Genomic DNA, 72,089 nt, shown 5'->3' with positions numbered 1-72,089 from the left:
ATAGAGAGAGCAGTTTTTATATACCTCCTTCAGTCTTTCTTAGATAAGACTGAAGAAAGCATCATTGAGGGAAAAAAGTCCAGGTTCTGGAGCCATACATTCTTGTGTAGGTTATATCATTCATTAATATAGTGATACAGAGAGATGGTTCTTTCTCATCATCATAATTTTTTCCATCTCTTACATTCCATATCTTCCATAACTCTCATGCTGGTGTATGGATCCCAAGGTATGATCATTCTGTAGTTAAAATGAAACTTTTAATTCCAGTGAAAGTCTGTGTTACACATAGGCACAACTGGTATTCACCCCAAACCATTCAGCAGACAAAGAGCACAAAACATAAGAAGCAAGGTTCCCTCAAGATCTACCTAATGAGGAAACTGTTATTTCTTTTCTCCCAGAGACTGTTGTTGCAATGGTCATTTCACACATGGAGACTGAACCTGAGTTGACTTTGTTGAGGTAAAATGCAGAACCCACACAAGTGCAAGTCACCATTGCTTTTGTAATATTTGGGAAGGCATCTGGGAATTAAACCAGGAAAGCAAAGGCCAAATGTGTTGGTTCTTATCACACTGCTGAGGTAGAGAAGGTTAAAATCTAATGTGATGAGGCAAGGTGAAAACAACCTTCTAGAGCCTGAGACAGAAGCTGGAAAACACTTTTGAAGAGGGCAAGAACATGAAAATAAAATCCTGCTTTGGATAAAATCCCTTTTTTGCAAGGGAAATGGTCAATCAATTTACACTGTGTATTTGGGTTCCGTTGCCTGATTTGTAAATCATGTTTGCAATGTGATTCTCTTCCTTTTGGTGGAGAAATCAAAGCCTCTTTCATAACTCTGGGAGAGAATGTAGTGTTTCTCTTAAAGCAGACTCACTGCTGGAAGCTAAAGAACCTGTCATAATACTCTGTAACAAAGACATGGCTGAATCACTAAACATAATGAAGAGCAAGAGCAAACTTATCATTCCTGGAAACTAATGATCTATTTTCTATTAATTCTATTTCTCAATAACTCTACTGTGTGATAGATAAACAGCCTTTACTTTTCCTTTAAGACAAGAAGGGCTACTATAAGTAGCTTTTCATTTCGAAACTATGACAGACAGAAAACATCCTACTGGGTATTGATTTTATTGGATGGCAGGACTAAAACCTACTTTCAGATGGAAGTAAGGAATGTGAGCTTGGAGTCACATGCAGGGGCTGTTTGACAGAATGACGCGATGGATACGTCCTTTCGTTGCTATGGCGATGGCTCATCTGCTTATATGTCCAAGAAATAGGGCTTTTCATTTTTTCCTCTAAGAAGAAAAACTGCTAACTCATAATAACAAAGTGATTTGCTTTTGCACTAAAGCATAGCTAATGCAAATACCACTGCCCAGTTTTAATTTGGACATGAAATTAATATCCTAGAGCAAATAATATGAACAAATAACTTTCCCATCCTCTACCTACTTACTCCCATAGAATTTTTCAGCACAGCAACTGTTTACCTCTTTCATGAACCTCCAATATATCTGCAACAAATTGGATTTCTGGAATAACTGACACAAGCTCCCAGAATACTGTGGTAACTTTAATAAATTTATTTCAAAGTGGCATTTAATTTTATTTTTTTTACTCAAGCCATCCAGATGTTAGAGCTGAACAGATTTTACCAGCATTTTCTATCAATAGTTTCCTGAATATTTAAGTGAATTCTGTTCAGCTGTGGCCATATTCTATTTATGTTTATTTCCTCAAGTGCCCTCTGACCAGTCTCTATTAGTGGGAATGTTTACAAGAAGCTTATACAGAAATGCACAGCTGAAGCTCCTGAAAATAACTTCTTTTTTTTTTTTTTTTAATATACACAGGGAATATTTTTTGTTAGGATTGCCTACATTCACAATCCAGGATGAGCAACACCAAGATGTGACTAATCAGATCAATTTCATGTGTCAACCAAAAGTAGCTATTTGATAACACTTGATATCTTAACTATTTGATTTGAGATGCAGCACTATTTTTCCTTAAGCAGTAGAAAAATCAGTAGCATATTAAACAAAAAAAAAACAAAGCCAAAGGAAATCATGCTCTGTCTGCAACAGTTCCAAATGAAAAATTAAATTCTCAGTTAAGATTAATTGCAGATACATCAGTCATGCCTTAATTAAATGTAGCTGTCATTTCATTGTAGTAATCCTCATGCTGTGTCAGAAACCCAAATAAAAAAAAATATCAAGAGCAACCTGATATGGAAAGCATTACAGAAATTACAGATGTATCTGTGAGGCATTGAAGTCATCCTCCCATTCAACTCATTCAAAATCAGAATGCATGACCATGTTATTTTATCAAATGCAGTAGGGGCTCTATGGCCTCCAGAAAGTATTTTTGTAGGTTACAATAACAGTAATTGCAGTGTGACACTTAATTCCATGTGATGCTTATTTCCAGATGTCCCCTTGATAAGTTTGCCAGATAGAAAGACCAAAAAACCTAAAAATACATTTTAGTTGGCATGCAGCACAGATCTGCAGGTACCTGTTGGAGAATAAACCTATTTGCTTTGAATTAATTGTGATATTTGTTTTGAATGGTTTTCCTCCCAGGTATATTGCATTACAGAGTATGTTATAAATTCCTTTGTTAGAGCAGTGCACAGATATACATTTTGAATAGCTATAGTCTTTCCTGATATAACAAGAGTTACTTTTTTTAAAGGAAAATAGAATGCATGAGTTTTCACAAATGCCTGTGAGCACAAACTTCCAAATTATCATCTAAAGTCCAGAGATGCATCCTTATGTGTCTTCTACAGATGGTCCATTTTATTATACTGATGGTTTTGAGGTTGCAAAAAGTACAACAACAGCTTTCTGCAAGTAGTAAGGGTGATAATCTACACAAGGAAGTGAGGACTAAACCTCATGGAAGCAATCACCGATATTCTACCAGAGCCATTCCAACCACAAAATATTTGTACAAATTCTGTGACATGGTAGGCTCCCCAAGGTGTTAGATAGGATCTCAGTCTCTCTTCCCACTTTATAAATTATGTTTATGCTTATTTAAAAATTCATGTTTATAACTTTGGGGTCTGTTTTCATGCAAATTTTTTCACCTCAGATTTTTAAATGTTGGTATAAGATTGATAATACAAGTAGGCTAATAACAAAAGTATGCTGAGTGCATGCATTTTGATTTTTTTTTTCAGAAATAAAAAAAATTAGCCACAGGTAACCTAACCATCTGCTTTATGCCTTAGCAACTATTTCCCACGCTGCAGCTCCTATAAACTCACCCATCTTAACTCCACACTAGCAAATAGCTAAATTGAACAAATTTTAAGGCTTAAAGGTCCCTTGCCATCCAAGCTGTCTGTCTCACACAGGTCTAGGACCTTGCCAGTACTTTTCTCCAGTCCATATGCAGTCACCCTAGCGTGCCATCACTAAATTTCAGCTGTTATTCTGAAAGCCAAGCCTCTGGTGTGGCGAGGAAGCTGTGCTGAGCACACACAGCGCTGACACCCTCACCTCGGCGCTGACGTGAGCGGACGCGCGCCGGGGACGCTCTCCGTGGCATCGCTCCCCAGGGCTGAGAGATCTGTGCCTGGCTCCCAGCAGTGACATTTCTGTTTCTAATCTAGCCTCAGATCCTGCTTTAGCCAAGGTGACGTCGGTCACAGCTGGCTCATCAGAGTGCCTCTGGGCTGCAGCAGCAGGTGCTCCGCTCCCCCTGCCATGTTTTGCCTGGAAGAATAGGCTGAACTTTAATTGAAAATTACCTTCCTGTAACAGAACTTGCCCATTTTTCTGCGATCCTCATTCTCTTAAGCACACACACACCCCCTGCACCCCACAGAAAATATTTATAATTAAGATATGCCTGGCCTGTGGCTTTGATCAGTCTGAAGCCCACTTCTCCTTGGGCCATGTTCCTCACTTGCTGCTTCTCTTCAGCAAGTGCTCATGGATCTGCACTGTCCTTTGCCTCTTGGGTAATATGCACCTGCTACAGCACTCTGCAAAAGAGCCTTGGCCAGGGATTTTAACTTCCTCATAGTCTCCCACTGCATGCAGGCAGTGGATGTACCAGGCACCACACATGAGCCTTTTGCAGCTGTCTTGGAGAAGGAGAAAGGCAAAGGACTGGCGCAGAATCATGGCATTGACAGCTGAAGCCCAGGTGTTTGGCTGGACTGGGGCACTGAGCACCTGGGAAAGGGGTGGAGAGGCTCTGTTTAAGGACAACTGCCTGGCAGCTGGATGCCAAGGAAGCCCTGGCCCCAAGTGCTCTGAGGGAAGACGTTTTGCTGTCCTTCTAATTGCCACAGTGGCAGGAGGTCCTGGCAGATCCTGACCCTCCCGCTGATGGTGTGCATGTACTTTTGGCTTGGGTCGTGGAGGGAGTTGGAGCCACACAGCCAAGGCACCAACTGCTGTCTGTAGCTGTGGTGACACGAAGTGGTGGGAAAAATTACTTAGATAAGGGCAAAAATTTATATTCTGCTGGGGTAGAAAGTGCCAATAATCACCTACACTGTGACTGAATTTGGCCTCTCCTGCTACCTCAGCATTGCTTTGATATTAAAGCAAGGGATGTTTCAAAATAAAACAACTGCAGAGCGTTCCTTCCTACTGTGTTTTATTACATTGTTTCCTGCCGTTTCTATGTGTGTTTCACCTTATGACTGAAAATAAGCTATAAATAAGTTTCTGTGAGATCTTATCCACGTTTGGTTCCTTGAGAGGGGCAGCTCATCAAACCTTACTATTGTCAGAAGCATCACAAATCTGGAAGCAAATATATGCAGTTGCAGGCAGACTGATGGTGGTAACATTTTCTGTGGCCTCTGAAAAGAGCTCCAGCAATTTAGATAGCTGGGATCTTTCCAGCACTCCTTTGAAATTAGCTCCCTGGAATTAAAAACTATTATACAATATAATTGCTATCCATTAGATAAAAGTGCATTCTGAAATCAAAATAACTCATCCCTGGACTGAACAGAGAGAGTTGCATTATTAATTCTGAGGAGGACATTTCATTTTTAAAGTAAACTGTAGAAAACGCAAACTGAACTATTTAAACTTTTTTAAGAATTTTATTTTTGTTCCATATAACTTTAAGAAAAATAAAAAGTCATTCCCATGTTTATTATTTGAATTTAGCTAGTTTCCTTAGGGAATTAAAACCAGAAAATTTTGAACCTTGTATTTAAATTTATCACTAAACATTTTTACTAAAACTCAAATAATCCTACATGACAACATTTCTTATGTTACACTAAAAAAATAGAATTAAATAACAATCCAAATTTCATACGCATTACCCTCTGTGTTCTTCTAGTCTGTACATCATACTGTGCTGGAAATATGAGCTACAAGTTTTATAATTGCACACTGACCTAATACATTAAAATAACAAAAAACACTTGAATTAAAATAGGGAACAGAATGCAACTTACCTGACAAGTTTATTAGAATTGAGTTTCAAATATAAATTTATAGAAAATTTCTCAAGTCCAGTATGTAAAATTTCTCTCTGAGTCGTGTCTCTACCCTTTTCTAGATTAAGAATACTCAATTTATGCAGGCTCTATAAAATCCAAGAAGCTTTTAAAAAATCATGTGCTTTCATGTAATTACAGTGGTGTTCCAGTAAGCCAAAATTTTTCACTACTCAAGCACCTGACAAGCCTATACCTCAGTTTTTACATAAACCAGCTTAGAGTCCTGCATATTATTCTAAGGACTCAGAAAATAAATTAAAAAATCATAGCTGATCTTGTGACCTGTTACAGTGTGACAGGAAGACACATGGTCAATTACGTGCAAGGAAAACGAAGATCTCAAAGATTATAAGTTTAGGCTAATAATGTTAAATTTTTAAATTTTGGTTTATTTTGTAAAGTTTTGAGTGAGTTTTGGTTAGCTTATATGACGTCTTTTATGACATATTAACATTTTTATGACCTATTAACATCTTTTGGATACCTACAGTTGAATGGATATTTTCAGATTGACGCTTTAGTAAAAAAGGTAGACAATGATATGCACCCTTGTTTAAGTATGCTGCAGAATTCATTGGTATGTTAACAAACAAAAAAAAAAACAAACAAAAAAAAGGTTTTATTTCAGTACCAATTGGTCTAAGATCCATTCTATTTGTGGGGTTGGCTTAGAAAAGTTTAAACTTCCAAATTCCTTGTACCTTGGATGCCTCCAGCCTTGATTAAGTTGATTTACAGTGCAAGAATCTGAGTTTAATGTTTACTGCATTGTGTGAGAAGATACACATTTGTCAGGTAAAAGAATGACCGACCATGAGTCACATCATAATTTCATGTGCAGTTCCATACTGGAGAGGCTGCACTTGTGGGCCATGGCTTACTCCCCTGTTATTTCGGGAAAAGCCCTACACAAGAGCTTGGAGGCTTCTCGTCTGTAAGAGGCACAGGACACAATTATCCATGGGAATTTGAGTGGATAAAAGTAGTGTGGAGTGCTTCCCATAAAGTAAAAATAAAAGGGCTAAGAAAATTATTTGAGAGTTTGCTTAAGGCTAGGAAAAAAATAGGCTGCCTCATGAATACAGGTAGCTGCATCTTAGTTCTCAAGAATTAACCCAAAATTGTATATCTTAAGCAGGTTACACTGCCCCCATAGCAGAATTAAGGTTTGTCAAAACCAGACTGAGCAAAATTATAATTTTTTATTCATTAAGGCATCCTGACTTTGGTTTATTCTGTTTTGAATTCTTGCTTCAGTTCCTCTGTTTTTAAAGCCATTTCTTTTAAATGTGGTTTTTTTTCAGGATTAAAAGTTTATCCAATGTTTTTTATGCATATTTGAAATGGCTGTGCATTATTAGGTTAATTTTATTTTAATTTTCAAAACAATAATTTGGAGACAATTTAAAGGCAATCAAAATACTGAAACTTTTTGAAACAATTCCTATTCCTGAAATGGTTATGTAAGTACAGATAGAATTGTCAAGAGTTGTATGCTGCTGTAAAATCCTGAATGATGTTTTTAAACCAAATCCACAAGATTAGTTTATTCCGCTGGCACATACATCTTCTCTGCTGGTTGCCACTAAAGACTGTTGTTGTGTGGAGTCCTGAAGTACACTCACGCTTCTGCAGTCAGACCTCTGGGTTTGACTTGCAATAAGTCCTTCCTAAAAGGGAATTTAACCAGCTGTCCCTGGCTCCTTGTACAAAAGGTTGTACAGATATGCACAAAAGGAGTGCAGGTATTCACCAGCATTTGTTCATCCAGTTATGCACGTGTTGGAAGTGATGCATAAGCCAGCTGAACTGAAGCCTTTCCTCCAGGTCTTCCAGCTGGCATGCACTCATGATGCCCTGAAAGCCTTATAGGATCTATAGGATCAACAATCAAAATGAGTGAATTTTAGGGCAGGAAAAAATAGGATTAGAAAAATCATCTAATGGGAAAAAAAAAAGCCCCGAATACTTGGAAGAATTAGCTTCTGTGTTTATTTTTTATGAAAATATGGTTTTGGAATATGTGACCTGATTCTTAGGTCACCATTTCAGTAGTAGTATGATTTTTTTTTAGTGTATTTTAATATACAAATTTTCCTCAGTACTGAATAACAATAAAAATCTCAGCAAAGATATTATACATGCAGTTCATTTACTGTGCTTTTTTCACACTGCCTGATCCTACCTAGGATTACTTGCAAATAATAGAGGAAAAGACTGACAGAGTGGAGGTGTTAAATAATAGTTGGGTGATTTATCCTCCCAACTATTCACAAGCTATTTTTGCATTCAAGCGATAGAGGAATACCAAAGCTTATTGAAGCTTCTTGTGCTGTTGAGCATGGGAGAAGTACATGGAGACTGCTTTGCTGGTTTTCAAATATGTTTCTTACTCTTCACCTTCTAATTTCCTCTTGATTATGATATTTGGTGATTTTCATTTAGAGTTACAGGAGAATATCTCTCTTATTTGGAAAAGTCTTTATTTTAAAGAAGAATCAAAAATATGAATATGATTGCATTTTTAAGACATGAAAATGGAAGGCAAATTTATTGTACTTTATTATTATTATTTGAAATCACATTTTTATTTAATGCCATTCTCAGGTTTTTGTGTGCTTGATTCATGGTTTGTGAAGGATTGAGGCTTGCAATGCCAACTTTCAAAGTGATCCAGGGAAACAACTCCAGTCTATTTCTTTTAATTCTGAATAAGTCTCACTCTTATTCCAGAAAGAAAATCAAATTCATGGTGTGGACTTGAGTGGGGAGAATTTATCCTACATTATTTGCAAGTAAAGCATACATGTGTTTGATGGCTGGTTAAAGGAACGGTTTGTGCTGCCTCTGTCATTTATTACAGAAGTATAACCACGCTGGGAGTATAATTCCTGTTGCCATGGAGTAGCAATGCATATCAATGTTAGACAAATTTTAGGATATGAAACAAAAAATATACTGGGCTAGCTCTAAAACAGACAAGGGGCATCTAACCAGAAAGAGCATAATAACTCAGTCTTGAATGTGCACAAAACTTACCTTTCTTTCAGAGTGTGTCCTTTAAAAAAAGACAAACAGTGGTGTCCTGATTATAAATTTAATCTAAATGAAATCACAATGTCCTCCAATTTTCCATAATAAAATTCAGCTAGTATTGATTATCACAAGTGCATAAAATTCACTGGTAACACTTGAAAAGTTCAGATGTCCAGTTCAAACACCAAGCAATTCACACTGTCTTTACCTGCAAGATATGCTGACATAAATGTGAGAGAAAAATTTTTAACAAAAGGAATGGTGTTGTTTTAATATAAATTACTTACATTCTATTTCATTTTATGGTCAGAGTTAAAATACTTGCTTTTTTAGAAGCAGCAAACTCAGAAAATTCTAGATTTCAATGTCTGAAAGCTAAAAAAAAAAAAAAATACTGGCAATTCAATTCACATTCTGTTGCTGCAAGCTTCGAGAATGAGAAAAACTTCACAGGACCTACCGTCACAACTCAGTTGAATTCCATTAATACCTTGATCCCTGGTATTAGCAACGGTGCTCTCTGTTGCCTAGGGAGGAAAAATTAAGGACTAGTGGGCAGTCAAATGAAGCAGTAATGGCTTTTAGCACTGTGGTCCATTCCCACCAGATCTTCATAAACACCAGCAAAACCTTTCAGAGATGTTTCCCTCTTGCGCACTTGTACTTGCGCGTGGTGCTGCTGCCAGCACCAAGGCCAGCACAGCTAAGCATCACATCAGGAGGGGTGCCCTGGAGTGGGAAGTTTGCTCTGCCTGCAGAGTAGTCTCTGTGGTGGTCTAGAGCTGGCAGAGACAGAAACATACAGAAAATCAGGCTAAGAGAAAAGGAAGACCCCACTGCAGGGTGATTTAGAAGAGAGTAGCCATTCATTCCCACACACAGAGATTTGTGTAGAGTGAACTCTCACATTTTCTGTTGACATGTCCACCACTTAGAAAACATGATGGCTAAATGAAGTTAAATGAAAAGTAGGATAACCAGGGAAATGCAAATCAAATGGTTCAGTATAGCTCACTTTGTTGACGTTTGGTGTTCACAAAACAAATAGAATACGTATGATTTTCCAAGGCTTTAGTCATTCCCTACGGCTGTTACATTCCTTACTGAATGCAAACTTAATTTTCATAGCTGCCTACAATTATGTATGTGCAGCTGTATCCAAACATATTTGGAATGTATGATCAGGGTTCAGGGTTCTCTTTGAATGCTTTCTTTTTTTTTTTTCCAAAAGAGAAGAAGAACTGAAACCAAGAATGTCATAGAGAGATGATGAACGGCTTTTCTCAGCATTGTAGAACACTGTCCAAAAGTTGTGGTGCTGAAGAATGAAACTGAAAAATAAAGTAACTGATGAGGCTGAAACTGAACCCCATTTTTAAGAATGCTTTCATGTGGCTACAGCCGCTACTCCTAATTTCCTTATTTGTGTATTTTTGCAATGAATGGAATATTTTTCAATCCGTGATGATACACTGGCATCATCCTGCCCTTAATGATGATTAGGTGGTGAGTTGGCACTACCTAATATTCATCTTCAATGTGACCCTGCACTGCAGTTATTCTGGAGAACATTCAACAGTCTCTTGGCTTGTCTTCCTGAATAAACAGTGAGGTGTTTTTTTGTTTTGTTTTGTTTTTTGGCGTTGTGGGTTTTTTTGTTTGCTTGTTTTTTAATTAGGGTATTGGTTTTTACCTGCCAGCAATAAGAAGAGCATGAAAAATTATTTTTTGAAAGCTACACTGAAGGTTTCATTGTATTTTATTTCAAATTTCAATAGAAATGTCACATAAGATTGATTGTGTCTTTTGATTACTGCTTTCCTGGACATCAGCATTCTAGGAGTATGTGAATCAACTACAAGTTCTGCCTAGGTGTAGTCCAGAAACAATTTAAGAAGGAAGTAGGAGAGTCCTGTTTTGGATCAGTCTGGCTGTCTGGCCCAGCTAACCGCAGACATCTGTCTAACAGACCTCCAAGTCTGTTTGGGATGACAAAACACCTATCCTCTGTGTTTGTGTTTCATGGACCTTCCAGGGCAAAAAAAATCCCAGTGAACATCAGACTTTCCACTGTGGACTGTTGTGTTTCACATGCTGTTTCCCATAGGATGAGGGAGCAACAGTTCCACTACTCCTGTCAGATATGCTGTTAAGAATCAAAAGATAAGAATATCATAAACAAATTTACACAAACAGAACCCATGCTGGTTCTTTCCTTCAAGCTTGGAGGGTTTTGGTGGCTTTATAGCTTTACAGCTTACAGTTTCTTTATGGCTTCATCATCTCAACAAATAGGAGCATGACAACAATTCAGAAGTACTGAGAAAGGGTGAGTGTTAAAAGAGGAAGAAGGGCTAGATGTTAGATTCTATGTACAAAACTAAACTTCACACGTAGTCACATGAATGACTTGAATCTTGAATTAAATAAATAAATATTTTCTACCATACTTAAATAGTTTGTACTTCAAGTGTTAGTTGTAACTGAACTAGGAAAAACTTGCACTTTTTAAATAGGCCAATAAAACCTTAGTTAGACTAAAAGTACAATCTTGATTTATTTATAAGACAGGGTCCTTTTTTCCCCTAAAAATCTTTTGATGGTAACATCAGGGCTGATTTCTTACTAACTATTCTTTATTGCTGAGCTCCTCTTGAAACAAGGTCTATTTTCTTTCTTTAAAATCTTTGGGAACAGACAGTTATTGTCAAATGCTTCAATACTTAGTGTTGCCTATTCTGAATTTGATTTCCATTTCTGACACAGTCCATAGAAGACTTCAAGTGCAACCCTTATTCTAGCAGCTATTTAATTCCTCCCTCAGCACAGAAGCTTGGTTCTTGACATGTGTGGAAAAAGATAAGGGATAAATGGGATTAATGAGCACTTAAAAGAAAAATAATTACTATAAAGGCTATAAATCAAAGTTTATATTTAAAGAATAGAACCCCTTGGGGGTTCATGCTGTAAAATTGTACGCTTGTATTAAGTCAGAGATTTTTTCAGAGTGACTACTACTAAAACTATTGTATTTCATTTGTCTGTAAAATGGTATTTAATTGAATTCAAACTACTGCTAAAAAACACAAGTGGTCATAATAGATCACAATAGGACAGGGACATTTCAGAGTGAAGAGCACTATGGCATATGTTCTCTGGTATGAACAGGTAGAAGAGGGACAGCCAAGCTGATAGTATGGTCAGAGCCAAGGAAGGAAAACATGTTACCTGAGATTGAGAAGAGAAGGGATTATTTATGGAAGGAAATGTATTTCTAAGAGTTGTTCTGAAAAAAATTGAATCAGCATCAAAATTGGTTGGGAGAGATGACTGGTATGAACATAAATATTAACGAAACAGTTAATATTTTGGCTTTCAAGCTAGGTGAAGTTTATGGTAAGAGAGATATTGTGTGTTAATAAACTCTCAGGAAAGGCTAGATCAGAGTGAGTAAATTATTTGCATATTAGCTATTCAGCCAGTCTGTAACAGCAGTTTGGGGATCTAAGTGATCTGTAGTTGGTTTAATGTGCTTGTAGTAGCTGCATTTCTTTATTCTGGATGCAAACATCTTGAAACTTGAATATAATATAATATATGGGGGACATGTATTTTTACATGAGTTGAGATTTGTAAAGCATGTATATGTAGTCCATAGATCTACACAATATTTTTATGTAACTTTAAAAACTATCACAAAGGGCTTAATGAGGTTTTTCCATGTTAATTTTTAAGCATCTAAAATTGTATGATTACAAAGTAAACAGAATCTTCTTTCTGTGAATCAGTGAAATTGTTTCTCTGGGTTCATGTAGTCAGTGCTCTGTGGCAGAACAATTCCCACCCTAAGTTATATGGAAAAATACTTTGGTCTGAGACATAGACCTGATAATATCATTGTATTTCTCTGACTTTTATAAACTAGCTGAATATTTGTATATATTGAAGAAGAGTATAAAAACTTTTAGAATCTGGAAAAACTTTTAGTATAAAAACTTTTAGAATCTGGAAACAAACATGCAAGCAAAATTCTTGGTGCGATTAAATGAAATCCGTGTGCACACATGCAATACAAGCAGAAAGAATAATGGCAAGTAGACTTCATGTCTCTAAATCTCTTAAGTTTGGTATAATTTTCTGCTAAATAATTGCTACTTATACAATTAAGACTGATGCTACATAAAAGACTTCTGACTTGTTTTATATTTGTTTATAAAAATGACAAATCACAGAAAGAGGACGGTCGGATGAGGTTAATTTTGCAGATCATTAGCAGGCAGATTCACATTCTCCTACAATCTGGACATCTGACAGCTGGGGAAATTCACAGAAATAAAGCAAATATTGCTCTTGTAATAGTGTAAAATAGCTAATTTTTAGATTTATGAACTCTAATATACCAAAATCCTCAGCTGACATGAGTCAGTAAAGTTGTACTGTTTTATGTAAGATGAAACAGACTCTGTGTCTAAAAGGGTATTTGGATATAACTTTTGGAATAATCTTTTGGGATAATGTAGATACTTTTATGAATAACATGGTTCTCGAAATGTATATACTTTGGTCAGTGTTTGGTAGCTGGGATAGTTTGAGTGATAAGTATTTCATTCATATGGGAAAATATTTTCTATAACTATTATTAATATATGTACTTCTTTGCTGGACTTAATTTTGTTTCTATTAAAAACTGTAAAGGCTATTGACTTTTACTGTGAGTCTTTTCCACCGTATACACATTGCAATCTCTCAGACACATATTTGAGGTAGGAATAATATTTTTAATAAGTAAACTCATAAAACCACATAATGGAATTCTTCTTACAGGCAAAAAATTTGAGAAACAGTACATGGGCTATAAGCCAGGCCACTACTTGAATATTTTTTCTGCTAAGAAAGTCAGCTTTAGCATGTGTGATTTCCCAAGCCTCAGTGACAAAATGGCAGACATTTGTAGTTCTTAATTATTCATAAACCACTTTAATTATACTTAGAAAGTGCATTTATTAAAAAATAATTAAAGAATAACATTACTACAGTTTATGAACCAATTGTTCAAATAAAAGGAGTCTTTGAAATTATATTTCAAATTGGATAACCACATATATTTATGTAATTATGTATTACATTTTAAGGATTTTTTAATTATTATTTTTTTCAGTGCCATGTAAGGGAAATTACAGTTCCCTTCAGTATGTCATAATTAATCATATCTAACATAAAAAAATTTCAAAAGTAGTAAAAAAGAAGAAAAAGGTGTGACGATTATATAAGGATGCACTAAACACTGATACAGATTGTTCATTATAGTCTCTTTATTATGGATGATTCATATACCTGCCTTCTAAAACAAATTAGGAGAAAGAGAAGTAAAATCATTGCTACATATTGTGTCTATTGAAATAACATATGCTTGTTTCATATCTATGCACTTGCACTAGCCTAGTGGTAGAAGAAAATGTGCAAAGAGAAAATGTGCAAAGCTACTCCAAATGAAACTACATTGTTGCATACAGTTACAGTTTAAATACAATGAGTACCCTGTTTGATATTAATATATTCGTTAAGATTTTCTTTGCTGGTAAATATTTAATAATGCCAAGCTTCTTTGTAAACGTGAAGTTTGCAATGTAGATGACCACCAATAAAACTGTCTATCTGTGAGGGTTCAGGGTGTGTTGATAAGATCATATTCAGATTGTCAACATAATCAAGATTGTGGTATAGGAAAGGAATTCTTGCAGGATTAGGTAGCGCTCAATAAGGCTGTAAGTGTGTTGCATACAGGGAGGGGGACAGAGGTGTTTCACTGCTCCTTCACAGAGGTCCTTTGGCTTCACTGGGGCTCAGATCAGAAATGGATGGGAAGTAGGAAAGGGATGGTCATTTTCAGATGCCACAGAGTAAGACTCACATTTTAGGACTAAATCATCAGTCCTGTCCAGGGCTGATGACTGCTATAGGATGATTACACTAGCTAAACCACCCAGATGGAACTGTTAAAAATGCAGTTGTGCTATGCTAACCTTTCATACAGGAGAAAACTTAATTACTTGTAATATAAAAAAGCATACCATGGCTCATCCACTTTCACAGAAGCAAGCAATCTCAGATGTTTCAAATGCATCTCCTTAGAATGGACAGAAATCATTATTATTTTCACCAGTCATCTTTATGTTGAGCATAAAGAGTCAGATTTTGTGAGGGGCTGATTTACATTGTCATGCTCATTGTCATTGAGCAGCTGGCAAGGCTGCTGATTGTCTTGCATTAATCACTTTGACTTTTTTGAAGCAATGAACTGGAATTAAAAGTAACCATTACTGCAGAGTTAAGCATCATTCATTATTCTTCTACTTTTGCAATGAGTAGTTTTGCAATCCTTACCTAAAACATACTTCAGAGGGCAGCAGATATTATCCAAAGTTTTCATCCACAGTAATTTAAACAAAATTATCGACTCTCCCACCAAAGAAGAACAGGAGATAAATTTCTTAAAATTATTGCTATATTTAGCAGCTCATCACATTACCAACATGCACATTTCTGTGATTTAGATTTAATACAAATATTTCAAAATACAGATCTGAAAAATGCTCTCCATTTTTATTACAGGCCTATTCAATAAAATATATACCTTTGGTATAATATGTTCTGTTGTATATAGCAAACCATTTTCATTGTCATCAAAAATATATTTTAGCACTTGCGAATTACAGGGGACTTTACTTCCTCAGATAACCCACATATTGGATACAGTATCTTGAGCCAGCTCATAAATATGTAGACATGATACAGATGTACATTTTCTGTAGGAAATGGAAAGTGAAAGGTCTTTGAGAATTCTAAACTTACTAATGATTAAGCTACTTTAACTGTCTTTATGCTACTTTCATAGATATATAATAAGACATTATTTTCATTGAAAATATGCTTTAATAAGGCAATTTTTGTAAGAATTTAAATAGTATTTTTTCTTGCATTAAAAACTCATTTATTTGTAAGGTGGTCATGCCTCCCTTGCTATTCTAAAATCACTACACACAAAGCAATAAAATTACAGAGCTAAGCATCCTCCAAGGATGAAATCACAGTGAAGAAAGCTGTGACATACTTTATGCTGTAAATCATGTTGTATCATATCATATGATGATACCACAATAGAAGAGAGCTGGTTATTTACACAGTGGTTCTGACTGGAAAATGTAAACAAAGATGAGTCAAGCACCTCAGCAATGCATTGACTTGCTAGTTCATATCCAAGGTTTTACAATGTTGTTCATTTAGTTCCATTGAAAACTTGACATGAGGCACCTGTTTTTAAGGTAAGAAACTGGTCAGATGATGAAGTGTCAGTGGGGCTTTCAAGCAAATATGAATTGATTCCCTTTAGTTCATTAGTAAACCAAGGGTATACTAATCTATGATCCAAGAAAGATTGAATGCTGTTAGATTTAAATGCAGTTTAGGGAGCTCTATGACAGAATGACAATTGTTTTCTGAGACATAAGCTTAAGAAAATCTCCAGTAAAGCAAATAATATTTTAAAATAACTGACTGAGTAAAATTCACATTTTAACATAGATGAACAAAAGTCTGATGGCTATTCAAAAGCTCTTTGTCCCACTGACATTGTTGGAATTGGCTTGGAAAAGCTCAAGTGTACTTGAACATCACTGTAGGTATAAACAATTGAGCATTAAAAGGTATGACAGTTGGAGCTTCTTTCCAGAACTAAATGCTCTTTCTTTTTAAGGTCAATTTGAAGGTGAATCCTATTGTTGTGAATTACTTTTCTCTGCCAGAGGACTTCATTATAAAGAGAGATTCATTGTTGCAGGAGACAGCCTGTCTTGCTATTCTTCCTCACTTCACACTGTACTTCCCCTTACTGAAGAGGTGCCTGCTGTCTGTGGAAAGTCCTGAGAATCACATGTTCCTCTTTGTACCACTGTTATAAGTAGTATCTTCTCTTTTCTGTTATTTAAAGGTGTCTAACTCTTCTAGGTTATTACACTATGTTCATAATTGTGGTAAACACCTAATTACTAATTTGAAAATTTTATCTGTGGCAGATTAAAAAATAACTGCTAGCCTCAAGTTATTCTCAGGAGACGAGTTTCAGAAAGATGTTAAAATACTCATCCTGTATACATGTCTTATTTCCCAGAATTTCATGGGCTTAAGATTCCACTAACCAGACAAAACTCTCATACTCAACTGTCACTCCTATTAAACGCATTAATCTTCTTCTCACAGAGATTTAGAACTTCTCTCTTGTACACAAGTGAGATATAATAGTTCTTCCTCTCTTATGTTTCTGGAAGGTGTTTCCCCAGAAACTCCTCTGGGACACTCCCTGATTTCATGAGTTACCATCTCTTCAGAAATAATGGTAATTTAAATTTCTCTTCCCAACCCTCCTACACCTCTTTTTCATGCTGAAATGGCTTGAGCTGATGAATCATGGCTCTTTTCCTTCCTTGCTGTTTATCCTCCTGCCCTTGGAGCTTTGAAGATAATCATTCAGGCATTTTTCTCCTCCTAAAAGCTATTTTAAAATTGAAAAGTCAATTGAGAATGTCATTTTTAGAAGGGCTGGTGAGGTTTAATATCCAAAAAATTATATTCAGGTCCATGTTAGTAGCAAAGAAATATAGATAGAGGTACTTTTTAAAAATCCTAATGAGTTTTCAGTTACCTTGATTTTTCGCTTCACATCTTGTAATATATTTCATAAAGATCTGATTTCATTTTTTTAAAAGAAGTTTTCAGAGATTTTAGAATCAGGACCGTAACATGGACAGAAAGAGCATGTGGAAAGTGCCAGGAATAGTTTTATGATTTATTTTACTGAACCAGGCAATATGGATACTTCTGATTCAATCTCCTTCTAGGTGCTTATCTCCATCTAAGAAAAAAAGTAGTCATTGATAACTTTTTATTCCCTCAAGGATATCACTATGTCATTATACAACGGATATACCATTGTATAATAGGATCTGTATGTCAAGGCTCTGTAACAAGCTTCCAAACATCATGCGAGGGATTTATCAAAGTGCTTTCAGTGTAGAAGGTATATTTCACTATAACATTTAACAGGAGGTCTAATAAAATGGACACATTTTTTTGGATGCTGTTGAGTGATAATAGTAAGATTCCCATTTTCAGACAGAGTCCACCTTCACTTGATTGTTGTTTGTAATCAGCGGAGAAGGTTTGCTTCTCATTCTGTCTCCTGCATCATTAGAACTATCCTGGAAAAAAACTTTTGCTGTACAAAAAGTGACAATAATTCTCTTGTATTCTCTTCTGAAGTTCTGGTTCAGGAGTCCATATACTATAGCATTAAGGCAGCTGTTGAAATATGCCATGTAATAACTAGACACAAACAACCACTCTGGAATCCTAGGGATTACAGTTTTTGGGTTGACAGCCACTGCAATGCCTATAAAGTTCAAAGGAGCCCAGCAGACTGCAAACAGTACAAATACCACAAACATGGTTACAAAGTTTCTGAAGTCATGTGGTTTCAGCCTAGGGTTGTTATCCGGTTTAACCCTCCGCCTTACCTGGATAACGAGGATCCATATTCGCAAGTAACAGAAAGTCACCACGGCAATGGGAAGCAGGAAGTGGAAAAACACAACTGCTATGGTATATGCTGAGCTCACAGACTGTGCAAACGTACAGGAGTAAATCCTGGGGTCGTACTGCAGCGATCCCACAAACAGGTTGGGCACGATAGCGACAAATGTGAGGACCCATATGAGCACAATATAGCACAGAGAATTCCTGTCGCTGTACAGCTTGTCATATTTGAGGCTGTGGCAGATATAGCAGTAGCGATTGATAGCGATGCCTGTGATATTGAAGATTGATCCAATGACACTTAGGCCCATCAAGAAGCCACTAATCTGGCAGTGTAGGTATCCCAGTTTCCATCCATTGTGAAACACAGATGTGAGGACCAGTGGATAAGGGTAGATAGCTACTATCAAGTCTGCAACTGCCAGGCTTACAACAAACACATTTCCTGTAAAATAAATATAAAAAGGCAAGTATTAGTTTTTCTTTTGCTCTTTTCTGTCATTTCTGCTCTCGTTATATTAATGAGCAGCCTCAGTGGAACACTTCAAGTGTAATTAGTTTCTACTTCCTAGCTCAAAATTCATGGTCATATATCAGAAATAAGAGACTGATTTTTAGTTTAAAAAGGTAGCTTAACTTAAAGATTAACATTTTGAAAGTAAACTGTCTTTAAGCTGATCTACCATGACCTATTATTTTTATCATGCCATTTATTTGGATTCTTTCAATCACACAGACTTAGAATTCATATCAAATCAAAATATTTGTAACTTTAAGGCTTGCTTTGGTTTTAAATATTCTCTCTTGAAAAATCAGCAAAAATAATATTTCTAATAAATTTCCAAACTCATTTACCTTCTTTATTTAACTTCCTTTCAACATTAACTAGCCCTTAACTTGTCCAGTCCTGAAATCAAAATTTTCTCTTTTCTCCCATTTATATTTCAAGCTTCCATGACTTTAGTATGACTTTTACATTATTCTCTTTGAATCTGCTGCCAAGTACTTAAATAATCTTAACTTCTAATAGTCTTGTTGAACACAGACTCAGTTGTCTTCAATCCTAAAGATGTGCTCCTCAGTAAAAAAAGAGATAGAGAAGCTGGGCAGTGGCCTAGACAGTTCCCAGACAGTAATGATGCCCCATTTTTCTCTGCCTCCAAACTGGAAAATTAAGAAATGGAACATTCTGCTGATTCATTTTTAAAAAAAGGGAGAAGGTATTCTTCAAAGACAATAGAATCCATCCTGTTTTCAATTCATTTTTTGAGAAGAGATTACATTTTCTTTTTTTAGTCGCTTAAATGACAACCCATCTGAATACCTCCCAACTATTCTATTTTCTAAGAAGAGGCTCACAGGAAACATTGATGTCACTTTTATTAATTTCTTTAAAATAACTATTACATGTAAAGCTCTAGTTATTCATGTCCATAAGTACAGAAAGCTTTCAATTTTATCTTTACATGCACGTTTGTAGGTATAGAAATGTATATATACACACATGTTTGATATTGTACTTTGTAGTTCTGAGATTACACATGGAAGATAAAATACAAGCTTCTATTGCAACCTGTAATAACATATATTATTATTTTCAGATGATGTACAATTTCAGTGCTAATCCAAGATGGGCTTGGTGAATTGTTCTATGCATTTATTCTGAGCATATAAAATATAAACAGCAGGTTAGTAGGAAAGGCAAAAGTATCTATGGACCAATAGGGTGTTTTAGCTGCTAAAATTCTCAAAACTACTTTTTAAATATATTGTTTCAAATATCTTCAAATGCATAGTCCCTTACCAATCTCAGACTTTAAATGTCCAGTTAGAAATGTTCAATATGCAAACACTGTCAGACAAAAACAGGAATTCTCTTTCTCTGGATGCTACCTATGCTGTTGTGTTTAACTTTTGGTACATGCACAAAGTACCACATTTGATATTTATACTAATGGCACCTGGAACAAATGGCCTCCAATAAAAGACTGCTGCACTACTTTTTCTTGATTTAGTATCTGGATTTATAAATAACTTTCTTGTGATGGTGTCTGTAGCTGTTTTGTCTTTGACTGGGGATTCACTGCCAGACTGAAATATGCTTATCCTTTGGCAGAATTCCAGATCATTTCAGCACAAACATCAGAGCTTCTTTAAGCAGAAGATGACACAGGAAAAAAAGCACTGCTTTCAGAATTTATCTTTGACATAGTGGCAACTGATACAAGAACAAGAGACTGTATGGAGCTGAGAGCTCTCTGTTTATCTGATGAATCAAGAAGTGGAAAGTAAATGAAAAGGTGCTGTTGGCAGGTTTTTTCCCCCTGTCCAGAATATTGCAGGATTGATGGTAACATATAAAGCCCAGATACCTATTAAAATGTAATATTTGGAAGAATTCTATTTATATTTGCTTATTAACTTTCTGCTTAGCTGGAGACTGCCCATCCTAAACTTTTTTATCTGCCATCCACTAAAACTTCTGCTACTGCTCACCATTATTAATGCTAGCATTGCCATTATTTACCCACTTCAGCCAAATTATAAGAACGAAGTTAAAAGCGTTTTTTTTTCCCCTTTAAAAGGCATTGTATTGAAAGGAGACAGATGGTATACATTTCTCTGAATCGTTTTGGCTTTGGAAAAAAATGAGTTTAGGAAGAGTAGGCACTCTGTCTCTGAATCAGCCGAATTTCAGGCTTCCATATACTCATGCACCATGGTTGTTCCAGGTTTTTTCAGCTGGCTGCTGTAGAATGACAAACTGAAAATCTTGGAAACACAAGCTGTTTCATGTGAAAATTGGAGGCCAGCATGAGGATAGAAGAATATCCTAGTAGTCTATCTTTAAAAAAAAAAAATCATGAGTCTGGAAATCAAGCCCCAAGCTGCCAGCTCATGGTTAGCATGTCAGCTGAATGAGTAAAGCGTTGGGGGTGGAAACTGCTTGGAAACCAGATACCTGTTTGCAAACAGGACTTTTAACTTGCCTTTCAGGAAGGGTTATTTTAAAGCTTGAGTTCAGATAAATTTTTGTTATAAGCATGGAAATTTTTTTGCTAAGACAGGAAATTTAAGTTTAAAAAGTTTGGCATTAGTATGATTGAATATTTTGGGATTCATTATTTCACACCCTGTAGTTGGATCTGAAATAAAGTTGAGCTTTCACATGTAATATAATAAACAATTTAAAAACATGATCCTAGCTTTAGGTACCACAGTCACTGGAAAATATTGCTAATTTATAAAATTCCCATATTATAATATCATATGGTGAAATTAAATTCTTATGTTTGTAGCATAATTGGTATTTTAGAGGCGAGTATCATAAAAAATGTATATACAAAAGGGCTAATTTTTATCTTCAGAGGTAGGTTTGAATAGAATGCTTTAAATGAAGCCTGAAGCTCTCTAATGAACCCTTCAAAAAGGCCACAAAATCAAAAACTTGAATAACTCTTCCTTGAAGAAAAAATATTTGTTCTTTTTAGAGAGTAAGATCACGTAACTGTGAAAAAATGTGATTTGTGTACCTAAAGAATATATTATTATGCATTAACACCAGCTGGCTGAACTGAGAAGGCAGAGGTTGAATTTCTTGACTTTGACATAAGCCAAATAAGCTTTAATACATTTAAGCAAATGTTGTGCAGTGGATGTATGTGGGAAGAAAGATAATCTACTGGTAACCAGCTTGAGCAGGTTATGTTTTTTGATGCTGTCTAAAGCAATGTTCCACTAAATATTTTCACCACCCTTACTGAAAAAGAAGCCTTTCTGCTCAGCAAACACATAGCAACATCAAATCTACCTGCTGAATATAAAGCTGCATTAACGCAACAGAAAATAAACAAGTGTTTTCCTAGACAATTTGACTTTTCCAAGAGCACAATACAACATTAACTGAGTGTAAAAATTGTGACCCCTGACAGATTATAAGATAAAAAGCTTATGGGATTGCCAAGATATCAAAATGAATATAAGAGCCTCAATAAGAACTACACGATGTCATTGTATCAGTAGCAACTTGTCTTTGCAGAACATATATAAATTACTGTGTGGGTTGTTAATCCCTAGATTTAGTGCTAAGTATGTCCTGAATGATAATTAAAAAGCTTCCAGAAATTTCTAGCAACTTAAATATGTACAGGATGCTTACAGAAAAAGATTAAAGTTACATAGATTGGGTGGGGCTGAGCGCCTGCCCTAGAGGTAGAATGGAGGGCTGAACATTTTTGCCAGCAGGTCAGAAATGACTTCTGGCAATTTTAGGAGAACTGAGGGTGATGCGGTCTACAGAGCTCTTTCCTAAAGTGTTAGGACTGTGAAGTACTCTTACTCTTCTAAAATATTTAGTCTGGGGAAAACAACCTACCATAAAAAAGGGAAAGAGCTTATGTATGGAAAAAACAACAGTGTTTTGAAGCATTAGGGGGATTCCAGCTAGAATATTTGGTACTCAGAAAATCTGAGTGAATTTTAGAAAAGATCTCATATTGCTGGCAGCATCAGTATGGCTACTTTTTCTTCTTTTTTTCGCAAGTTATTTCTATACCTTTTAAAATATTGGTTGCTAAGTCACTATTCTATTCACTTTTGTCAGTTTTTCCTGGGTAAATAATGCTTTGGCATCTTACAACAAATGCTTTCCACAAGTCCTCATGTTTTCATCCTGTAGCTGCATTTTGAAACAGATACCATGACATGTCCATTACTGCTTCAGGTTGGACCAATTTTAGGTGAGGGTTTTAGTCTTTATGCCAACTGGAGTTGCTTTACCTTTTAGATAAGACTAAACAGTATGTGCAGCAGTCACTGAAGTCACATTCAAGGATTTGTTTCAGTGGCCACTGTCTCAGACCTCAGATGTTTACTTGCTAAGTATATCTTTAAGGAAAGAGGAAAGTGTAATTCTTCCAACACTGTTAATTTTTAGAAGATCAAGCTTAGTTTCTAATGATCAGATTCATGTCATTCTCTACTGTCTTTTCACCACTTGTAAGCTATTGCCAGATACATTAACAGTAATTTCCAATTGTTTCATAAGTAACCTTAATTAAAGGGATGCTTTCCTATAAATTTTGATCAGGTTTTGTAGATATTAAATAGTATCTAAATATCATACAATATCATATCATAAAAATATCATACAAGTTTGTTATGTACATATTTTTTACACATCTAATGGCACAAAAAATCTATTTACATTTTTAAGCACTGGTTTCTGATAATTCTAATACTTCTACCAATTTTCCTCAAGGATAGCTTACAGGTTTTTTGGCATTATGAAATCTTCCTGATTATTCTAGACCTTGCTCAGGATGTTAATTTGAGAGCTTATGCTCCTAGCTGACAACAAGACTGTGATAGATGCTCACCAGTGAACGCCTGCAGCATCAGAAACTTTAAATGTAATACCTCGTAACCGGGTATGGCATGAGAGAGAAGGACTTCTTCCTTAGAGAGGTATTTTGTCAGGCCTGTGCTTATTTAAGGATATTTCCATGCACAAAATGGTGTCCTAATGACAAATATTAAAGCTAGATTTGTTTCATATTCCATGAACAGTTTTGCCCTGAATGTTGTTCCATTAGCACCAATATTTAACGTATAAAACATCGTAAACTACAAAATCAAGGAGTGAAGGCTGCTTTTGTGAGTACAATACAATATAATATATAATATATAATATATAATATATAATATATAATATATAATATATGATATATAATATATGATATATAATATATGATATATGATATATGATATATGATATATGATATATGATATATGATATATAATATATAATATATAATATATAATATATAATATATAATATATAATATATAATACAAATATAATAAAATTTTCTTGTGCATGTATCCAGAAACAGATCTTAGGTCTGCTCTGTGTTTCCTCTACCCATGAGATCAAGTCAAAATGTTTCAAGAAAAAGATCAGTTCATAATCTTTCTAGCATTAAATTAATACTGGAAAGTTGTTGCACCTGGCAGCACAGTTTGGGTTTTCACAGAGATCATGCACAACAAAAATTGGTAAATTAAAATAGCTGTAAGTGGGGACAATGACCATGGTTTCTTAGGAAAAATCCCAAAGTCAAGTAAGGTTACCTAGACAAGCAAGTGTGCAGTCCTAGCTTCACTGAAGAAAGATTTGAAATGTCTAAGAAACCAACAGTCCTTGCAGCTCAGCATCAAAACGGCACAAAACAGCTGAGCAAAAATGTAGGAATAAATATTGCATAAGCTCTAGTTACTCCTGGGAGCTTCATTCACTTTACAGATCATAATATCAAGTCCCCTAGATCTGAAAAGCCTATTTTTAAACTAAAGGCACTATTTATAAACCTGTCCTGAATCAAGAAGTCCACGTGCACATTAAATTTGAATAGCGTGATGGGCCTGTGGGTTTTTCTTCTCATTAGCAAGTTAACCCTGATGCTGCAGGTGGTGATGCAGGGAAATGTGAAAGGTTTAAAGCCCATGGTAAACCTTGTAGCCTTAAACATATGTAAGAAAACCTCTCTCTTTCCTTTTAAGCTGAGAAAAGACCTTGTATTTGTCATTTCCATCAAACCTCATTCCAATGTACACTTCTGTCACATCATAGAAGGGATAGAAAGGACTTTCAGGCCTTCTATCATCTCGTGGGGATGCTAATAAAACCAAGGGGGCAATTGAAGACATTGCCACTGCCTATAGAAATATTGATGATAGGCAAGTAACTTGTTAGCACTGAGGAGAGTATTAAATATTTGAGGTTTAAACTGATTTAAATACTTAGTGTCAGGTAAGTTCAGATACTGAAATGACCTAAGTAACCTCAATATTTAACTCCAGTTTATTGAAATTCAGGGTCTGGACAGCTGGAGAGCTACATAAAAGTATATTAGAGAAATATTGAAGAATAGATTTGTTAAAGAGCTATCAAAATAATCCATATTGTAATGTTTTGTTTCACTGCGCAGAAAGTTGAAGAAAAATTTACATAATCAGCACAGCATAAATGAAAGACTACTGATGCATTCAGAAAAGAAAATGCTATACTGTATTTAGATTAATTATCACACAGAATCTTCCAGCGAAGCTGCAGCAACAATTAAATTTGAAATGCCTATGCCATCTTCTGGCCAAGAAAATCAGACACATGAGAGTGTAATTGGCAGAAAATGGCAGTGACAAATTATGTAGTATTCAGACCCAAGGAATGGTTGTGTATCAGGTCCAAGCTGACTGTAGCCAAAGAGTATGCAGATGAGATGAGTGTTTTCACAGACATGCCAAACAACGTAGAGTTTTCTGTGCTTTTATCGCCCACCATCTTTGTCTGCAGTCCCATGGCACACATGTGAGTGAGAAAGCTCCTGCTCTCCTTCTCACAGTCTAAAAATATTTGTTGCTGCTATTTTTGGTGGTTCAGTCAAGAGAGGAAAGTGATGTGAGTTTACTCTCAGGCACGGAAGGGAATTGAATCTGTATGCTGGATGAGTGCTACAGGCTTGGGGATATTCCTTGCCTCTGGCAGTTTTGTATGGCATGCCAGGGCTGCTTTGAAAATATCTCTTATATTGGACCTCTCACACGAGAGGCATACTTGGTTTGCACGATGTGGCAGATTTAGGAGGTGCATGGGATATTGAATACCTCAGTGCTGATAAGACTGAGGTATTTCTGGGTATGCCACGAAGGGCAGCACTATCTACTGGATGAATTTACCTGACAGGAAATTCAAAGCACCTGAGGAAAGCAGCACTAAAGAAAAGGCCTTGACAGCCATTGCTATTTAGGCACCTAACACAGGACTAAACAGGAGTTGGCATTGACTGAAGATCTCTTGTGAAACTGAACTTAAAAAATCTAAAAGTGGTCAGGGTCTGGGTCTTTTTTAACAACTTTTAAGAGATGCCATTTTAAAAAGCACTTTAGATAGCTCACAGAGCTACAGTGCACCTCAGGATATGATCATCTTTCTGTTACATTATGCAGTGGCAAAAAGTGAAATATTTTCCTGTGACATTCGACATAGTGGGTTCATGTCCAAGATATTTTGCTTTAGAAACAGCAGCAAATTGAACAAGACTTCTATTCTTTTACAGAAATTTTTAAAATTTTATCACAGCTATCTATTTACCTTGGTAACAAGATTGTATTAAACTGGCACTGTCAGAGGGTTTCACACTTTTAAAACATAGAAATAAAAGATAAAAGCGACCCTTTTCACCCAGCCAAGACCTAACATAAAATATCAAGAAGGCTTGATGTGAATCAACAAGTCCTGCTGTCTTACCGGTGAAAGTAAGAAACCAGGGCAGGCAGACATACTGGTGAATGTCTCAAGTTCTGTGACCCTGGTTTTGGCTCTGATATCTGCCTGGCCTGTTCTTTCCACAGTTCACTGGGTGGGTGTCTTTTCAAGGTCAGAACATCTATCCCCCTTGAACATCAGCTTCTTCTATCATGATGACAATATTTCAGAGATCAAATAGATTTGCCTGAATAACTTATCCACTTTTACAGAAGGGAATTATATTCCCACTTCTGACTTGATCTCTTCCATCTCTAATTTCTATGATTCATTTGGGAGGAAAAACGTCCTGTGGACAGCCTGTTCTCCAAGAAGGTTTTGCCTAGATGTTACAGAACACTGAGGTTCAGCAAGCTGGATGAAACCGATTAGAATAACAATACTGCTGATGTCAGAGGATCACACAACTGAGCTGCATCACAGTGGACTCAGTGTGAGAGTACTTGTCCCCCCTTCAACTCTGTTTGCATTAGAGGCTGGAAATATATGGAAAGACAAAAGTTATACTGTTCACAGTAATATCAGAGCTCAGATAAATAAAACTAATAATATAGTTCGAACATAGGAACAGGCAGAGATGGATGCTTATGAAATATAATTACATTTTGTGTCTGTACAAAATCTCACAGATCTGACAGGACTAGGTAATGTGAAGATGCAGTCTATTCCCTTCCAAATTCGAATATGTATTTTGAGAAAACAAGTTGGAGAAAACAGAGGAGTGAAGTTGCAACTACATAACTGACAGGAGAGCCTGACAGGAAAGGCTTCTATACTGCATAAAACATTGCAAACACAAAATCACTTTCCTGAATCTCTTTGAAAGTCACACTTTTATGTAACTGGATTTTGTGGTTGAATTTGTCCAGAATTTTTCATAGGATGAAAAAGAAGTTTAAAAATTCTCAAGAGGACAAAATAATCCATTTTCTTTCTGTTACGACTAATAACTGTATAGCTGATCATTCAGCTAATGTAGACAGTAGACAGCACAACTAGTAAAATGAGTTTATAAAATAGTCTTCCCAGTTCTGTCTCTTAAAATCAGCAGTGGTAAAACACCTGCCAAGAAAGTTGAAAATAGCATTATAGAAAAAAAAATCACTTTATATATAGAGTTACACATGTGTTTACTCTCCCCTCCTCTATCCATTCTCTATTTTTCTATTCCTCCTTTTCCTATTTATTCCATCACCATGTTTATTTCTCTCCTCACTGACTTACAGCCCAAAATTTTTGTTTCTGACAGAAGTCTTTTTCCTCCACATTTTCCCCTCTTTTCCTCTCCTCTTTGTTGCCCCAAGTTTCTAGAAAAGAAGACACAGATGATTATCATACTCATTCCCACCTTATCAGTTTGATGATTTTTTAGGGTGTATCACAGACCCAGGTGACTTCAATTCTTCCTCCCTTTCTTTCAGTTCTTCATTTTCTCTATTTGCTGCAGCAAAAGTCAAGTTGAATGGTCCCACATTAGAGTGGAGCAAGTGATATTGTATCAAGTATCATGGGGAATTCTCCAGAATAAGTCCTATTTTAATTGCATTATTAGTGGGGTTTCTTTATGAAAGTAACTGATGGCAGCAAGAATTCTTGCTGTTCTATACCATCAGAATTCTATTATCACTGGAAACTGAAAAATAGGCAAATAAGTGTAAACTTCCATATGCATGGCAGCAAGGTGAAGGATCTTAATTTCCATCTTCTCTACTGTCTGTCTGTTCCTCTTTATGATGGACAAACAAATCAAGGAAACAGGGTATGGGAAAACACCTCTGGACTGAAAGAGAGTAAAGAACCCAAGATGTGCAGTTCCTTTCTTCTGTAAAAAGATTTTAAAACCTTGTAAATTTCCTCCAGCTATTGGACCAAAATACACCTCCAGCCCAACACTAGACACCTATACTAGACTCCTTTTTCTGTTCTTTGTGTATGTCCACAAGCTGCCAGGAGAAACCTTTACTTAACATATTCTTTTGTAATTTGGTGGGAACCCACATCAGCTGCACCATCCACAATGGGGTAAAAATGAGGCAAGAAATACAAATTAGATCTTAAACTGGCTACACTGAGTTTCAGGCAAATTCAAAATATGACAAAACAACAAAGCAGGCAACTTTCTTAGAGCAGATATTCTGGATTGTTGCAGCCAGGAATGAAATTATAGCCCTGGCAATTTAAATCAGTAAAATGCTTAGAGGGGTATATTTTTGCCCCTTTTATTATCCAAAAAAATAGATTTAGATATACAGTAGATTTATAAGAAATTAATTTATTAAGGAATAATTAAGAAAGAATAAATATTAAAAAATTAATATAAGAAATATATAACCACTTATGGAAGAAGGTAGTTTATTCATTATTGCCCTGATTCATTAATCATAATTTTTTAGCTCCTGCACAGTAAAATTAACTTGGAAGCAATGTTTGTTTGCTTATACTAGATGTGTACTTTAAAATACGTTGCTGATGAAACGTACAATTGAAATTTTGTATTAGAGGACAAAGCATGAAGGTGTTGCACTACCTTAAGTAAAATCTGTATTTTAATTTGTATCAAAAAGTTGCAAGAAACATACACTTTATCTGCACCTAAATCCCCTTGTTTTTGTTTTTTTTTATTTTTACTTAAAGATCTAACTTCTAGTCTCTCACAGAACTAAAATAGTTATGAATGAATAAAATTCTAAGTTTTCTAATGTTATCCTCATTGCTAGCAGCAACAGTCTATAAAGAATTTAAGATAAACTTAACATTTGTGGCATTTGAATGACCATAAATTATTTTCATTTACTGCAAGGCTCCCCAGCATTCTTATCTTTGTACAATTTCGTTTCTTCATTACAAAAGCACCTGTCAGAACAGACAAAACAATAGGAACAACCTGACTATAGATTTTACAGAACTTTAAATATAGTCTTATAAGTAATTTTTCCTGTAATTCTTCAGACAAATAAAGATATGAAATTCTTTTCAGCATTTCTTCTAGATGGGCTAAATTAGAGACCGTGACTTCACTGCAGGCAAAAAGACTAAGCTCTCCTAAATTAATGCCAATATCTTTAGAGTTTATAATTATTTGAGAAGTACTGATGCTCATGTACATCACCTAGTTATTATTCTGCACCTGGATGCACTATTATACTTGTAGGTAATTAACATATCTCCACTTAAATTTTAACTGAATTATCTATTTTTGCTAGTTTTCTGAATGATGAAACTTTCATAGAAGTTGGCTCTGGGTTGACCAGATCTCTGGTAGTCATAATAGGGAGACCTCATTTATTGCTTGTTTCTTTGTTTTTGTTTTTGTTTTTCCCTTATAATGGGAGTTTTCATACAGAACAGAATAAAATTTTCAAGCAGCAATAATTTTAGAGAAAATTTTTTAGACAAATAGTGAGGTATGATTACCCTTTGACATCATAGAAGAGTTCAGGTATTTCCACATTGTGCCTTGCATAAGTGAGGTTAACTTGAAGGATTTTTCTTCTCTTTAGTAACTACTGATACGGAAGTCAAAATTCTTTCAATATCCTCTTGATTATTTAATTAGAAAATACATGACTTTTACATTTAATGCTTATTAGAAAAAAAATGGGGTTTGGATTTGTGCCTTTTATCTTAACAGTATAAAATGAAGTTCTTTATTGAGAGCTCCCTTACATAGAGACATCTAATTCAGCATACAGATGAATTTGCCAAACCTTTGAATCCTTAGAAGTAGGCTTCAGAAAAGAAAAAAAAAGGCTAAAATAATGATTCAGCTAACTCTACTGACAAGTTGAAGTAGTGTAAGTGAGCAAATAAATGGATTGTTGCATTATTGAATTTTTATTCCTCTCCCATCTTGTTTCAGTTATTTGCCTTTTCTCTGGGTTTTACTTTCATGAAGAGTGGTGTAGAATTTCCCAGGAAGCATTTTTTTCTACTGCTTAAGACCAAACTGCTTGTTTATCAGTGAATACAGTCAAAAAACTAAGTGTCAATGGCACTAGCTAATATGAAAGAAATATATAAATGGTGTTGACTTTCAGTACCTACATATGTCCTCAGAATTTATCACTCAGTGTTCTTACTTAACATGTTGCACAAGACTGTCCAGCACAATAATACAAAACTGCTGAAACCTACACTTGCTGTCAAAAGTATTGGATTTTGTATTACAGTAATTTCAGTGTGGGTGCATTTAAAAGCTGTGTTATGATATCTCATCTGAATTATTTGTACCCATTGATTTTTGTTATGACTCAGAAACACCCTAACCGAGCACTTTGAGAAACCAAACACAATTTGTAAAATTAAGTTCAATACCTCCGGTGTAAAAATGTGAATTCTTTCACTGTGTGAAAATAAAACAAATCTGGAAAACTATACCACCATTATAAACTTAATCTCACAATGTTATGTAGATAATATCTTAGCTGTGGAGCTCCTTTCCTTTTATAATGCCTATTTTTTTCTCCTATACTCCTTTTTATCTTTGTTTAAATGTTAGCAAGATTCTTACAGGAAAAAAAAAAAGCTTTTAAGCAAGCTGAAAAGCTATATATAGACAGCTAAAGATAGTATCCTTTTAAATATTCAGTAAAAACATTTCCAGTTCTCCCTCTGAACCTTACTGCTCAGTTCTTCATCTTTTTTTAGGCACAAGCTTTCTGTGTGCCAACATAATTCATTATTTAACAAAATTTAGCAAACCAGAAGTCAACACTACTACTTATGAAGCTAAAAATAAGAAACCCAAAGAAATCTGGGATAACTCTCTCAATGAATATTAATAAAAATTATTTCTGTGTTGAAAGGATGCCAAAAGAGTAGAAGTTCTGTACAATTAGTGTATGTCAAAGATGCCATGTACTTATATTGTGTTACAAAACCTGACTTGAAGGGTATTGTGAAGAAGAATGGGTGGTAAGGAAGCCTTAGCTTCAAACAGCACTGAACAGTAGCTTCACATTTCTTTACTTTGTTCTATTAGGGAATAACCACCTCATTTTTAAAACAATGTCTTTGTAAAACGTTCTACAGGTGACTGAATGCTAAAAAAAGGTGGGAGGGGGGGAAAGTGTCTTTCACACCACATCTAAAACCACCTAGATTTTCTGACTGTAGTTTCAGAAAGATTGGTATTTAGCTTTGTAGGTGAAAATATTTCTTCAAAATTTTTAAGACAGCTTGAGATTGTCAGAGAGCCACTTTGGCCTTTTCCGTGAATGAGCACAAAAATGTCTGCTTTAGCACATTAATGTATTTTTTAAACTAATAGCAGAAAAGCTTCCCCTAAAGATCTGAATAGCAGCTTTATTTTGTGTTGTGTAAAACTGGTCAGTTCTTGGATCAGAAGTTAATTATTTTGGTAACAGGTAAAAAATATCTCCTTCTAAATCTTTTCTTGAAATTGCATGTGTCAGTTGAAACCATTGATAGGCAATAATAGAATTTCTTGGCATTATAGTCACTTCCTGATAGACTTGAATTCACATTTTAGGAAAGTCCAAGTGGATATCTTTGTTCATAAATTCCAGTATCTGGAATAGGACTGTGTCAGTTCTTTACAGGATTTTTAGGTATATTTTATTAACAAGCTTGCTTCCTGCAAGTTTGTTGCAGAAGGATGTTGATCTGGTCAAAGCTTTAAAACAGATCAATCAACCTTCTGATAGCGAGCTCAGTAACCATGTAAGACAAAGAACAATAAAAACAAACCAGTTTCTCCCTGTATTTCTAAGGCACCTCCTTTATCCAGAATTGATTTCTGTCAGTTCCATGCTTTGATGGTCTCCTGTGGTCCTCTTCTCATTTCTTACGCCTGACGTGTTTTCTGTTCTTCTCAACCATCCCACTTCCTGCTGTAGCTGCGAGATCTCTTCTCGATGCCTTCCTGTGGGCTGGTGCTTGCTTTTATTGACCCTGCTCAGCTGCTTCTGAGGGAGAGTAATTCCCCCTTTATTCTGGGAGATAAACCTCACCCACATATGCCTTTACTAACAACATGTGGCAAGCAGAGTGAGGAAAAAGGCAACAAATACCCTTATTCCGACTTAAGGGAGAGAAGAACAGTAGTTAAACTTTTCATTCTAAAGACAGTTCCTGAAAATGTCTCTTGCAAATCTGCAAGGAATTAAAAATCTATGCCAAACCACTAAGTCAAACAAAGGAACAAACACATCCAACTTTATTCTTCCAGCATAAGAAAGTACTTAGTTAAGTGAGATTTTCAGTAGTGGTATAAAAGTGAGACGATGTAAAAAGCAGGACCAGTATCAAAGGAAACAAACCAAGGTATTGTTCAGCATATCCATGAGTGATTTGGATGAAGAGGCAGATGCCTCCTCACAAGCTCAGTGAACACAAAGCTGGGAGGAGTGGCTGACAATCCAGAGTGCTGTGCAGCCCTTCAGAAGGACCTTGACAGCCTTCAGAGATGGGCAGAGAAATGGATGCGCTTTTGATAGGATGATGGGGAGAGACTTGCTCCACCTCCCTTCTGCCTCAGGGAATTGCATTTTGGAAAGTCTCTCCACAGGTGAAGCATGGGAGCAGCCAGGTTCACTGTGAAATGCATCTTCTCATGCTTGGATTCTACCATATCTCAACATTTAAATGGCTATTGAACAAATGTCCATGCAATTAGTTAGTATTGCAGTTGTGATTTTTACCATAAACTGCAGAAGTCTACCTTCAATGTCCTTTAACAATAGCAAAAAAAAAAAAAAAAAAACCTTTTGGGGCAATTAATATCCTGTGCATTTTAGCCTATTTTTGCTCATCACAGAATCATCAAGTCTAGAGAAACCTTCAAATTCAACTAGTCCAGTCATCAACCCAACACCACCATAATAACCCCTAACCTGTATCCCTAGGTGCCACATCCAGATATCTTTGAATATTTCCAGAGATGGTGAACCCAGTACCTCCCTGGGCAACTCATTCCAACACCCAATCTCTCACCAGTGGCTTGGTTTGGTTTTTTTTCTAATATGTAATCTGAACCTCCCCTGCACAGCTTAAGGCCGGTTGCTCTCATCCTTTCATTTCAGACATGGCAGAAGAAATCAACCCCCACTTTACCACAACCTCCTTTTGGGTGCTTGTAGGGAGCAGTGAAGTTGTCCCTGAGCCTCCTTTTCTCCAGACTAAACAATCCCAGTTCCTTCAGCCTCTCCTGCAAGACTTGTACCTCAGCCCTCCTCCAGCTCTGTTGCCCTTCTCTGCACTGGCTCCAGCCCCTCCATGTGCTTCTTGCAGCGTGTGGCCCAAAACTAAAGGCAGGATTCAAGGAGCAGCCTCACCAGTGCTGAGCACAGGGGGACAATCCCTTTCCTAGTCCTGCTGCTGAGACAGGCCAGGACACCCCTGGCCACGGCCACCTGGGCTCATGGCCAGCTCCTGCTCACCTGGCTCATTCCCAGCTCCCGCTAGTGGGGCACCCACACTGGCTGGGTCACCACCAGCTGTGTCAGGCTGTTCTGTACTCTCCAGGAACCCTCTAGATTGCCTCTTCTCCGCTGTGCTGTATTTCCTGTGGACATCTAGCAAGGTGAAGTCCCCAAAAAGAACAAATATAGGCTACACAAGGCTAGAAAAAATCCTAGCTATATGGTGGAAAAAAGTAGTGACTGCCATGGATTTATGTTTCTATAAATAGGGAAGATTATTTGAAATTGCTGTTGCCCCTAGTTCATAATAAAAATTTAGATGTTGATGTAAATTTGATTACAGTCCATTCAAGATTTAAGTTTTAAAAATCATGGTATACATGGCTTCAAATTACAAATCAACCTCATATCTATTTCAGTTAATTGCACAAATATAGAGTATTGGGACTAGGGTTTATAGCATTAAATGACTGCATTAGTATTTTATCATTTATAAGCACATTGTTCATACATCAAATGATTCACTGAGAACACATTATTATATAGTGACCTTTCAGCGCTCCCTACAGAACCTTGCTCATTTTTTGCTTATTGAACTTCATAGAAATGAGAAGAAATCCGAATCCCCAAAAGAGCCAATGACAGAAATCTAGCAGAATTATCAAACCACCAGAAATACATCCTGTATTGTATATTATTCACAGTTATTATGCCCTTCAAGGAACACACATGGAAATTTCAGTAGCAACTATTACTGCATTTTATTATTTTAGTCATTTCATTCTCCCCCCCAAAAAACTGTAGAGTGTAGTGATATCAAAGCAATGATTTTCTAGAAGAAAATTCCAAGAAGCAATAAAAATATTTTTTTAATCAAATCCAGAAAAAATAGCATAAATATAAAAAAAAGTGTAATGTGGGCTTAGTAGATTGGGTTTTTATTTTTACATAGTATCTCTTTTTGTATTTCTATTTATGAATTCATTATGATTCAGTTTCTAAAATTAAAAAATCAGGCATAACCTATTTCCTTGTAAAGTTAACTATTCTGAAGACTGAATTCATGTCTTTACACTCAAGTGTTCTTAAGAATGAATAAAAGTACCCCAATAGATTCATTCATATAATGTTCTGAATAATCCTTTGAAGTAAATTCAAGGGTAAAAAACCAGATATCTCAATGCTTTGGTTTTTGTGACAAAGATTAAAGAAAAGAAAATAATACTTTTTACAGAAAGCAGAGATATTTCACTATCTGGACTGAACTCTGTGCATAGAAATAAATTGAAATTCTGTGTATAAAACTCCTGTACAACATAGCAGAGAAATTAATTATGGAGACGTCCCTCAGTCTGCAAAATGTTTCAGAGAAAAAAAGTCATTAATTAAGTTCTTAAGTGTCTTTTAGGCTGATGGGTGATGCTTTGCCTTGCTATACTACAGGATCAGTGTTTGCTGCAGAGTCTTACCTTCATTTTCTGAGCAAAGGGATTATTTTTTAAAAATCTCACGTTTATGAGGCTGGATCAAGAGTTTAATTTTAAAAACCCTAGCACCTAGTAGAGACCACTTTGTGTGTTATAGATTTTGCTAAAAGGTCAGAAAAACAAAATTTCTATTTTCAAAAGAATGGCTGCCTTCATTAGGATGGGGCTGTAGCTAATTCTGGGCTTCCAGTAATCTTGACAGAGCTGCAGTGTGGTCATGTCCAGCCTGACCTGAGCCAGCAGAAGATATTGAAGATATGTCACTTCTATAGACAGTAAATTGATGGATCACTTCCAAAATTATACTGGCTATTATTATTTTTATTATTCTGCTTCTTTCTCTGTTCTTTGATTTTTTTCTCCCCTTCTTCTACCCGCAGTTTGAGGCACAAATAGTGGAGGACATGATAGCTCAAATTGACAAGCTCTGCTTTCAGTGCATGGATGCTCCAAAAACAAAAAGAATGAGGCATTTGAAGATAATTTAATCACATTAGGACCAATCCTTTTTTGTTTTTCTCATAAAGATATATTGATGTTGGATGGCATATGGGGAAAGACAGCCTCTGAAGAAAAATGTTTCATATTCTTAGTCTAGTAGATACATGAAAGGATATCACAGTGTCCATCACTAAATGATGGACAGCTTTTTCTCCTGAAGTTTTTATGCCATTAAGTTAATAAAAAATTGGTGCCTTTGCCAATGGCAAGTGTAAACTAAAGTGAATTTGAACGTGTTTCTTATCTAGCTACTGGAAATCTTCAGAAATTATAATAAAAATATCTTATCCTGGTGATCTTGACATTATAAACACATAGCAATGTCTCATGGAGGTTGTACTAGAATTTATATAAAAACTAAAACAGGGAAAAAAAGCCCAGAACCACTAAATATTTGAAATAATAAAAAAAAATGCTTATGTCCTTTATCAAAACTTTACCATTAAACCTACTTTCAATCTTTCAGGTAATTCTAACTGGCAAATACTTTTTGTGTCATTAAATGTTGCAGTCACTGAAGTTAAAAAATCTATCAAGTCTGACATTTTCTCCTGCAAAGTTAACTGTTCTGGGAATAGAATTGTCTTATTTGCTCTTAGTTGTGTTGTGTTTAAGAATGAATGCAAGTTACACATTATATTTAGTAGCCTGAATGAATCTTCCAGTTATAGCCCTGTGTTCCTCTGGCAAAGGCCAGCTATAAAAGAACATCAAAAGTGAAAGGGCCAGTGTTTGTGCTAATATGCATTCATCTTACCATCTCTGAGAAGGGTTCTGTGTTTGAGAGAAATGGTAACTGCAATGATCATTGTAGGGAAAGTGCTGCTACTGGGTATGTGTTCACCTTCTGGCAGATGGAAGACAAAGGGCAATGACTGCTGTGGGTAATTTCTCTGTATTTTCTTCTGATTGTATTGGAGGAAAACTTCCAGGTCTTAAGTTAATCAACATAATCACAGCAACTTTGAGGAAACTGTACATGGTTGCAGGCACTGAGAATAAATCCATTTAGTGGTTTCTCAATTTTAAAGTCTTATACATTTGACAATATGTCCTTATCAAGGTCTAAAATCAATCATTACTATTCTATGGGATTTTAAATAACCCCAATTTTATTATATTGAAATCTATCCAATAATTTCAGCATAATGCCTTGGTAAAAATAGAAACTCTTACTAAAAATGATGATCATATGCTTAACAAGGTTCGTTTTTAACTTTTATTTAGTAAAAAAAATAAGTTTTAACATCACATAGCAGGAGCATTTGGAGATCTGTGCATGTTGCATTTTCAGAAAGCTGACAGAATATAAATAATCCACTTGTTCTATGGCCTGTTTCTCATCTGTACTCCTCTTTGTATGCGAAGACTGGGTGAGAATGTTCTTTAAATCATCTCATCCATCATGATGTAAGATATCCACATTTTCTGGCTTTTTTTGAACAATGCACAAACAAAAAAAGGACTAAAAAATGAAGCATGTGTAATTCCCAATTCCTAATGATGTATAATATCTACTGTAATAAGTATAACTTCAGAAGTTACAATGTTTACATTGTAAGGAATGTAAGGAACAACATTCTGTTCACAGAAACAAACTTCTGTTCCATAACCTGAATAGATATACATTTTATGAGACATTGAGCTTTTAGAGGTCTATTCACTTCTCCTATTCACAAATCCCATGCCATTGGGGGACATAGCAGTTCAGCATATGTGAAATTTCTGGCCAGTTGTTTGAGATACAGGTCTGTGAAAAAATAATTGTTAGTTATTTCTCATACATATTAAAAATACTACAGTATTTCAGGGGATATTGTAATTGTCACCAGCTGGAATTCTGTTTGTTAGCAACATTTTATTTTGGTTCAGGTCTTACTCTGTACATTTGAATTAAAATAATTATAATTTAGAAAAAACTTTTATTTTTCTCAGCTATTATTGCTAATTGTCAATATTTTTCTGGGTAGATGACTGTGAACTTGAACAGAGCTAAACACTGAAAATAACATTCAGCTCTTATAGCCAGGTAAATCAGAACCACTGAGTGTAAGAAGATCTGCAGAGAAGGAAAAGGTAAGTTCTTCAGAGTCCTGAAAACATGTCTATGAGCCAATATGCCCAAATATTTGATATAGACAGGGATCAGACTTGGAGGAAATTTACTTAAGCTTCCATTAAGCTAGAAAGTGTACAGATAAAAGCTTTGGCTCAGGTCCAGATCATATCTGTATGCAAAAGATGGCTCTGGAATCAGTCACATCTAAGGAGAGTAATTTCTCAAGATCCTCAGTTACTTCTAAATTTTTCTGAGACAAAATTATCAAATCCATCTGGATTTTCATATTGGACACCATAGTTCTGCCCACTGACTTTTTGAGAGGTATGATCATACTACTTGTGAAAAACTCTGCAAAGAGCCAGCCAAAGTCATCACTAGGAATATGCTTGTTTAATTAAAGGATGCCATTAATCCAGTGAATAATGTTGGCATAGAGAAAATTTCTGTTGCTTCACAAAGTTAAAATATACATTTGAAATAGGTTTTAAAAATATTTTAGATAGCTTTCAAGTGTGGATTAAAACATATTGAGAGAACCATATACTAGGTACTTTTTTCATGCAATAAACTACACATAGTATATACATGCCTGTCAAGCTCCACTCATTTCAAATGATATTAAAAACCAGTCTGCTCTCAAAATTCAATACTCATAGTCAAGTATAATGTTCCAATGACATCTTTAAAATTTATTTTTTTAAAAACAGATGGGTATCCAAGAATCATTTCTGAGCCAATAATCTGTAAATTTAGCATTTCATATGTGCATCCATGAATTAGCCCACAAAAATATCTTAGTAAAGCAGTAAGTTAATGACTTCAGTGCAGTGCAGCTCTCTCCTAATGCTTGCATCTGTAGTCTAAATGTGGCCCATCTTCAAAAGTTAATCAGCACTGGATTGATGATTACAATGGTTGCTTTGCTTTTGTTCCTTTGAGGTCTGGTGGACAGCAAGGTCAACGTGACTGAACAGTTTGCCTCTGCAGCAGAGAAAGGATGCTGGGCACCGCCAACAGGGGCATCACCAGCAGGCACAGAAATCACTGTGCCACTCTGCCCAGTGCTTGTCAGGCCACACTTGGAATGCTCTGTTCAGTTTTGGTCCCCACTATACAAAAAAGAAGTGTACAAGCTGGAGAGAGTCCACTGAAGGGCCACAAAGATGATCAGACTGTCAGGCTGTGAGGAAAGCCTGAGGGGACTGGTTTTGTTCAGCCTTGAGAGAAGAAGGTTGGAAAGACTTTATTACCAAGTTCCTGTATTTAAAGGCTAAGATAACTCCCTTTTTACAAGCAGTCACATGGAAAATATGAGGGGTGATGCCTTCAAGTTACTCCTAGGAAGATTCCAATTGGACACAAGAATTTTCACAATAAGAACTATCTGGAACAATCTCCCCAGGTAAGTGTGGGATACCCCAGCACTGGACATTTTTAAGATTCAGCTGCACAAGGTGCTGAGACATATTGCCTAGACTGTGGTTTTAGTAGGCTCTTGACAATAAAGATTAATCCCCCTTGAGGTCTCTTCCAACCTAGTCCTGTGATTCTGTGAAAATATCTCAGTTAGGAGAGATGACTTGGGAATATGCAGAAGTACGTAACTGGACATTTTTGATTTTTTATAAGAGAAATGATTATTGGTAAGTAATCAGCTGATCACATAGTCACCAGTCTTTGCTTTCAAAACAAAAATTTAACTTAAGCACAAACTGCTTTAAAAAAGAAGAAATTACTAGAGAGAACTCTTTTGTGATATTCCAAAACTGACCAAAGAAGTGCACAAACTAGCAAGCAATGTATGGCAGTTGTAAATCTTTACTGTCATTTTTTAAAGTAGGATATTATAAAAGCTGACTGTAATATTTGGCAGTGGTCAGTTCTAAGGAGCAAGCACACATGCTTCCTGCACTGTGAGTTGCAGTGGAAAGATGGCTGTACATATATAAAAGAAGTACTTTCCAATCTACCTGCTAGTCAAGACACAGAGATGACTTTGATTCTCACTACTCTGTGGGGAACTGGCTAGAACAGAGTCTGCAGTCCATTTAGCTGCATCTGAACTGGCCCTAACATACAACACAGACCCTAGAAAGGACCATCCAGCTGTGCTAGGAATATGCATAATGTAGGCTTTAATTTTGTTCCTACAGAACTGGTCATGTAGGCTGGTTATACCTACAACACACACCATTTGAAGAGTGGGTTTAGTAATGATTTGACAGTAGAGACAACAGGAATAAGAAGCCGCAGCAGACTCAATCATAGCCTTTTTTATTAGCTTTAGTTCAGGTTTTCAAAGCTGTATTTAATATTTAGATTCATATTTGGTACCAATTGAAACTGGAATTGGCCATTTAGCAGCTTGAGGTGGCTTTACAAATATTACCCACCAATTACAATTTTACTCCATCAGCAGCTGGTGCTAAAATGCCCCAATTTTTATACCAGGCACTACCCTGGGGTTGTTGGGTTAGAACTAAAATGAGAGTACAAGACAAAACAGAGGAAAAAATATTTTTCCATCTACATGAAGAAAGCAAAATCGAATGGAGGTAGCTGTGATAAAGGCCTCTAGGAGTATCAGAGAAGTAAAAGTTTATATCAAGTCAGTTTATGGCAGAAGTCTGCCTCTATTACAAAACTGATTTATTTAGGTGCATTTTCTTGATAAATCATAGTACAGACAAAGTTGTTGATTAATATTAATAATGCAATATGATAGAATAGCAGACATAACTACTAGTTAACATAATCAGAAATCTCAGTGACAACTCTCATTCATTAGGGATACATTTTCCTCTTGTTGAGCATACAGCAGCCTCATTGATATTAGCAGGAGTGATTTAATCTTCTTTAAAACTGAAGACAACATTTAATAATTGCATCAGCAATGGATATGTTTTCAGATAATCCAACTACTCATTTTTGAAAATCATTGTCTAGAAATTGTTTCAGTTTTGCCAAGTAGTCACATTTGCTATAAATTATGAATGAAAACTGTCCAAAACATATGAATGGCTCCCTTTATCATTCATCTGACTATCACATACTCTGACACATATGTAAAAGTAATGCATCTATAATTGACTCCATCATTCCATTATAGATGTATTACTTTTACATATGTGTTCCTTTGGTTTATCCAATTAATGGCACATTTTCATTAAAAATAAAGCCTTTAATTAGAGAGAGGCACAGGAATTTTGAAGCATTGCTAAGAGAATTTTCAGAAAAATCTCTATAAATTTACATTTGTAGAAGAATAAATAAAAGCACTAAATCTTCTCAGTTATTCAATTTATCTGTATGGAATCCTGTTCAAACTCTGCATTTGGCTGTCTCTCTATAAAACTGACTACTTCCAGATGACTAAACCAACCAATGTGGTTTTAGAGGTCTTTTCCTTTATGTTCAGATATACTTACACTTCAGAATATAATCTCATCAAAAATTTGGGGACTCCTGATAAACAACAAACCAATCAAATAATTTTGGAGAAAGGTGTCACTCTTTCGCTTGTTATGATCACCTTTTTCTACCTCCGTGGTCCCCAAGTGTACTTGCAGCCTTGTCTTCTCACCTACCAAATGAGTATCAAATAGAAGTTCATATTATTCTTTACTTGTCAATTCATCTTTTGTCACCTAGCAGAACTAGCACAGCATCATTTCTCACTGTACTGTAGCACCCAGACAAGGGGTAACCAATTATAGTGAGTAATTCTCCTGGCTGACACTCCTATTTATCTTTCCTCCCTTTTACTCTGTTTCTTGCATCTGTCAAGATGGAAACAGAACAGCACACATCTCTGCCCTACCTGGAGTATTCCTACACCTCCTGCCAAAACTAACCTGCTGAGAGTCAGCAAAGGAAATAAGGTAAGAGATGATTTCACAGGATGACCTGGTCTGAGTTTCTAAATGGACCACAGGGACCTGGATGCCCAGACCTCAGATTCAGGGACAACCAGCAATCAGGTTTCTTTGGGCTTCTTTGAGAAACTCAATCACATTGAGTACAAACAGCAAGTTGTTTTAGGGAGTTGTAACAGAAACACAGAGAAAAGAAGCAGGTCACAAGCCCCTGGTTCTAATACTGTCCTATATGCACCCTATAGTACTAAAGATATCCCAACACCTGGGTTAGAATGGTTTTTGGCTGAGTTTGTGGAACACACTTGCACACATCCATTGTTCTACCTGTTACCCATCACTATTTAACATTTCTGCTTTCTGTGCCTGTTTGGGAGAAAACACCACAGAATTTTCTAAAATCTGTTTATTTCCGGTGAAATGTTTTTTGAAATATATTTGGATATGAATATTCAAAGTATTTTGATTTTGAAAAGCTCCAAGTATTCCAATTTTTTATTTTGTTTTTGTGGTAAAGCAGAACATAGAGAGTGTAGAGTTCAAGACAAGAAGAACTGTCATACTTGTTTTAAGAAACACAAACATAAAATTCTTTGTGCTCATGAAAATGTGGATATATTTCATAGAAAAGAAAAAATGCAGCTTCTGTGAATGAACATGTTCACAAGAACTTATCCATACATAGAAATTAAAGGAACCAGCTACCATCACCTGGACAAAGTTGTTACATTCTAATTAAAATACATCATATTTTAATGGATTTTCATACTCTGTAAGGATTAAATAATCAGACTGTTTCATATCTTGATGCCAGCTTGCCATTTAGTAACAAATGCTGTTATGAACCCCATGTCTGAGTGCTAATTCAGTGAATCAATAACAATATGAATACAGTATAATTAATCATTTCCTGCTACAAATAGAAAATCTATAACAAATGTATTATACTCTGCATTCTTATTCTGAGAAGTGATGCATAAAATGGAATACATTACAGCTTAGTTTGCATCTTAATGGTCTAAAAACATGGAACATTTTTCCCCTCTAGTGTCTGGTAGTGGAAATGACAATGAGTTGAATACATTTTTTCATTTTAAAAATGATACTTTTTTAAAACTAACTTTTTTTTTTAATATGAACATGTTAAAGTCTAACCTAATGCACAATTTAGAAATTATTTTCTAATGAATAACTAATATCAGATCCAACTCATACTGAAATTTTTACTAAAGTTTTATTGTTGATGTCAATGGGCTTTTAATTCCTTTTTAAAATGAGAGAGTGGGGAAAAGATGAATCTTGAGAAATTTCAGATTATTTAAACTCACTTCATAGTACTGAGTTAAAAGCAATTAGAGCAGATGTAGATTGGAACCTGTATTGATAATGCGAATCTTTACCTTTTGGAAAAGCTCTAAAACCTAAGATGCATCAATATAATCTTCACTACAAAGTTAAGAGATTCTGGGAATAGCCAGGATCTGTTCACTTGCTGTCAGAGCCCGACCTGCCCCATCCAAGCTTGCCTCTAAGCTTTATACATTTAATACAGTGAAGCCATAAATTGATCCTGGCACTTCCTAGAGCAGCCAGAAATTCTATTTTCAAGAAATGGAGAAGAGCAATTCACCTGCCACCTGTACCCACCAGAGGTGAGTCCTGCAGAGCCAGCAGGGACCAGCAGGCCCGTGGTCAGGGGACTGACACAGATGTTTTACAACATCTGGCCTTTCCCTGGGTGGGGAGGCTGCTTTGGGCAGCAGACAGGGTACCATTCATTGCTATTTCCAGTGCCACTACAGTCAGCAGATCTTCTCACAGGCCTGACAGTCCATTCTCTGAATGCACCCAGCAAGGGGTAAATGGTATTAAATCAGACTTAAACAATGGAATGTTTCTAATTTTCTGCACTGAATGTATGTTCCTACAGAGTTTACAATCTATTGTGCAGTTATATTAAAATAAAAGCCTTTGTGTGTACATGGGACTTATCTGGATTTTGCTGGTTTTTCTCAGCTCTCATTAGAGGAGTCTACATCTGGAATTCGGTCTGTTTTCTCCAGGCATTATTTTAGTGAAAGTTATCCCTTTGGACAAAATTTAACTCAGATAACTAAATTTCTGTAACTTTTCCAAATTGGTTAGAAATGGCAGATTTTGAACATTGTTTCCCTTAGAGTTTGGTTTTCTGGAGTTGGGTATGGGGATTTTTTTCCTTTGTTTATTTCTGTGTTGGTTTATTGGTTTTTTTTCCTAAATATTTGCTAAGTGTAAAGGAGAGCAAGCTAACTCCTCCACACCCAGATTCCACAGGCAAAAAATAAGCATGACAGTTTCAATTATTTTATTTTCTAATCAAGTTTTTTTTAAAAAAGAGGTAAAGAGAAGCAAGAAATTGTGTCTTTCTTTTCTTAGTCCCTCTGTACCAACCTGCAAAGACATACATTCATTGTTTTGGCTTCTGGTGTCTCCATAATGATGTTCCACACTGCTGTGTATTTATTGAGAAAAATTAAACTTCATACCTTTCAATGAAATTGCTCACGCTGTTCCTTCTCTGTTATAATTAATAGGCCTCTCTCTTCCTCTCAGTGATTCAGATACACTGTTAGGTTTTAAAGAACGAGTAGTTATCCCAGTAACCACATTGAAACCCAGAAAGAGTTACTAGGGGAATGGAGCAAATAGCAACCAGACGTTTGATTAATGAGAAAAATGACGTCTCTCAGAAAATTCACAATAGTGCTCATTATTATCAACCTTCTCCATGGCACCCTTATGAAGATTTGAGACTCTGTGAAAAAATTTGATGGGGAATTCTGCCTCAGCTGACCAGCTTCCTTGAGGCATTCCCATTGAATTTATCCTCTGATGCTCTACTCCTAACTGAGGTATTTTGATTGCTACTTTACAGCAAATTTGGTTGGCACTTTAACCTGTAGAAATTTTGGTGTCTAGTTCTTTGACACAATAGAGTATACCTCCTGTTCAGGAAATTGTCTAGGCATTTTTGGCCTAGAAAATACTCCTGGACGAGAAAGAACTCCTGCATGTGACAGACTGTTTTATTTTGACACTCATAAAGGCAAAAAGAAAAGATGAAAAAATTTTATAGGAATTTTATTTATAAACTTAAGTACAATAATGAAGTCCATTATTATTTAAAGTATTTTGCACGCCAATATAAGAATGAAATCAAGTAGCTCATTTCAGTTAAAGAAGATGCTGGCCATCCTCATGGAAACATTCTTACAAAAGTATGTTGGGCTTAACAAAAAGCAATAAATTACATTCCAAAAGAAGAAAGTTTCAATGCCCTGTAACAATCTCAGAAAGATATGCTTTAGGTGTACCAAGTAATAATGGAACTTCCAAATTGAAAGACACTGCAACTTATTATTTTTAGTGTACTTAATTGAAGATAAATTCCCTACGGGGAAAAAAAGAGTTCTAAACAGCTTGATGCAATAATATTGCATGATTTTTATTTTAGTATCTACCCACTGCCAGAATCATTGCTAACAAAGCACTTTACTTTCAAAATCTCAAGAAGAAAAAATCTTACCAAGTGTGGGTGAGCTGTAAAAATCTGACGTTTGCTGAACCTTTGGTTAAATAGTGCCAAAGGAAGGATAAGTCAAATATTTTTCCTAAAATGGCTCTTTAACAAAATTCCTCAGAGTTTTCTGTAGATGAATTAACAAACAGTTGGTTGCAGAGGGAGTTCTCTGTAGATGGCATGCTAATGAATTCTGACAGGCTGAATGGTGCAAAGATAATGGGCTGAGCTGTCCACTGACTGTAAAGCAGAAGATGATTAAGGTTAAGACTTCAGAAAAACACCCCCCAAAAAAATGGATCAAAAAGAATGATTTGACTTAGGGGTTGAACTACAGGGGTCCAGCTTCTCTCCTAATGATTGATGTGTTAGTCAAATTCAAGCATCTGAAGTTTTACAGCAGTATCATGATTTGCTGCATAATTCATGATTGTTCTAATATTGCCATTCACTCTTCTTCTCCAAATATGAAGGGTCAACCAACACTTACTTCATCATCTTAATACTGCCTTTGAAATAAATTCAGATTCAATTAGATATAGAGAGTTATTATTTCATAATTTGATGGAAAACTTTTTCAAAAGAGAATACCTAAAATTAGATTTCAGAAGATGAAAAAAGATTAAATAATATTAGAAATATCTACCGAGGAATTGTTACGCAGTTTTTCTTCCAGAAGAATTGTCATTAAAATCATGGCTGATAAAATGAGGACTTCATGTAAGAAAGGTGGCAAGACATGTGAAAAGGTTGGAAGGCATTTTTCAAGCCTATAATCAGTAAAAATATATGTAGTACTTGTCAGGCAGAAAAGAAAGTTTTGCTTCTAGAGATATTAATTTGTTTATTTTATGCACAAACCGGATTAAATCTCTCAGAAATTGCAGCAGAATTGCACCATTTACCCTTTCTATCCTCAGCAGAATGAAAAGCCATCAAAAATATATTTATTCCCCTTTTTTATGTAATTTGTTTAGATGCTGCCTGCAAAAAGCACACTGAACTGTTCTAGACAGTGACTTGTGTATCATCCAAGGTGGGGTGCTCTTATCATTGCTCAAATAACATCAGACTGAGGTGTGTTTTTGGACATGTTTACAAAGAATAAACAAATTCTACAAGACCAAACCAGGAAAAAGGAAACAGAATCTGAAAGTGAATTTGGCAACATATCAAACTTACCAAGCTTTCATAATTAGACTCTGAGAATTCTGAAAGAGTAATGGATCATTAACATCAGTAGGGTGCTGGAAACAACTTTCAGGGGAAAAAAACCACCAAACTAAACTTCAGCAAGAAGATAAATACTGTTTTCAACACAAAAGTATGGAAACTTCATTGTTAAAACATACCTCGCTACTTTCAAGCTATATAAAAAACCGCTTATTTTTTAACTAAAAAAATATTAAAAGCTTTTTTTTTATTTTTCACAAAGTTATAATCTATCTTGAAGATAAACCAAAACCTGATATAATTTAAAATTAAAGATTTTACCTTCAAAAACTTTAAACATTTCAACATACGTAGACATTTTCTGCCATACACCTCAATAAGACAACTCACAGGACCCAAAATAGATTTCTAACTGGTCAAAATCTTTCGAGAATTTTCCTAATAAAGTCTTGGGTGAAGGATAAAGGGCAATTGAATATTTCTCATATTATGTCATTGGAAAATGATTATGTATTTTTAGTCTTTGTATGCCTCACAGACATGAGACAAAGATAGGCTCCTCACAAATTGATGGCGATCATTTTGAGTTCTCTTCATCAATTTCACATGTCATTAGAAGCAGGAAGAGAAACAGCTCTGAAAAGAATAAGAAAGTAGTTCCTGCATGCATAGATGTAAACTCAGTTTTTACTCCATAACCTTACAGCACAGAATTAAGCAGAAAGACTCTGAAATCCAGCAATGAATTGGTTGAGGAGATCCTTTTTTAGGGTCATGTTAGTACAGCTGATGCTAAGTTAGGTAGGATAAGAGGCAGATTGGCTCCTTGACATTTTCCTACAGCTGTTTTCTCTCATCCCCACAGAATTTGACACATCCAGTATTTTGGGAGACATTAATGCTGCTTTCTAAACTCCCCAAAGACTAAACAGTTGAAGACACACATAGTGGAACAAAGCAAAATTTCCAATTACAAACAAAAGTGTAAATACATATATATATATATATAACATATATATATAAAATATATATATATATATATATATATATATATATATATATATATATATATATATAAAAGTACTCAAATGTTTTCTATTTTCTTTTTAAGGTCATGTCTATACATTGCATTCAGTATTCAAAAGCCATTGTAATGTCATATATCATTTTTTGGCCACTACTATCTGCCAGGCAAAAATCAGACAGCAATCACTGTGCCTATATAATTTCTAAACTGTTGAAAATACTGCTGTGAGACATTTTTCCATCCTGGATAGCTACAATGCAGATGGAGTCTAAAGAGACTTTCTGCTTCATGCAGTTGTTAATGATATTATTCACAAAGCATATACATCAGGCAGATTTGGCTTGACAGCCTCTGAGGTAGCAACCTCATCTCATTTCTAAAGAGAAATGATGTTCCCTTATGACAGTCACACTCTTTGAAATTTTGGGAGAAAAAAAAACCAAACCTGCAAAAAGTGCCATTTAGCTTAAAAGATGTGATTAGGGGAAAGAATCCCTGACACAAAATAGTCAATATTTTCTTGCTGGAAATGATCAAATTTGTCACTTTCAAACCATCCATTTGCCTTTAGAAACTAGAAAAAACCCTGGCTGTTTCATAGCATTCATAACATCTTTCACATGAAAAATATTGAAAGATGGGGTAAAACGTAGAACCACCTGGGAATTAACTTGAAAAAAACCAAAAACATATGGACCCTAGAAAATTTAGCTGAAATTTCTTTCTGAATTTTGGAGTGCAATTGACATGCACAGGTTTGGCCTATCGGTACTCAAAAAACAGCATCACAAACTTTATTTTGCTGAAAAGCAGCTGCCTTTATTAATATGACTTTTGTGACAATTCAAGCAGCTAAGGATAAGCCAAAGGGGAATGCAGTGTGTCGGAATAAATTTTGATTTTAGATAAATCCTTGTATTTTAATGACTGGAGCATGGGCATAGGAGGCATGTAGATAGAGTGACACAAGAAATCTTTCAGTCACTATTGCTAGAAAACATGTCTTGGGAACTTCATCTTGAACACTTTGTTTACCACAAGAAGAGTTGAGTCATTTGAGCCGAAAGTGCCTTGAGTATCTGGATAGAAAACAAAATACTTTTGCCTCTTCTTCTCAAGTATAACTGGCACTGAAGCTATTTTTCCCCCTAGATGTTTAATACATCAATCATGATCTGCTTTTGTGGAGGTGTTGCAATAAGATGAAGACAGAACAATCTGAAGTAACTGAAGTATTCCTGGGACTTGTTGTAAATTTAGTGTCAGCACTCTGTTTGTTTACATTTTAATCTTAAATTCAGTTTAGACAAGAAAGAAAAAAAGAAAAACAAAACAAAAAATCTTCATAATGGCTTTCAGTTCCAGACACTTTGGTAGTGACATGCATAGCTAAGCACTGCAAAAGCATTTCAACATATGTTAGCTTCAGGGATAAGCATTGTTTGACTGGGGCATTCACTATCCTTAAGATGTTTACATGTTTAAACGGAACTGCCCTGAAAAAGAATGCTGTCTGAAAAATAAGTAAACCACAACAACCCATCACTGACCACCTTCTGTCCTCTTCCCTTGTACAAAAACCGTCATGTGAAGACAAAAAGAATCATAATGTGAGTTCTCTGTGAGATGACTATATTTGAAAGATAGCAGAAAATGAATTTCTAAAAAAGTCCTTACAGCAAACTGTAAAGCCTTGCCTACCTATCCAGGTTTTTCTGAGGAGGATAAAATGAACTATTTCCCAGTCAGTAGCTCCCAAAACACAAAAAAATCTTTTCTCTCGAGGAGAGAAAGAGAAGATTGCTAATTCTTACCGATCATCACAACAACTCTGTGCTTGCCCATAACAGTACAGGAGGGATGTACACTGTACACTCTCCAGCTGGAAGAAGTTGTATCTCAAAAATGCTCCTGTGACTCCAGCTTTCCTGTTGTCTTCTCTACTCCAAAGCCAGGGTAGAGAAGCTGGTACTTGCTTTCCACCCCTCAGTTTTTCTGAACGGCAGTCTTGCTGTGCCAATGCCTTTGACTCGGGGAGCATCACTCAGGGGTGTTGTTGTCTTGCTGTGCCAATGCCTTTGACTGGGGGAGCATCACTCAGGGTGTTGCTGACACAGAGCCCAACACACCCCAGCAATGGGCACTGCCAGCCCAGAGAGCCAAACGTGCCCTGGGCTTGTGCTCCCAAAGCAGCGTGGCCAGCAGGGACAGGCAGGGGATTCTGTCCCTCTGCTCTGCCCTGCTGAGACCCTGCCTGGAGCACTGCATCCAGCTCCAGGGCTCCCACCACAGGAACAACGTGGACCTGCTCCAGCAGGAGGGCCACAAAGCTGATCAGAGCACTGGAGCATCTCTCCTAGGCAGGCAGACTGAAAGAGTTGGAGCTGCTCAGCCTGGAGAAGAGCAGCCTTCCAGTACCTAAAGCTGAGGGAACTAACAGGAGTTCAGGATGTGTTTTTTGATTTAAAACAGATTAAGGAGAAAACTGCCAGACTCTCTAGTGGCACAGACACCCTACTGTCACACAACAAAATGTGGGCAATACCACAGCTATTCAAATCCACCGAGAATCTCAGTTCAAGGTAAAAAATCCACACAGCTGAACTCAAGGGAGCAGATGGCTCTGGATTTTCATACAATAGATGAAATATGACACTGAACTGATCAGAACAGTTTGAGATATTCAGCCCATCTGAAATTGGGTTTGAAGATAAATATATCACTAGGTGTATTCTCACATACAGAGAGGGCAGAAAATGCGCAGCCAAAGCTATGCAGATGTCCATGATAAATAAAATTATTATTGTAAGGGGTGCTGCTCTGAGCAACACAAAAGACATCACATAATAGGGATATATTTCCCTTAGCATATGATATACAGAGTACATAAACACCAAATACATCTTGTCCAATTGTAATACAAGTTATAGCTCTGACACACATCTGGAATGAATGATTAGCAGAGAATTCTGGAATATTGCTTTGACCAGACTTCAAATGATAAACAGTTGCACAAACTGAGTTCATAATGGCTTAATTGTAACCCTTTTAAGAGGGAAGTCTTTTTTTGGTGCTTTTGCAATGTTTACTACATGGAAGATCAGTCCATGATGAGCAGTATAGATAAAAGCATGAAATTGGTATTATTCGGACTGCTATGTAATTTAATTTCTGTCGCCATAAACATAAGCCTATTTCATCCTTTTCCTCTGGTTTAAAAGATACTTTTTCAAATTAGTAGATAAGGCTTTTGGAAATGAAAGCAGGACTCTTTCCATATTGGTGCTTTCCCCTTAAACTGGTCATGGGAGTTTCAATTTTTTTCATCACTGCACTATAAGCAGAGGGACCACTGAAATGCTTTTTAGAAAATTTATGCTTACAGTTTACAGCTGTGCTAACGAATCTTTGAGCATGCAAGTGGTTTGATTTGTGGTTTACTCTGTGACCTCAGCTCTGCTACTTATCTTCTTCAGGGACAAGATTTTTCCGGAGTCTTCTCTGATTAACTTAGCTTTTATGAGAGAGAATATTTGGCTGCTAGAGCCAGACTAATGTTTTAATGTAAAAAGCTTGTTAATTCTCTCTGATGATAATACTTCTAAGTCAAAGTCACTCATTAGCCCTTAAAATTAACATCAACATATTAACATCAGGGTCAGAGGAACAGAAACTTTCCAGAAAGTTCTGAAGTCCACAATTTAAGAGGCAAAGACCATAGCTAGAGTAGCAAACAGTATTAGCTTTTTTTGTAGTGACTTTAAAGCTATGCCAAGCCTATATTTTATGACTACTTTATGGCTGTCAGTAGAATTTTCACACATGCATAGTCACCATTGACTGGTATTTCACCTTGTTTACAAGGACATAAACAATTTTATTAGAAGTTTAAAAATTCACAAGCTAAAGGAAACCTGTAAAATTTACTGTAAATCTATTCACAGATATCCTGCAGTCTTCTGAACGTGACCATCAGACATGCTGGTCTTAAGAGAGAACAGACAGAACTGCCTGTAAATAAGCAGCACAGTAGATTTCCCAGCAAATACAGAAGAGTGCTTTTTTTTGGATAAACACTTTAAAACAATGGAACTTCTTTGATGGGGGCAATCTAGCAAGGAGAGATATGCAGCTCAAGCCCATCTACTGCTTATGACAGAGTACAGTATCTTCTGTGAATCTTCTGATGTCAACAGTATGGAAAGCTATGGAAGTGTAGTGGAAGAGATGACACTCCACTTGGTAAAATGAAGATTTTAGGGCCAGCTCAGTGAAGAATAGCACAAGCTTTAGATACTGATGCAAAAAGTGACAGAAAATATACTCTGGGACATCTTAGTTACTTGAACTGTCATTTGAGGGAAAATGTCTAAAAGCTCTATTTTCATTGAAGATAGGCAATATGAGGCAGAAAAGTCAATTAAACAGCATGGTTAAAAGGGCTGACATAAAGCTAAAGGAATTCCCATGACCTATGGGACTTGCATAACTAGTGAATGATCTTCATGACAAACCAGATCAAAAAGACAAATGGACATGGGAGTTTTAAATGGTATTATATGAAAATGCTGGAAATTAAGATGGTTTAGAGGGAGGTCACAGTATCCAGTACCTGTAATTCAGTAACAAATGTTTAGTTACAGCTGCACTGAAAAAAAGACTATGCTGTAGCTGAACCAAAGATCAGCTGAATCAGCCTCATGAAATCCCCTAGCCTTGCCTAACTGATGCCTCTCAAAATGACACATTTTGGAACAATCAAAGAAAAAAAAATAAAGCAAACATCCCCTAATGTTTATCTTCATTTTATCACCTCACCCAAAACCAGCTGTGCAACTTCAGTTGCGTCAGTACATGATTATTAAAAAAACACCTAATTACATGAATAATTTCATTTTTGAAGGTGTATTGGACATATTCATTGAGTATTCATATTCATTGACTTTTGTAAGCAAAAGGAATTTATAATAAAGGATGTTTGGAGGAAAACTCAAGTGTTTCAAAGTTGTTTATGCATCATACAAGGTACACTTACAGAATTTCACAAGCTGCACAAAAATTGTTTAAAAATGTATGGGAAGATCAAGACTGATTTTCATACTGACAGACTCATAGAACACTAACAGAAGAGCAGGTAGAGTACAAAACTTGAAGTTCAGAAATTAATATGTGCAATGATATATCACAGAATCATGGAATATACTGAGTTGAAAGGGATCCACAAGGATCGTTGAGTCCAACCCCTGGCCCCACACAGGACAACAGTCTGCAATCTATATAAAGCCACAAGTCTTGAAATAATGGGTCACAAATGTGGGAAATAAAATCACAATTTCCCATATTCAGAACAGGTGACTTACCCCAAACACAAATTCACAAATTCCTGCCTCATCTCTAAAGTATTACGGAATAAAGAGCATATAAGGCTTGGGAGTCATAGAAACTTAGTACCTCTCACAGTATTTAGAGGTTCTCTCAAGCTTTTTAAAGTGACTGAAGTCAACATTCTGCATTATTATGGATACTCACTTCACAGAGATAATAGGTCTCACTCAGGTAAGACAGGCTGACATTGTCTTACCTGACACATGTAAGATGTGAAAGGATCCAAAAAGCCCAAGGTGAATTGACCTTAGTGAAGCAACAGTCCAGAATAAGGATAGTTCTTAATAGTTTCTCTCAAAAAGTATTACAGAACCATTGAAGTTGAAAGGCTTCCTTTTTGCTATACCTAAATATGCTAAACTAACCATGCTAGGCATGGTCAGAACATGCATCCATCACTCAAATAAATCTCATTATGAAGCACCTGAAATTACTTGAGAGGCTGTGGGCATTTTATTGGTCTTGAAGATCCTAAGACAACTATTAAGAAATAAGAAGAGTCTATACACAAAACTTAACACTTAGGATCGGATGATCAAATAGGTGATGCAAAAAATTAACTGTTCTGAAAGAAAAAAAAAAGGATATTTAAAAAAATACTCAGCTAAAATGTGCATGCTAGACACAATGTAAATATTTTTTTATTCTTTCTGGGGATAAAATCACTAGTGGATTAGTGCAACACTGACAAAAGAACCAGGAGGGACACTCCAGGCATCCACGCAATAGCTAAAGACAGGATACAGATACAAATTCAGAGAGAATATGAGGAGACACTGAAGAAATTAAGTGACAGAAAGCAGAAAGATGGATCAGATAAAACTGGGGATGTAGTCAAAGAAATTAAATGCATTAACTATATGTTCATTCCATGAAAAACCAAGTTGGAAGAAAAGGTGCAGTTATAGTTTGGTACAAGGCTTCTTTATGGCACCGAGGTGCTGTGGAAGATATCTTCTGCAGTTATTTAAGATAAAGAACTATGGCTGTCATACTGGGACAAAAGACTGATCCAGAATGACACATGAAATGTTCATGAGAACATAAAGTATTGGAACAAGTAGATTCAGTAGCTGAACTATAACACTACATACAAGCCACTATCACCCAAACAGTGAAGACCAAAATGGCTTAGAAACTGGGCTTTTACAATATTACAGCAGTAGATGTAACAGGAGACAGACAGTTGTAAAATAAGAAGGAAATTCATTCTCAGCTGATAAGAAATTACTAAGCATTGCACATGCCTCAAAAAATGTCAACAAACATATAAACAGTATGGGTTCAAATAAAACAGACTGATGTCAGTTTTTAATAGTATTTCATTTCCTTGGAAAATGCTTCCCAAGCTACTAATAGAATTCTGAAAAAAATCATGTGGTTGGAAAATTTTGTTCCATACTTAGAAAGGCCTTACTCTTGTTTTTTCATTACATATTCTGTCATCTTTTTTTGGTGTCAATGGTTTGCACAATGCACACACTACTACTGCTTGAAGGGCTTTATAGTGTTATCAGGGAAATCAGTTTAGATCCAAGGAATAGTTAACTGTATCAGTAAAAGTCACTAGTGACAGAAAAACATGCAGTGACTTTTCTTCTGGATTCCCAAAACTAGAAAATGGGAATTTTACATTCAAAATTATTCTACCATTTGCTTCACTTCACTGAGATTAATTTCAAAATTCCTATTAATTCCCTTCTCCATAGCCTTTCCTTTTTGAACAGTGCCAGTACATGAAATTTTGAAGGCAATGCTGATCCACTAAAAGAAGCCATCTGTCTGGACAATTAACAAAGCAATAGGTACTGATTTAAACAGCTTAACTCCAAGCAGACTGTACTGTCCAGTGTCCATAATCCAAACAAAAAGTTGAACAGTAAGAAGCAACAAACACTTATCAGTAAATTCTAAATGCTACATTTCAGATTTTTCAACTCTTTTTCTCCAAATTACTAAAAAATTTCCATCTTTGGAAATTGCTTTGACTGAAGTCGCATTGTTGCTGAACTTTTTTCCAGATCCTACTAGCAGTAGTCATTAACTGGAATGCTATCAAGCCTATCTGTACATGTAGGAAAGACTTCATAGCTGAACATTCCTGGTGTTTCACAAAGATTTGTAAACTGAAGGCATTTGATGTAGATGCAGAATATATGAAGTGTGAAGTGTAATTTTTAAAGTCATTGTTTCCTAAATATAGTCAAAGTTTAAAATGAAACAGGGTTTGATATAGAAAACACATGTAGAAAAAAATGGTCTAGGGACTGCAAAAAGCAATAGAAGCCAATGGATTTATATACTGATAGCCTGAAAATCATGCCATAAAGCAAGATCTATGAGAATATCAAATGAAATGTAATGATTTATAAGCTTTGGCTGGGAACAAACAGAGAAAAGCGTTCATGACAGATAGAAGAACAAAAAGGACAGTCCTAAAAGCAAAAATCTCAGGGACAACAAGATAGAGGTGACATGTATGCAAGCGCTCAGAAATTTAGTATTCAACATATGGACAGAGATTGGAAGATAAAGGTCACATCTGAACTTTGAGTATAGATATGGAGTCAATGAAGTCTACAGGGGACTGGGAAGATGGTTCTAGAAGACAGTAAATGAAAGGGCACTAGTTGCCCTTTTCCTAGGATTTCAATAGATTTTTTTAAGTCTGCTCCTCCAAAGGAGCAAAAACAACAGCACTGGAGAGACTGCTGCCACTTGTTGTTGAAGAGCTGGAAAAACAACCTAAAGCTGCTTAACACTCCAGAGGAAAAAAGCACAAGAAAAAAAGACCAAATTAACTATGCCTACTTGTAGGTATTCTATAGACCTTTAGGGCATGCAGGATAACATGCTGTTTTGTTTAACCTATGAGCAACAAAATGTTTCATTATCCCTGTCAGATAATGATCAAGTACGAGAACTGAATCAAATGCATTGCCTTAACAGTGCAACCTAAGATGATCAGAAACCTGGTGGAAGCAAGATGTTATGAACAACAGTGAAGACCCTTCTGGAAAGCCTCACTGTAACAAGGTTTTTATGATGGCATCTAGCTCCATGTGCATCCATTTCACAGATGGTGCACAGGTATCCTTGAGCAGGTGTACTGTTCTGCACGGTGGCCAAGAAGAATTCCAAGTTGGAGCTAAAAACGAAGTTGAATAATTAAGTTCAGGGCAAATAAATCAGGCTACCTATCAACTATATCAATACTTATCAACTATACTTATCAAATGACACTAACAGCAAAAAACTTGTCCTGAAATATTCTGGACTCTGAAGGGTCCCATTTCTTTTCCCAAAGCAAGAGAAATTAAAGAAAGCATGAAAGAACAGCACCATTTTTGAGGCTGCTAGCTGAATGACACCCTGTGGACTGGAGTCACCTTGCAAGAATGAGAGTTTGCAGTGAGACCCTTCCTGTTCACCAGGAGCACCATAGTTACTGCAGCTGTAATCACTGGGTGTGGGGTGGGGCTTTTAGTCCTGAGAGAAGTCTCTGTTAAAGCAGAGAGACTCCAGCCCCAAGCAGAGAGGTACCCATGGAGAGAGCAGTACCTTCCTTCTAATAACCAACTCAATAATTAGACCTGTGAGGGGAAGGCTGGGTTTAGGATTACAGACTAAGGAGTGCCCTACTGTAGCTGACACAGTAATCCAATTTTTGCAGTTACACTGCATTCCTAATTTGTCAGCTCATATGACTCTTTTCTTACCTCAGTATAGGCTCAGCGTTTCTGAATATAGAAGTCACAAAATAATTTTGCTTTACAGATGATCATTAGACAGCCATTTATTTCCAGTGCGCTAAAAAGTCAACATTTTGTGGTTCTATAAAAAAGTATTTGATCACATACTGCATTTGCACTTATCAAATGAATACATAAAAGTGTTCCAAGTAATAAATCCTTTAAATAATGCTGTAAATATGTCTTCAGAATAGATATTAGCTTAAATGAAACATACTGGAGCTGCCTTGCAATGTTACTACTGAAAATTTCATTTACTTCATTGAAATACCTGTGTAAGAGAGCAGAACAAAAATAACACAAGCAAATCCATGATTTGGAGATTCATTTGCAAGACAAGCAAGTTTCTTGGTTTTGAGTAAAGTAAGCAAATATTCTGTCCAGTCATCACAACAAATGACAAGCAATTCAAAAGACAGACACAGGTGAAATCTCTGTGAAATTTGAATTTGATCAAGAAAGTTTTCTGAGTAAACATGGGGACAGGAGATAATATGAATACCTATAAAAGCAAAAGATCTTAGAAATCAATTCACTGCTTTGGTGATAGTTATGTCTGCACTAGAAAAACATGCTCAGGCAGCTTTACCCCAGGAAACATCCTGGCAGCAAAGGCCTGACACTGCAATAGCTTGAGAAAATGAAAACAAAACACCCACTAGCAATGAAAAAAGCTTGCAAGGAAAAGATGCATCACTCTTGTGACAGATGGGACATCCCAGTAGAAAACAAGCACCAATAAGCAGACTGCAAATTCTACACCCACTAGGTTGCTTAAACTTGTACACCTCGTTTTTTTCCATTCATACTTCTGCATACTTTTCCATGCATACTTCTGCAAAGTATGTTTGTAAGATTCAGCCACACCTTTAGGTCATGTTGCAGATAAGAACAGCTACAAGTGGTATTAACAAGGTACAAGTGCAAGCTTCACACAAGTGTATACTCTCCCCTAGATTGTGACAAATTATGCATTAGAAATTCTTACCAGGAATAATTACAAAAGCAGCACTTAATCTAAAATGATAGTATTCCTAAGGCCCCTAAGAATTCTGCAGCATCTCAGAATTATATTTTTAGAGTGTACAAATACCAGTTTTGACAGAACATGTAAAGGGGACCATGAGGGAGAGACCAGAGTCAACAACAACTCTAAAATAAATGCCTTTCAGAAAAAACCTGGCATGTACACTCAGTGGAAAAATGTAGGGGGAAAAAAACCACAAAGGAAAACAAAAAATCCAGCAAAAAACAATTTAGCAAGACTAGTGAAAAGTTGTTCTTCAATACAGGAGAGGTGATCTTCATGCCATCCTCAGCACAATACCCAATGGGTATGGACTATCCAAAGAAAAAGTGCAAATGTATGATGAGCAAAGCACATCAAATTCACAGGAACATGCAGAAGTCACTGAACAAAAGTGGATATGTTAGGTAAACACAAAATATTTTTGAAGATTGCCTACAAAGGAGACAATTATTGTGCCACAAAAATTAGGAAAATCAAGGCAGTTTCCCACCAACCAGCAAAATGTTCATAGTTGTTATCAGACACTGCAGTAGTGGGATGCACTGAAGGGGTGAAGGAAAAAGGAATCAGGACAGCTGCAAAAAACAACAGCATGCACACAAATTTGTGAGTGAAAACAAAATGCCCAATTATTTGCCAAAATATTGTTCAAAAACCTTTGCTGCAAGAGCAAGAATATCTGACTGCATTTTGAGCTCTGCATTAGATAATTAATATATCCTAAGACACAAATTGCTCTCTTCTTCATACTTACCAGTATACAGAGGAGATGAAAAGTTCTTTTACTGAGCTTGATGAGGATTACTTTGTTAACTCTGCAGTCCTGAAAGTCTGCATCCAGAACAGTTAGAATGAGCTTGGCCAAGGAAGATTATGTGTACATGACACTCATGAATACAAAAATTCCCATGGGAAGCTGTCTCAATAACCGCGAATTAAAAAACACCAAAATTCTTCTAATTTATCCTAAGAACTAAAGCCACCACCTGTATCTAGGTGCAGCAAAGGTAAAGATTACTGTCCTACCTCCAGCTGAATCTGTTCTCCTGTGTATGAGAGACTAATTTCTGGAGTGTGTATATCCAAAGCAATATGCAAAAGTCTGAGTTACTATGTGCCAGCAGATGTTGCAGTAGGAAAAAAAAGTTTAAATGAAAAGGTCCTTTCTGCAAAAAACACCAAATTAGAGGAAATGTTTCTGGATGTATCTGGATCTGTAAATTCATGAACCCAAACTGCACAAAATTAAGCAACCTTTGGTTTGAATAACTTCTGCAACATGGTAAAAATCAGCAGAATTTACATGTGCTTTAATATACATGTGGTTCTGTACATACCCAAGACAAGACACAGCAAATGCCATGAAAATCCTTAGTGACAGATGTTGGGATGTTTTACCTCATCAGGAACGGAGAATAAGATGGGTTTATAAGCACTGAAGAGATTTTCAACAGTGCAGTTCTTCAGACAAGGGGGAAAAAAGAACCCAACACAACACACACAAAAAAAAAAAACCTAGAAAAATTAGTGGTCACAGACAGCCAGACTGAGGAATTTCCGAAGGAACATCATACACATGTATGATATAATTCACAATAGAAGATCCCATCTATACAGTTAGACTACTGCAGCCAATTTACTCTGATTAATGAATGCAATAAAGAACAATGTGTTCCTAGAAAGTAGAAAAGGACAACTATATCAAGAATATACTTGCATGATCTGACCAAACAACTCTAGTACAAGTAAAACTCTTTGTTCTAAGTAATAATTCCCATTTGTAACCCTACAAAGGACAGCATTCCCATTTGTAACCCTACAAAGCAGCAATCATTGGTGGTCTCTTGTGTCTTCTTTATTCCCAAGTGTGTTCTTGAAGCATTAATTTCCAGACTAAATAGCCTGCATACCTACTACACATGAAATTGTAAGTGCACCCACCTCAGGATATATAGGTCAGGCACTTACAACCCTTACCTGTATTCAACTTCATTACAACACTATCAGTGATCCAACAAAAACCCTATTCCAACTCCAGAGTTATGGAAGACCTCTGCTTACCACACTCAGGGTTTAAGGCTATGAGTAGTACATCACCCCTCTTACTCACTGGCAAGTATTGCAGAGATAAAAAGTGAAGCGAGACAGGGACTGGCCTTGGTAGGAGATTTGCTATTGATCTCAGTAAAATCAGGATTTCACTTTTAGGGAAGTTATTTCCAGAGATCAGGCATACTTCTGGAGACGGTGCTTCCTTGCAAAGGGGGAAGGTTATTTTGTAGAAAGACTAACAGAATGTGATATCAACCTTTCTTTGACCAGCAAAGCAACAGCCAAGAGGTGATACCTTCATTCTCATTACAGGAACAGCAATGCTATGTAATATTGGTACAACAGCAAAAGCATATAAACTGACAGAAAACATGCAGGCAATGGGAACCATAGAAGGGTTGGGTTGAAAGGGATCCTAAAGATCATTTAGTTCCAAACCCCTGCTCTGGGCAGGGACACTTTCCACTACACCAGGTTGCTCAAAACGTCATTGAACCCAGCCTTGAACACTTCATGCAGCATCCAAAACCTCACTAAACCACCTTCCAATGTCTCAACACTCTGTCACTTGGGGCAAGGTGATTCCAAAAGGATTTTTATGAATACCCACAACACCTGAAAGTTGTATTTAATGACTGAAAAGGTCCCATTCAATCCTGTGTTCTAAGTGAGAGCTAATTCAGTGACAGATTCAGGGAAGGTTCAGAGATGTCATATGGAATAATGGTAATGTGGGGAAGAACCTAGGATTTAAAAAGTAGATTAATATTATGTGAACCTGCATGTTAGTTGATGCACATGGCAATACTCAAATTACAGAAGGCAGACCTCAGCATTACACTGTCAGAGATAATGTGGAGACACCTTCCATGTAAATAATTAAGATGGGCATATTTATGTAAAATACAAGCTATTTAAAGACCATGAATTCTTCATCCAAAATAAAAGAAAAATGCAACTGAAATAAATTATTAATTTGCATGTATGCAAACTTTGTTTCTTCATAATATGCAACTCCCGTATTTTCAAAGTATTCCTAATAAGAATGTCACACCCTGGCTGTACTAGACTCTTTCACCAGTGAAAATTAAAAATGTCTCCTAAATACAGACAGGGAGATGAAGGTGTCCTTAAAAATCAAGTTAAGCCAAGGAGTAGAAAACTGTTTATCAGTCATTCTGGAAAACAGAAACATGAAATGAAATCTGTAGTCACTACTGGGGAAAAAATACTCATAATTTTTTTTCCCTGGAATGCAAAGACTTGGTGGAACTTCTGCATGGTATGACTGGATATCAATTTTCAAAGCTGATCCCTGTACTCCTGCCCATTCACCACGCTGGTTAATCTCCACAGAGCTGGCTACTTTGGCTGGCTGAGTAACAAAGTTCTGGCAGCTGCACCATAACCTCAATAGGCTTTTACCTGGTACAGCTGGAACACCTGACTAAAAAAGAAGTCACATTGACCTCAATACCAAGCATGGAGCTGACCTCTGTCAGCACAGGGGCAAACTACCTCTGCTTGGTGACCTCTCACTGAATACAAATCAATTTTGCTAACCTTGCATTTGCAGCCAAAACCAAACCCCAAACAAAAAAAAAAACAACCCTATGGTGATATGACATAAACAGACCTTATACTTCAGCACCATGGGTAGCATACCATGTAGATATCATGCTGAATGGGGTTTCTGTAGGCCTAAATGAAAAGAAGTCCATACCAGTCCAACTTTCACAATAAAGGTAGCTTAACAGTCAGTTTAAATGTGATAACTGAAAATTAATCTGAAAACATCCATAAAGCATTCCAGCAACTTAGTCTGTGTTTGACTAGAGAATTTCAGTGCTTGGTCATGCATAGAGGTGCCTAAAATTGGCTGCTTCTATTGTCTCTCATTTCAGAGAACAGGGGTTCTTAGGAAGGGTAGAGAGTCCAAATGAAGCATTGAAGGACTTTAGTGGAATTATTGCAATGGAAAAGATGAGTCCTCCACCACCAAGAAAACCCAACCTACCACCCTGCCCAAAACCCATACAAACAAATTCAAATTCCTAACTCAAGCACAGGATTCTCTGATATAATCAAGACCTGAATTTTTTATGAAGACCAGTAGCCTAATACCTATCCTTCAAAAAGCATATCTAACTATACAACCTGGTACTGCATTAGGAAATGTATAAAATGAAAAGAATGAGCTGAAAATTTTTACTGCTGGTGTTAAACACCTCTTCAAGGAAGGGAAGTCTGCCTCCCCATTAAAAAAACCAATAGAACATGAAACTTTTTACACATATTGCCCAGTGACTACCACAAAGCTACTTAGAAGCCACAGAATCTACTATCTAAATGTTGCCAACAGCTTTGCTGATTACTTTGAGTTGCTGCTCTACTTGAAACCTTGATTATCCCACCTGTCTACCTGTCAGGAGGGCCAGATTTGGAAAGAACTTGGGATTTGTTTACTAGCAACATTTGTATTATAGTCCCAAGCATTACTTAACAATGCACATTAAATACACGTTTATTTGTTCATTCAATATGCAAACATTTTTTGCATTGTTAGCAATATGTTTTCTGCTATCTTGAGGAAATTTAGTAACCCCTGTCCTCCCAAAACAGAGGTCTGTAATTATTTCTCAGGAGCAGACTCGTGGTATTTAAGGCAGCTCAGAGATGTGACTAGAAGAAAAACTGCCAGCAGCAAGGGTTGTGGACAAGCTCTTATTGACACTGCAGAACTAAACTGAGATGCCTAGCATTGAATTGACACCACAAAGTTTTTACTGCCCTAGGAAAGCAAGCCTGGCCAGAGAAACAGAATGGACATTGTCACACCAGTGCTGGATGCCTGCTCTTGGCAGCATTGCCTGTCACTAACCCAGACTCGCTGATGTCTGACTGCTGGAAAGACATGGAGTATCTATGCCATGAAAGAAAAGTGGATGGCGAGAGAAGAAATAGGAAAGAGGTAAGAGAAGCCAATCGGATACTGCTAATGAAAAAATTAAAGATGAAAAAAAACTTCATGAGAAAAGTGAAAATTCCTCAAAAAAACCCTAAAAGAGACAGCAAATAGTAAAGTATATGAGTACCACCACCCACTGGCAGCAGCTACACTAGACAAAGCAACGTCTCTAAAAACTTCAAAATGCATAACCTTGCAAAAAGAATAAATACCTGAGCTTGACAGACACATTAGTAGGATTATTAATTATTTGGAATACTCACCTCTACCTTTGGGTAACTAACAGCATAGGACCATTTAAACAAGGCTTTGAAGCAAATTTTTGATTCAGTAAATTATTCAATCAAAACCAGTCTGAGGAACAACTTTATTGAAACTGTATTTTTATGCTCACTTCTGTTCAACAATTGGCAAAATTCAGTATCGCCTCTAGACATTTTCCCTTCTCCCAAACAGCTTACCATTTTTAATACTGGAAGTTATTAATTTCTGAAATAATGTTCATTGCCATCAACATCTCAGTTTTTATCAGAACCCTGAATTTGTGCTATAACTTGATCTTCTAAGCTCTCTTCCTTGAGTCAAGGATTTGTCGGGCTACCCACAGTCTCTCAGGGCACAAAATGAAGTCCAAGGTTCACCTGTGACAAAAAGAAGGATTTCATTAGTCTCAATTCACAAAAGGAGTTTCATTAATCAGATAAAACAATCGTTACTAGAGCATTTAATATTATAATTTTAAAACTAAAAAACAAAACATCATCAAGAACAACATTTTTCTGAAAAGGCTGATGATATCTCCAATCTGGTTATCAAAAGATACTCCATCCTTATTTTTAAAATTTTTATTCTAGAAATGCATTAAGAGAGGAGCACTCTTCAACTAGATCCTTTCACTGCTTAAACCAAAATCCAGGGCCAGTTTGAAAAGCCTCCAAAATTAAATTCTTACTGATAGATTTCCAACCCTAATTCTGCAATGGTTGTAGTATTCAGCAAAGAATGGGAAAAAAAAATCAAAAGTAGCTGTGTTAGTTAATTCCTTCAAGAGTGCCTTCACTGATCTGAAGAGATTTTAGAGAGATTACCCTTACTCAATATCACCCTTGAGTTCATTGTATTCTTTTGAGCACTCACAGACCTGTCTTCACAGAACTCTCGGGACCTAAAGCAGGTGAGGTAGATTGAGCATGCAAACATCGGGTTCTTTCCCTTTGTCATTGCCATCTCATTCAGAAAAGTGGTTACCACACATAGGTAAGTTTAACCTTGGGTGCAGTCCTAGTGAAATTAACTGTATCTTGTTGCCCAGGGCCCTGGGGCCTCAGCAATGTCAAACTTCCCCTATGCCTTCTTCACTAGTAACAAAGTTTTAGCAACAAAACATTTGGGCCAAGGACATGGAAAACTAGAAAAATGTACAAAAACCCAAAGACACCTAGCACAGCACAGAGATCAGTGAGAAGCAGCTTTCTGCCCTGATTTAGTAGGTGCTAGTTACCAGCTTGGCATCAGTCCCTGGATTATCCCAACCCATGCCAAGTGTTAGCAGACAGGACAGGCACACAGGAGGGAGGCTGAGACTGCTGGGCCTCCCATCCCACACTCAGGGAACCTTTGGACCTCAGCACACGAAGCACCCAGAAAAAAAGCAACCCGCCAGGCCAAGAGAACAGCTCCAAAAGGAAGAGAGAGAAGAGCAAGAGTTGTAATACCATTCAAGAAAACTTTCTTCACTGACTTTAGGAATGGTCCAGTCCTGCAATCACTAAATACCCAAATCCACCTGTCACCAAAAGAACAGGCATGTATTTTTAATGTCACTAGCAGAAAACTGATCTCCATAGTCAAAGACTTAGAACTGCTCCCTCACCTTGTTCTTGATGCATTGTTTTTCTTGGTGTGGGTAACAACAAAGGCATAAGGATATCAGCAATCAACAAATTTGTCTGTAGTATTACACAGATCACTTAAATGATCTCCTCAGTTTTCTGAGATGCTCTGATTCGAGGTTGACAGTTTCAAGTAAAATTTCCACTCGTTAAAAGTACCAACAGTTTTTTAAGACACCTTCCCTAAGGCTAGTTATTGCATCTTCCCAGGGTGGATCTGTTGAATGGCCTTATTTCTTCTCTATGAATATTTATAAGGGTAAATGAGACAAGGATTTACACAAAACTTCTTTTTTAAATGATCTGTTCTCATTCCTTTTGAAAATTAGCTATTAAAGAAGGCACATCAGTTTAAAGTTCAAGCTGCATGGATACGCTACCAAGATACGGTCATTAAAATCCTTATGCCTTGAATGTTTCCCTTGAACTTTGTTTCAAAGTTAAAAGATTACAGATATCATAAACCAAATTCAGTCTTTGGGTAGGTCAGCTTTAAATTGCAGCTGTTCCCATCAGGACTGAATTGGTGTCAGGTACCTCTTGGATTACAAGCCACCATAAAAGAAATAACAGACCAGAACTATGAAACTTATTACAAGTCAAGTACATTAAATAAAAGAGGATCCTACCAGTTGCATCATCAGCTTCTGTGTCTAGAAGAGCATCTATTGAAGCCATGCTTGTGCCTATGAAGGAGTCTGTAGTATCAGACACTCCTCTCTTGCTGAGACAAACTTCTTTGAGTTACTGACTTCTCTGCTTTGATCAGTGTCTTTTACTAACCTTCTGACTGTCAGGAAGGTTACACCACTTGTTGAGAAGGTTTTTCTAGGCCTTCCTACTATTCCCCAATGCACTTTTTAAATTGTAAGTCCACAGGTTCAATTTGTAGTATCTTCCAATACATATGTATATAATAGAGAGTAGGACAGAGATGAAAGATGTTTTCCCCCACCAAATCCACCTTTTTGTGAAAGGGTTAAATACTCCTGATTTCTGTTAGTCCTCTCTTGCAAAGAGGGAAGAAAATCTTCAGGGAGATACATTTTCTTCAGGAGGTATCTTCTGTTCCTCCCTGACCTTTTTCCAGTGGAATTTTCATCCTGTGTCCTTTTTCCTCAATAAATGTGCCACCAAGACTTAATTAATATAAGTTGTTGCAAAAGTAGAGGTTTCTTTCTTATTACATTTCTGTAAAAAGTCGTAACTGCCTTTGGCATTACCAAGTTACAAATTAGTTGTATGGATAAACCAGATTATTTTCAATGTAATCTCTTCCTGAATAAGCTGAATTAGGAAAAACAAGACTTGGGAGACTTTAGTCTTCAAACTTACAAATATTAGGCCAGGGTCTTCTAAATACTTACTCCCTGTTACAAATTTATTTGCCTGAGTATAGCCCTAATGGAAGGCCCAATTAAATAGTGCTGCTCACATAAATAAAGTTATTCACAGGCACAGGTTTCTGCAGGATTAGTCAAGAACACTTACAACACCTTTTTAAAACTTGTGTTATTTCCAAAGAATCCTTTAATCCATTTACTAAAACCCCCCATATTTTAAAGAAAAAACCCCTCAAGCTTAAGAACTTTCAAAGCTTGCTCCTATTTTTCTCCTAAATCGAGACCATAAACTATTCACCACATTGTACCAAGTATGTACTTGTTTTAATTAATCCTTAATTTCAGAGGGTCAAGCAGTATCTAGTTCATGTTCCAGCCTCAAACAATCTGTGTTCAGAAGAATGCTCTACTCTCCTAGCTGTTGCCAGTTTATTGCAGTTGCTAACAGTCACTATGACAGAAAAGGCAAGAACAAGAAATGCAGTACGAGTGAGCAGGTGTCGAGATTCAGGAGGGATTACATGAGATCTCCAGCAGAGAGTATGCACACAACTAGAGCCCAAGGAGCTAGTTATGCCCCCAGAAAAAAAGACACCATGTTTGTTTCAGACTTTACCAGACTTGTCCATACTGCAAACTACCCCCAGAAGTGGTAAAGCATAGATTTATTAATTGAGAGGGGGGAGAATACCACCTATTCCCCTAGAGTAACCCAAGCAATATGCCTGTCTCAACCCCACCTAAAAGTCTTCCAGGGAACAAGGGGAATCAAGTGCTCACTTGGACTTCTGGAGTTGGAGCCTCCTCTCCATTACGTGCACGTGTTACCCTGCCAGCTCCAGTCAATGAAATTTCTCCAATGAAAGCAGGAGGATAATAGGGCTTTCAGAACTTACATCAGTGGCAATGGTAGGGAGGAAAAAAATGAAAATCTGTTATTCTTCATTTTGATCTTGTGTGTGGCATTCCACTATGGCTGAATGAAACTGAAGCAGACAATCCACTAGAATTACCTGAATTAACCTCAGAAAGATAAGCATGCCACTGTTTGCCAGAGTCTAGTACTAGATACCTTTCTTAGGCTAGCTCAAAGCCCAGGCTCAAGTTTCCCCTCAGATGAATTTTAAACCACTAACTAATGAACTTAGTGCAGTAGTAATGAAGACCTTGACAGCCCAGTTGTGAAAAAAATAAAAGCAGCTTCTCAGTTGTCATGGAGTGAAATTCTGCTTTCATTACCAGTACAGCTCTCTTCCCATGCTCCTGTATTTTTTTCAATGAAAGATGCATAGGGTTTGGAGTGCACAGATTTGGTACACGTGCGCAGCAGCTGGTCTGACATGATAAAGCAGAATGAATCTGAAGAAGTTCCTGCCTGTCTGACCAATAATCCATGAACTAAGAGGGATTTACTCAATAGACCAGCACAGATTCTATCCTGTCAAAATTAGAGACTGATTTTTTTTAAAAGTGCCTAAAGCTGTTTTCTGTTAGATGTTTTCCATTCCCCAAAGACCTAGACAGCAAGTAGGAGGCGAACAAAGGTGGGGGAAGGGGATTGTCTGAATCCTGCAATGTTTATAACTTCGCATTCGCTTGATTTGAAGCTCCAACCATAGAATTTGTTACTGAAGACATTTCTGTAACTCAAAGAAAATCAATCAGAAGAATAGCATCACACTGTATGCCAAGGCAGCATCCCCAGTACCGTGTCTAAATTTCATTCTTAAATACGACTTACTTGCCATCCTCTTTTGCTAGGTGGGAACTGCCGAGAGCTAAAAATAGCACCAGGGATTCAGTGGCGGGAGCTAAAAATACCCTTTCCCGCTCGATTACCGACTCGGCAGGAAAGACGGAGCTCTTGGCATCTGTCACAGCCTATAACCGCCAGCTGGGGATGGAGACAAAGAGCCCAACCCCGGAGTTCCGCGCTCGGGGAAAGTTTCACCGGCAGACGAAGATGCCGCGGCGCTGCACCCCGGGGCCGCGGGACCCCCACCCGCCCCAGCCCGGGCGGCGCCCCCGGGCCTCCCCGCCGCCCCTTACCCGCGTTTCGCAGCTTCTTGTTGCGGTAGACGGAGAGGATGACCAAGAGGTTGCCCAGCAGGTCCACCGCGATGGTGAAGATGAGGATGGCGGCCAAAGTGGAGGTCACCCAGGGCTGGCGGCGCGGGGCGCCCTCGGCCGGCGGGTCCCGCGGGAGGACGGAGCTGTTCAGCTCGCTCTCGTTCACTCTCATCCTGCCGCCGAACCTCCCGGGGCGCACCCGGGTACGGGCGGGGCGGGCGCGCTCGCCAGCGCTGCCTGCGGCGGGGGCAGGTCAGGTCGGGGCGGGGGTCGCGGTGGCGGCCGCCCTGCGCCGCGGGGCTGCCCGCCCTAGGGCGGAGCGGGGCAGGCGGGAGCGGGCGCACCTCCCATGGCGGCCGGCGCCGCCACTCCAGGCAGGAAGTTTCCCCGAAGTGTGCATGTGCCGCGGCGGGACACTTTTATAGCCCGCCCGCGCCGCCGCCCCGCCCGCCGCCACCGCTGCCGCCAGGTGACACCGAGCCGCCCCCGCGCCGGCACGTGCGCGGCCGGGGCTCCAGCTGCTGCCGCGCGGCGCCACAGCGCCCCCCCGCGGCGGCCGCGCCGCCCCATTCACGGCGCGCTCCGCTTCCCCATTCATGCTCCCGGCCGCTCCATTCAGCGCCGGCCGCTCCATTCACCGGCGGAGGCGCGGCAGGGATCGACGGGGCTTGCTGCCTGCGGTTGGATGGTTTGCAGCGCTCGGCGCTATTTTTAGCCCTCCTGGTTAACGCCGGCTCTTAATTAGGCGCCCGCCGAACTCCCCTCCCCTCCTCCCCCTCCTTTATTTAACATCGCACCCGCACGGTAACGTGAGCGCGGCGAGAAACCTCCCATCGGGGAGCGGGTCGGGGCTGCTATAAAAAGCTCCTCGCGAAGGAGACTGGCTGGCTGGGCAGGAGGGGCGTCTGAGGACCCGCGTCCCGGGAGCACCACGTGCTGCCGCAGCGAGGGGGCGGCGGGGGGGACACGCACCGCCTCGGCAGCACCCCCTCCCTTCCTCCCCTGCAGCCTTTCTTCCTCCCCCGCACCCTGGGCAGCGGGGGCGGTCTGCACAGGGAAGACAGAGAAAAAGGTAGCGGGGATGCCCCGTGCCACCCCTACGAGCCCGGTGAAGTCTGGATCCCCTGTTCCCCAAAAGAAGCATTTGCTTCAAAGAAAGGAGGGAACAGGGAGCCATTGCCCAGCCGTGAGGAGGACCCGGTTGACCGAATAGGGTACCCGTCACCCTCTCGTTCGGTGGGCGCACTGGTAAATAAATTAAATTTTAAAAAAAATGCACTTTCTTCTGACTGAATCTTCTCGCTCGTACGGCATAGAGCTGTTGAAAACCTCTGAGCAAACTGGGCGTGGGAATCACTCTCCCATTCAGGAGAATGGGCTGCGAGTGCGGATGGCAGTGCGCGCTGGGTTCCGCGGAGCGCAGGGCTGGGCTCGGTGCTGGCGGCCAGGGACGGCCCCGCGCACCCACCGCCGTCCCGCCCGGAGCCTCCGCTGGCGGGGCCGCTGCGACTGCGGGGGCGAGCGGGGGGTCCGCAGCGGGAGCGGGGGTCCGCAGCGGGAGCGGGGGGCTCCTCCTGGCGCGGCGCAGGCCGTGTCGTGCGGGCTCTGCGCGGGGCGGGAGGCGCTCATGCGGCGCAGCCTGCGCCCAGCACCGGGCTGACGGCGCCGTGTCCCGTGGCAGCCCGAGGTGAGGGATAACCAAAGCCACCGTTGTCACCAGCAGTTACGTAACGCGGCGGGTGTGACAGGACACCGCGGGAGCGGCCGGCCCGCAGCCGCGGAGGGGCGCGGACAGGCAGGGCGGTGGCGGTGGCGGTGGAGGCAGCAGCGGCACCCCCGCCCTGGCAGGCGCCGCAGTCCCAGCCTGCACGGCTGAGTGCCAGGGAAACCCCGAGCTTCCCATTCACCCACGGTTTTCTTACACCACCGCGGGCAGCGGAGCGAGGAGCACCGCCGCTCAGCCTCCCGCTGGTGAATGAGACCGCTTGTGTTTGGTGCGGGAAGTGGTGATTTATTTGATCACTTACTGACTTATTAAATGCTCAATATTCCGGCAGCGTGTTTTCCCGCCGCCCCAATAAACAGTAGTCCCGGGGAGATGTGTCGGCACTCCACAGCATTCCTCCTCACTGCTTCCCGAGCAGCATCCAAAGCACATCCATCACTGGAGATAGAGAGCAGCAGCCCACACCACAAGAGGAGGTTGCGGGAGGTACCCCTCAGCGAGGCGCCGCAGCTCCGGGGCAGAGGATGGTGTGTGCACACACCCACCCATGACAGCCACATCCACCCACCACCAGCCCCCGCCCTCCATCCCCCCCGGCAGGTTAGTGCATGTGTCCGTGTAGGTGCATAACAACTAGGTTATCAAGCTGTGGGAGAAGATTAAAAATAGGAGGAGCCAGTATCAGGGGGATATCAGATCAAGGGCATCCACACGTGGAGACAGGCAGAACTGCCTGGTCCTCAGTAGACCTCCACGGGTGTTTGATGGGACAGGCAGGGGCTGGCTGCCCAGAGACAGCTGTGAAGTTTCACAAGGTCAGGTATTTTTAACTAGAAGGTAGAGCGACGATGAGGATCAGCCCAGGATTTTGCTTCAAAGAAAGGGAATCTGGTCCATGCACAGGAACTGCTGTTATTTGTCTCATTCCTGGGATGTTCAGTGACATATTTGCAACTTAGAAACACAGGGGAATGGAGATACCACTCCATCCATCCCATTTTAGTCTTGTGAAAAGAACGTGCTCTGGACCAAGGCTGCTTGTGTGGCGGGAAGGGAAAGCTTCTTGAAAAGGGGACCAAAGATGTCCTAAGGCATCACTACCAGAAAACCCTCTATGAGAGCTAAGGTTGACCCAGGCCCCAGCAGGGTCATGATACATTGAGAATCCTTGTGCTGCTGCTCTGTGTGTTGGATTTGTTTTCTGCAGAGTGGGAGATGGGCATCAGGATGTGGGCCAGGCTCCAGCAAGAACCACCTTCCCATTCCCCACCAGGGAGTAGGACTGCTTTCTCTTTCCTCCCTCTCACCTTGACAGAGACACCTCATACTAGAAAATGCTGCTCTTTAAGGTTTTGCATGTGTTTACTCACATTCTGGAGAGTTAGAGACTCTAAGATGCCACCCAAAACAAGCAAGCTGTGAAAACTGTAGAGGAGCAGATCTAACAACATCAGGCTCATCACACTCATCAACATTCAGAGTGTCAGACAATCTTAGAGGCAGTCTGGTATTGTTTGTTACATCCTCTGAGGCTGGTCTCTCTGCCCTCACATTTTCTACACATTTTCTACATATGCATTTTTAAAGTACAACTGAGTGAAGTTAAATGATGCTTTAGAGGAAAGCAGCGTAAGATAAGATCAGGGTAGAAGAACAAGAAAATCACTTGGGCAAGCCACCCCATATTATAATAATTTAAATCAGAGTTGACTTCACTGTAGTGAGCAACATTGGCAGAGATCTTATTTCATGAAGAAATACGGAACTTGTCTGATCTGTCATAAAAGAGTCCTTGGTTTTGCTTGAGTTGTTTGGGATCTGCCTGTTGCTCATTCTGTCTCCAGCCAAGTTTCCTGGCGGATCCTGAACTGATATTGTAGTTTTTGGTAGTTTTTCGTCCTGTCTCCTGTTGATTCAGCCTAGTCTTTCTGGATGAGTGCAAGGCCTGAATCTTCTTTTTGTCCTGCCTAGGGCTAGCAGTTGAGCCTGTTGTCAGTATCTGGCTCTGCCTGCTGCTCTTAGGTCCTGTGAGACACAGCCTGGGCTCAAGTTTTCCGAGTGTCCTGGTTGGCTTTCCTATGGAGAAGGTCTTAAAACTACACAGCCAGGATATTAGATGGGTTGAGGGAGCACCGTCCATCTGAAAAGATAGATGGAAATACAGAAAACATGAGAAGAATTCAGCTGATTCTTTGAGTAAGAGAATGGAGACTGCCTGGCAGATGGGGCTGAGATGATCAGTAACAGGGGCAGGTACTGAGAGCATGCTGGTGTGGGTGCCTGGCAGAGAATGGAGTGGGAGGGCAAAAGGCAGAACATTTGTCTCCTTAAGGAGAAGTTTTCACCA

At 37.8% G+C, this 72,089-nt stretch overlaps 1 protein-coding gene across 1 annotated transcript; it reads right to left on the bottom strand.

The window, feature by feature from the left end:
* Positions 1-17,709: 17,709 nt before the first annotated feature.
* On the bottom strand, positions 17,710-68,278 carry MTNR1A (melatonin receptor 1A; the record flags this gene model as incomplete). The annotated part of the gene is made up of 2 exons (XM_084204460.1): positions 67,996-68,278; positions 17,710-18,578 (listed from the first exon to the last, which is right to left on the bottom strand). The coding sequence occupies exons 1-2, from the start codon at positions 68,186-68,188 to the stop codon at positions 17,710-17,712; spliced, it is 1,062 nt and encodes a 353-aa protein (XP_084060586.1). The 5' UTR covers positions 68,189-68,278.
* Between the last annotated feature and the right edge of the window lie 3,811 nt (positions 68,279-72,089).

This window comes from Fringilla coelebs, assembly GCF_963513975.1.
Source record: "Fringilla coelebs genome assembly, chromosome: 4".
NCBI lineage: Eukaryota > Metazoa > Chordata > Aves > Passeriformes > Fringillidae > Fringilla > Fringilla coelebs.
This window is presented reverse-complemented; position numbering and strand designations above follow the sequence as displayed.